Here is a 72089-nt window from a genome sequence, read left to right as displayed (position 1 = left end):
TCTCCAGAACATGCAGGGGGCGACGGCTCGCCCACAGGATCCCCGAAGGGCGACGGCTTGCCCACAGGATCCCCACACGGCGAGGTCGGTCCTCCAGGTCCCTCAGAGGGTGGTACAACGTTCCTGATCTCCGAAAGGGATGTCGCTCGGCCTCTGGTCTCCGCCCGGGACGTCATCCACTCTCCGGTCTTTGTCAAGGTTGTCATCCAGTTCCGGTTCCCTGCCATAATTCGTTGCTCCCAGGTGTCTAAGGAGGCCTTCTTTGGAGTGCCCTGGCCCGCCTGGCATAGGTGGGTCAGGTGTCGCCCCTGGAGGGGGGTGGGCGGGGGGGGGTACTGTCAGGGAGCGGATGTCTTTGTTTGTTGTTTTCCTCGACTTGTGAGTGTTTTGTTTTTTGCTAGTCAATAAAGACAGTGATCGGACTATATCTGCTTCTGCGTCGGCGGACAGTATTTTTTATGATTTTATTTTTTTTTTACTTTTTTGGAAAGAGAGTTTCCATGTCAAGACAAAATTAAATAATAGTATATTTTAAATAAATGTAAAAGTACTATTTAGAAAAAAGAAAATATATATTTCGCATAAAACCTTAAATATTTCTGAAACAATAATGATAATTTTGGGAACTGTTGAATATCTTTCTAAATAAGAAGAAATACATTTTCAAATCTTCTGAAACTCAGAGTGTAGAAAAGTTTAATAGAAAACTGATTTTGAGTTAAATGGTTAAAAACGTTGACATTTTAGGTGGGGTTTTTTTTATAGTCATGATTTCTGAAGATTGTAAAGAAATATCTTTCTATTATGTCATAAATTCGTACATAATTTAATAGTTTTAATGCTACAGCATAAGAGAAGTATTACAAATGTAGTTTGTCTAAAAATGTGGAATATGGAAGTGAATGTGAGTCATTTCTTTCTGCAATGTCTCGCTATACTGTAGGAATATAGAGCATGTCTGTATTTATAATTATTCACATTTCAGTAGAAAAATTACACATGACTCATTGGTAAATAACTTAATATACCTTATATAATATTATATAGTGTGTGTGTATATATATATAAATGTGTGTATGTGATTATATATATAGTGTGTGTATATATATATGTGTGTGTATATATATATATATATGTGTATATGTGATTATATATATAGTGTGTGTGTGTGTGTGTGTGTGTGTGTGTGTGTGTATATATATATATATATATATATATATATATATATATATATATATATATATATATATATATATATATATATATATATATAATATATATATACACAATATAATAAACCCAATTCCAAAAAAGTTGGGACCCTGTACAAATTGTGAATAAAAAAGGAATGCAATAATTTACAAATCTCACTCTTATATTTAATTCACAATAGAATATAGATAACATATCAAATGTTGAACGTGAGACATTTTGAAATGTCATGCCAAATATTATTTTGGATTTCATGAGAGCTACACATTCCAAAAAGCCATGTATAAAAAGAGCCTCTCAGAGTGGCAGTGTCTCTCAGAAGTCAAGATGGGCAGAGGATCACCAGTTCCCCCAATGCTGCGGTGAAAAATAGTGGAGCAACATCAGAAAGGAGTTTCTCAGAGAAACATTGCTGTTTGACGTTGTCATCATCTACAAAAATTTTGAGAATATCATCCAAAAATGTAGAGAATCTGGAACAATCTCTGTGCGTAAGGGTCAAGGCCAGAAAACCATAATGGATGCCCGTGATCTTTGGGCCCTTAGATGCCACTGCATCACATGCAGGAATGCTACTGTAATGGAAATCACAACATGGGCTCAGGAATACTTCCAGAAAACATTGTCTGTGTACACAATCCACCGTGCCATTCGCCATTGCAGGCTAAAACTCCTATAGGTCAAAAAAGAAGCCATATCTAAACAAGGCCAAATTGGAAAACTGTTCTGTGGTCAGACTAATACAAATTTTAAGTTTTTTTTTTCGAAAACTGGGACGCCATGTCATCCGGACTAACGAGGATAAGGACAACCCAAGTTGTTCTCAGCGCTCAGTTCAGAAACCTGCATCTCTGATGGTATGGGGTTGCATGAGTGCATGTGGCAGAGGCAGCTTTCACATCTGGAAAGGCATTATCAATGCTGAAAGGTATATCCAAGTTCTAGAACAACATATGCTTCATCCAGACGTTGTCTCTTTCAGGAAAGATGTATTTTCCAACATAACAATGACAGACGACATATTACATCAATTACAACATCATGGCTGCATAGAAGAAGGAAATAACCAGTCTGCAGTCCAGATCTTTCACCCATAGAAAACATTCATCATAAAAAGGAACATGCGACAAAGAAGACCTGAGACAGCTGAGCAACTAGAAGCCTGTATTAGACAAGAATGGAACAACATTCCTATTCCTAAAGCAACTCGTCTCCTCAGTCCCCAGATATTTGCAGTCATAAAAAGAAGAGGGGACGCCACACAGTGGTAAACATGGCCTTGTCCCAACTTTTTTTTTTAAATGTGTGGATGCCATGAAATTTAAAATCAACTTATTTTTCTCTTAAAATAATAATTTTTCTCAGTTTAAACATTTGATATATCATGTTGTATTCTGAATAAAATATTGAAATTTTAAACTTTCACATCATTGCATTCTGTTTTTATTTACAATTTGTACTGTGTCCCAACTTGTTTTTTTAAAAATATAATTATTATCTTAAAGTTCTATTAAAATCAAAGCAGAAGTTCATGTAAATGTATACTCGTTTACTAGATAGTAAAAGGAAAATGTATAAAATTGAAAATCTATTAAAATACAAACCAACCGTGAACAATTTTTAATACAATGATTTTAATTGCAATATGTATGTTTATCATGCATAAATCTTTTTAAAACATTTGAAAATATACAGACAATTGAGTGTTGACCTCCTGGAGTGTTTAAAGGCTCTGGCATGGAAAAGCTGGTTTTGGATCTGTGAAATGCGCAATAGAAATAAGCTTGACTTGACAATTATGCATGTACAACAACAAAGTTCTGATTGTCTTAACATATAAGTAGCGTAACATTTCTATTGATATAAGTGGCTGCATTTGACACATTTTGTATCAGGGTCCCTGCTCCATGTCTCTAACGCCTAAGGGGTCCTTGACATGAAAAACTTTGAAGACCCCTGGTATACAGTGTTCCTGTCTGTGTCTGTGCCAATAATTCTGGAAAGGATTAAACCAATTACATGCACAAAAACAGGTCCATAAACAACAATCAGCAAGTTCTCAGTCTCATTACAAACACATTACAGTCTGAACAGCATTGTGTAGCAGAAGCACAGAGCTTTGGTTCGATCACTCAGACATACACAAGTCTTCTATTTCTGTTACTTCTGTTAAGTTTGCACATCCCTGTTTTATACCTTCTTTATTTTCTCTCTATAGTCAGTGCTCTTAGCGTGTCACTGTCGGGTGGTAAGTGTATTTTTTTTTTCATTCAAATTAATTTGATTTACTCTCTACCTCAGAGGTGCCTAAAATTCTAATTGAAATCAAAAACCTTAACCGATTATTTTCCATAAAAAGGTAAAAATGTTACTAGATAAAGTGGCCTCCCAATACACTAAGAATAAAAGTGTGAATTACAGCGCTTCTGTTATTTCCTGCACTACAAGAACACTAAATTATGAGCTCATGTTTATATATTTTCTCTTATTATAAAATAACTATTTGAAGTGTTCACACAACTCAGCAAGCACAGAAAAATAAAAAGCAATTTAGAACAAACCACATCTGAGCATGCATTTACCCGATTCTAAGACCTGATCAGGACCAGATGATTTTTATTATGCCCTTATTTATAAAACAATAGAATTTAAAGAGGGTGTATTTTCTTTTTTCACGTGAGACTCATTGAATAGATTTTAGAAACGCAAACTGGTTGTTTACTAGCCAGAACCAATACAATATATGTAAGCACACTCAGAAACAAATATGCTGTTTGAAGTGTCTGTTTGAACACAACTGATTTGTGTTTTTTTTTTAATTATTAATCTTTATGGCTCATTAACAAACTGAAAGACACATAAATCAGTCATTAATAATCCCCTTTTTAATATAATAAATCAGGCCATAATAAGATCAGGCTGGTGAATGGTTCGAGTTACTGTTGTGGTCGAGTGGAGATCCAGCACAAAGCCCAGTGGGGAACAGTGTGTGATCATTACTGGGACTTAAAGGATGCAGAGGTGGTGTGTAGGCAGCTTGGAGGTGGTAAAGTCGTTAGCGCTCCTCATAATGCTCGCTTTGGTCAGGGACAAGGGTCAAGTAAGTCATTATTATTTTTATCCTAATATCCTGTTTAAGCATATTTAGTTACTATTTTATTAAACATTTTTCTATATGATTAGACATGCAGGCTCCTACATTGACTTGGATCTCCCCAAACTCTGTGGTATCAGTTGGAGAAACCCTTCAGTTCAGATGTTCCTCACCCAGCCCAACATGCATCTCTGTAGACTTCAGTTTATATAAAACTGGTACATCAATAAAGAAGCAAACTGCAGAGTCTACAACAACATTTACTCTGACTGTAGAAGCTTCACATCAGGGCGAGTACACCTGTGATTACACATACAGGGAAACATCCTCCACTTCATCCAGGAGCAGCTCCATTAACATTACTGTGGGTAAGTGCAGGATGTTATACCGACCAATGTCATGTGACATCCATTATTTATCCTGTCCAAAAATTGCCATTAACAATTTAGTTAGTGTATAGAACACTGATGTGGTAGAGAGTATATGAATATTTAGGAGACCTTTAATTAAATTTGCTGACAAACACTTTCCAACTGTTTTTCAGTGCACATTCACAAAATAAATAATTGAGAACATTCAATATAACATGGTATCTTCAGGACTCCCAGATTTTGCTCCGTCAACTTCATGTGGATTTCCTTTTTTCTATTAGAATATCTCTGTCCCCAATTTTCCCTAATAATGTCTAAGCCACTAAAAGTCTTGCAATTTTATTAGAAATTAAACCAAGAACCATTTTAACTGCAAAAAGCAGGGGCTCAAGATACTTATTCCACAGAATTGTGTTTTTGAGCATTTGACTAAAGCATAAGTTTATCTTGAGCAATAACATGGACATGTGCTTCCACAATACTCACAGCAGATAGTGTGCACAGGATCCATAATACATAATCCACCAGTACTAATACAAAGTGGTAACCTTGCATGCACATTTAATGGCCTGTTGACGTGATGAAATCCATCTACATGTTTTCAAAGGGTGTATAGTTTAAGGATAAGTGGCACAATGCCCTACCAATGGAACGAACCTGTAAGTGATTTAGTTACTAAAGTTACAGATTCACCAGTGGAAAACTGCTTAAGACCAATAAAAATAGTCAGTGCTTCAACAGCCACTATGCACAGACGAGTCTCGGACTACAACTGTCACCTTCCTTGTGTCAAGCCGCTCTTGCACCAGAGACAACATCAAATGTGTCTTACCTGTGCTAAGGACAAAGAGGACTGAACTGTTGCTAATTGGCCAAAGTCCTCTTCTTAGATTAAAGTCAATTTTGCATTTCATTAGGAAATCCCTGACCAAGTATTGAGTGTTGTACATGTTCATACTTTTCAGTAGTCCAACATTTCTGTTCTATTTCTGTGTTATTTCTTTTTTTTTTATTGGTTTTAAGTAATATTCACATTTTCTAAGGTACTGAATTTTGGGTTTTCATTAGCTGTAAGCCAAAATCATCAAAATCAAAAGAAATAAACACTTCAAATATATCAGTCTGTGTGTAATGAACCTATATAATGAGATTCACTTTTTGAATTACTAAAATAAATACATTTTTCGATATCCTAATATCCTAACCTGTATACCGTATAATGAGATAAATAATGATATATATTTTATTCACTGCCTCTGAGCTCCTGATCATCACTGTAAAAACATAGAGTTAAATAAAATATTACTTTCAGATTCTGTTCTGCATTTATTTTGTTTTCGGAAAGCTTGATGATGATTTCTCTCTCAGAATCTCCCGGTTATCATTTGTTCTGTGAAGACACGGAAAAGATGACATCAGATGGATAAGAAGTTCGCTACACAATGTGAGGTATAAAGTTATACTTTGTTAAATGAAGACTGAATATCTTGTTTTGTTTTATACCACAGCACCGTTGCATCCTAAAATCTGATTTCTTTTCTTTAACAGCAGTTTGTTTACCTGACCATAGTGCAACTTTCTTAACATACTTATATACAATATATAACAAGAAAGAAAGGGTGGTGATAAAACAATTATTATTATTATTGCTGCTATAATGTAAATAAGAAACAAATAAAACACAGGCACTTTGTTTTTTGTTTTTTTTAAAGACTTTGCACTATTAACTACAAATGGATAAAATCTTTAATAAATAAAAACACTAATCACAGGTAAATTTCTAAAACTTAAGTAAGGATTACAAATATTTTAGATATAACCTGCTTTGACGGTTGATTATCGTCCTGTAACCACATGACAGAGACAGAATTATTTATCCTTGTATTATCTGCTTTAAAATGGAATATATCATGAAATACTAAACCTGTGCATTTTGACCCGATCAGGTTGGAAAAGAGGTCGAGAAGAGACTGAGACAGATCACAGTGAAGCTAATTGAAAGATCCAGAAATCATTTCCATCAGAAGTAAGATTTTAAATATTCGGATGTAAACCACCCACATAACTGTTGATTCTGAATAACAAAGGAGTGACGTGGGGAATAAGTATATGGATACAGACATTTATGACAACTGTGTAGCAAAGTGTTCTGTTATACGGTTTGCTTAATTTTTGGATCTTTACTTCATCACCATTGCTAATTGTAGATGATTTAATTTACTTAGACTTCAGAATTAATTTGTTCTTTACTCATAAGTCTTTTTAAATAACCATATTAATTTACCTACATTTTCTGGATTCATACACATGTAACTATTATTCAACATTGCAATACTTATAGAACACATCAAAATTAATATTGATATTAAATTATAAACTTTTTTAGGAAACATTTTTTCATTTATTTTATTGTTAATCCTAAACTCCTGAATCAGTCTGTGAGGATATTGTGATTTTTAAAGCACATTTTATATCATCTTTAAAAAAATTACTTTCATAAATTTCTTTCTTAATCTTGCTTAGCTTTTTTCATTATTCTTTTTTTAATTTTATCTATTTTTATTCATGATTTTAACTTTTTATATGTTCTTAATTAAGTTTAATTTACTGTATGATCTAAAAGATAAATAAAGAGCCTTTTGCTATCGATTGCTAGCATTAAACATTTTGCTCATTATGCAACATTTTGCAACATTTCTGAGTGATGTTTTTTTTGTTTGTTTTTTTTACAGTTTTTCTACATATTTCTCTATTTTCTATTGATATTTGCTACATAATTTACCCTAAAATATTATGTTCTGTTTAAATATACATACATAATATAAACAAGTTTACACACTATTCTTATAATTGCATGTTTTAGTGATGTAAAAATTGTACATTACCTTAACTCCTTTTTCAAAGTAATTATCACTCCTGATATCAATAAAGTGATTATGATTTACTCCAAATGTAGGAGCCATATTATCATCATCATCATCATCATCATCATCATTATTATTATTATTATTAATATTATTATTATTATTATTATTATTATTGATTAGCCACTAGAGTGTGTTATGTTGGGGTAGATGGGTAATTCACCTGTTCAAATTATGTGATTATGTGATATTTGGATATTGTTTATCCAACCTACGAATACAGAACATTTTATTACCTTATCCTGGCTTACAGAAAAAGCCACTACATGGAAAATTAGATCAGCGATTTCTGTATCATTCCCTTGATAGGCTATCAAGAGAACCTATATAACATTAATTAAACTGTAACTGGGCAGACAAAATCTTTTTTTAAATCTTAAATAGATGGTTTGAAATGGGTCTGTAATTTGATCATGCATTTGGATCCAAATTAGGTTTCTTAATGAGGGGCTTAATAACTGCCAACTTGAGGGATTTAGGGATGTGACCTAAAGATATTGAGGAGTTAATAATATTAAGAAGAGGCTCACCAGCTGTATGTAACACTTCTTTCAGTAGTTTAGTTGGAATAGGATCTAACTGACATGTTGTTGATTTGGCTTTGGTGATACAATCCTACAGCTCTTCCTGTCCTATACATAAAAAAACAGTAGTTGTGGAGTTGTAGGTGAGATTGGAGCAGGAGACGCTGTCAGAGGTTGGACCTCCTCAATTGGGTTTTTATTGTGTTTCAATTTTTTCAGTGAACAAATTCATAAAGTCTTCACTACTAAACTGTGATGAAATACATTTTTCAGATACCTGAATTGTCGTTAATTTAGCTACTGTACTGAAAATGAACCTGGGATTGTTTTTGTTGTTTTCTACGAGTTTGCTCAGGTGTTCAGCTCTAGCAGCTTTTAGCGCCTGTCTGTAGCTGAGCATACTGTCTTTATACGCAATTCTAAATACCTCCAATTTAGTTTTCATCCATTTTCTTTACAGATTACGTGCTGTTCTCTTGAGGGCATGCGTATGACTATTATACCATGGTGCAGGTGTTTTTTCTCTGACTTTTTTTAACTGTATGTGGGCAACAGTGTCTAATGTGCTAGTGAGGATAAGGTCTATGTTGTTAGTCATTTTATCAAGGTTATTAGCATTTAGGGGTTTAGTGAGAAATTGAGATAAATCAGGCAGGTTATTTATGAATCTGTCCTTATGTTAGTGGACAGAACAATAGTCCTACCCAGTCGATAATGTGGTGATACACGGCTAATCTCAAAATTCAAATGCACTGATGTTTGTTTCTTAAAAATTGTACAGTAGAACGAGCTGAAAATGAATTCAGTGATAGTCAGGGTCACTAAGAGATCAAGTGAATTAATTAACAAACATATAAAGGAAGGTAAAATAAAGGTGATTTTGCTTTTACATTTTACTGTATACTCTAAAACACTATACAGTAAAGATGTTTTTTGTCAGGTAACTCGGGTGACTAGGTGAGTGGATGAGAGGACCCAAATGCAGGATGCACCAAAAGTAAAGAACCAGTTGAGGAGGGTTTAGCACAGGGAGGAAATAGATAATGTCCGAAAACTTCTGAACACACAGTTGCGGCACACACAGGGTTAATGTTGAAGAAAAGGGTGAGGAGTGTTAGAACAATAATAAAGCAATAATGTCTTACAGGGTTAATGTTGAACGTCCGGGGCACCGCGAGCGCGAAGTTGGGGCCGGATCCAAAAAAAAGGGAAGCAAGTCCAAAAACAGTCCAAGGTTGAGAGCCAGAGAACAGAACAATAGGGGAAAATCCAAATCCGAAAACCGAGGGCGGCAAAAATACTAAAAAAACAGGAGATCCGAAACCAAAAGTAAAACTTTCCATGGGGAAAAAGAAGGGACCAGAGAGCATGCTCGGACTGGTCTGAGGCAGAAGACATGGAAGGTCGGTGGATGCGTAAGACTATAGGGAGCTTGAGACTACCACAGGGTTTATCACCTTGGAAATAGGGAATGGACCCATGAAATGAGGGGCAAGCTTCTTGCATATGGCCTTGAGGGGTAGGTCACGAGTAGAAAGCTAGACCTTCTGGCCGATCCGATATTGAGGGGCAGGTCGGCGTTTGCGATTGGCAAATCGCTCGTAACTCCGGGATGATTTTGGCTGCCCGGGCCATCCTCCACCCATGCCTACAATGCTTGAACTGGGCCAGGACGGATGGAACGGTGGTCTCGGTCTCTTGGGTGGAGAACAGTGGGGGTTGGTAGCCGAACACGACCTGAAAGGGCGAGAGCCCTGTCCCTGCGGTGGGAAGAGTATTGTAAGCGTATTCAGCCCAAAGAAGCTTCTCTGACCATGTGGAGGGGTCTTAAGCGCAGAGAATACGGAGGCTGGTCTTGAGTTCCTGGTTGAGCCTTTTAGTATAGCCATTAAACTGAGGATGAAACCCGGAGGGAAGGCTGATGAAAATCCCCAGGAGACGGCAGAACTCCTTCCAAAAATGGGCAGAGAATTGGGGGCCCCGATCAGACACAATGTCCCAAGGTAAACCATGCAGGTGAAAGACGTGTTAGAGCAGGAGCTGGGCAGTTTCCTTTCGCAGAGGGAAGCTTGGGTAGGGGAATGAAGTGACCCATCCCAGAGAACCTATCAACCACCGTGAGGATGGCCGTATGACCAGCGGAAGGGGGAAGGCCGGTGACAAAATCCACAGCAATGTGCGACCACAGGCGTTGGGGTACAGGGAGTGGGTAAAGAAGACCTTCAGGACACCCTTGGGGTTCTTATGTTGGTTACACATGGGGCAGGCAGCCATGAATTTGCAAACATCTCTGCAGACAGACGGCCACCAAAAACACTTCAGTAGCACGGCCAAGGTACGAGGAGCGCCTGTGTGACAAAAAAAAGGGGAACTGTGGCACCACTGGAGGACTTCAGAATGGTGGTGTGTAGGCAAGTAATGCCTATGTGGGGGGCAGCCTTTAGGGACAGGTCTACCGACAGTGGCCCGCTGGACCTTCTTCTCGATTTTTAGGCTAAGTGCGCAGATGGTAACAGTGGTGGGGAGTATGGGATCAGATGGCGGTTCTTTCTTGTTGGGGGTGTTCAAACAGGACAAGGCGTCAGGCTTCCCATGTAGAGACCCCGGCCGGTAGGACGGAAAGAAGTTAAATCGCCCAAAGAACAGTTCCCAACGTGCTTGACGAGGATTCAGGCGCTTGGCTGTCAGCAGATATTCCAAATTTGGGAAAAGGCCGCCGGGGCAGGAGTAGTCTGGGGGGGTGTATGGTGGCAGGCCGATGAAGAAAGCATCCTGTCGAGGGTGGTCGAACCAAAAACTTTGCAGAGTTCTTTAGAGAAGGTAGCAGAGGTAGAGCAATGTAAGGATCGATTTTCCCACTCGGCAGTAGCCCACTGCAAAGCCCTGGACTAGGCAATTAAGGGTGGTCTGGAGATCGGTAACATCCACGGGATCCATAGCTGGCCAGATTGTTCTGTTAGGTAACTCGGGTGACTAGGTGAGTGGATGGGAGGACCCAAATGCAGGATGCACCAGAAGTAAAGTACCAGGTGAGGAGGGTTTAGCACAGGCAGGAAATAGATAATGTCCAAATACTTTTCACGGGGTTAATGTTGAACGTCCGGGGTCAGAGGTCGAGAGCCAGAGAACAGAGCAATAGGGGAAAATCTAAATCCGAAAACCGAGGGCGGGCAAAAAACCGGGAGATCCGAAACCGAAAGTAAAACTTTCCACGGGGAAAAAAAATGCTGGACGATCTCAAAAAAGCGTGGAGCCAAAACGAGACAATTTGCCAGCGAGCGCATGCAGCCGGAAGCGGACATCGTGACAAGTCAGAACCCGGGAAACCACGTCACAGCTGTGTCCGAGAGAATGAAAAAGAGGAAGTACAGTAGAATGTTTTCACACTCTGGTTTCTTGAAAAATGTTTCACTACCCAGTGATGCTTGGGCTGTTGCAGCAAAACCAGTTTTAGACTTCCCATCTATCATAAGCAAAAAAAATAAATAAAAGAAACTCCATATCTTCAGATGCATGAGGAACAAATCATCATGGTCTCATGAGATTCTCTGTGAGAAAACAGCAGCAGTGATACTGCAACTAGAACCAAACTAAAGAACTCCTCAGGGACCAGGATGCTGAGTCTTCATCTCACATTAATGCTCGGTAACTTAAAAAATTTTAGCAATTAATTTTTCCTTGTTTATGATATAACTGTATAATTTGTACATTTTTCAGGGTTATTTTCACAATCAATCGTTGCCAAACTGATGGCCGTTATGATAATTAGTATTTCTTTCTAGTTTTTTTTTTTCACTGTTTACTCTAAAAACATTCTCCATTTGCAGAAATTGAGAGAAACAATTGTATATACAATGTGGGAAATTGTTGAATATCATCCTTAATATAAAAAATAACAGCTTACAATTTTTACACTTATATTTTACAATTCTTAGTTCTGAAACTCAGATAAAAAAAATTAAATGTATACTATTTAGAGAAAATCTTTTGAGAAATTCTTATAAAAACAGTGATGGCATTTGAGGTGTTTTCAATTTAGTTGTGGTTTTCATAGATTGTAAAAAACAATCGTTACTGTTATAATTATATTAATCTTTACTGTTATATGAACTTTATGTAATAATTTAAAGCATAATTTAATATTTGTATTGCTAACGATCACCGTTGAAAGTATGGAATGGCCAAAATAGTCTGTAATGTCTAGCAATATTAAAATAAAGCATGTCTCTACTGTTTAATTGTTTATAGTTCAGTAGAAAAATGATAAATGACATATTGGAATATATCTTAACCTTATTTTATATGAGATATGCACAAACCTTTTAATTTCTTGAATTGCTACATTTCATGACTGAAAAGAAACCTATGCTTAACAGTAAAATATAAAGGTTGTTAGGATTTATTTTCTGTCACACATGGTTCTCTTTTCACCTGCAGGAAAAGATCAAAATGTGATAGACTTCTAGTGCTCTCCATAACGAAGGCGATGGTTTATATTTCTTATAATCTTCAAATTTTTGCCAAATATAAAGGCAGTAAAATAAGTGTGGTAATATAAACCTATGATTTGCAGCTGCATTGCTTTTAGAGCTGGTAATAAAAATACTCACCAATCAGAATCCAGAATTAAACACCACACTGTGGGTATAAATGATATTATACAGTGTTCATGAATTAACAAAGGTTGCCAATATTTCCGGATTCTGGACTGAACCAATTACATGTACAAAAACAGGTCCATACAAAACAACAATCAAAAAGGTTCCAACAGTCTCATAACAAACACATTACAGTCTGAACAGCATTGTGTAGCAGAAGCACAGAGCTTTGGTTCGATCACTCAGACATTCACAAGTCTTCTATTTCTGTTACTTCTGTTAAGTTTGCACATCCCTGTTTTACACCATCTTTATTTTCTCTCTATACTCAGTGCTCTTAGGGCGTCACTGCTGGCTGGTAAGTGTATTTTTTATTTAAATTCGATTTTCTCTCTATATCGGGGTGTTTCTAATTCTGATTGAAATCACACACAATTAGTTTCAATCCAATTTATTAGAATATTTAAAATGATTATTTTCCATAAATAATACATGGAGTAATATATTTGCTGTAAGATTGTTGAAGACTACAAGTAAAAGATAGAGTGGCGGCACAATACACAAAAAATAAAAGTGTGAATTAAGGGACTTCCGCTCATTTCCTGCACTACAAGAACACGGATCTACGAGGTCATCTCATCTTCTGTTATTATAAAATCTTAATTTTTTTTATATTTCACACAAGGCAGGAAGCACAGTAAAATTAATTCTAAACAAGACACGAATTTAATAACAAAAACATACAGTATATCTACAAAAATATTAATTAGTCTAGAATTACTGTGCCACCAAAATCAATGAAGAATTTACATCATTATCATAATCATTTTAATCATCATCACATTCAGATCTTTAGTTCTTTAGCATATTAAATAAAGTTACAATATGAAAGGGAAAATCTTTATATTTGCAAATATAACTACTCGTGTTCTGTGTTCTTTAACTATTATTTATTTAGAAAATGTATATTGTATCTGCATGATTAAAACATGACAGAGTGGTCTAACATGCTGGTTAAATTCAATTATCTTATTAATATGCGATGTGGAGTTATGTTTAATTGATAAAATTGTCTTACTTTCATTACTGATCTTTGCCTGTGCAATTGTTAACCCAGTCCTGGACTATAAGTTTAGCTGAACCAGTAAGAATTTCCCTAAAAGACAAGTTTGATGGTTCAGCAGATAAATGAAAAGAAAGAATACATTTTATACCCAAGCAGCTTGAAGCCTTTTTTCTGGAAACCACCAAGTACACACTTCAATTCTGCAAGTCGAGCTCTTTGGTGAAATGAAAAGAATTTTCATGATGACAATGTAAATTATAATTTGCACCGTATCAGCTTGAGGCCTTTTAACTTAAAACTACAAACTGTTGTGATCAAGATGATGAAAATTATGATGACTTAAAATGACAAAGTACTGGATTGGCACTCTGGGATGTGGATAACCAGGTACAAATAATGTTTGTTTATTTTGTAAAATAACAATGAAGTTTTTAAAATATCCAAGACAGGAACATTATAGTCTGTACAACTCTTGCATTTATGCACAAATAAACAAACAGCAACTTCGTACACAGTTTAATGCAGCAAGTTAACCACTTAAAAAACCTGGAACAATATTGCTTCGAAGATAGTCTTCCATGAAGGGCTTAATCAAAGCGTAGCCTGCAAAAAATATGGCCATTTCAATACATCAACATGGCTGTAAAGCTAAAAAGAGGCAAGGGACCTCTGGCTTGTTATCAGTGTACAGTTGGAATGGAATGGAATGGGTACCTTGCACATCTGGAAAGGCACTATTTATGCTGAAAGATAAATCTCGGAATAAGGGCAACATATGCTCCCATCCAGACGATATCATTTTTAAGGAATGCCTTGCAAATTTCATCAGGACAATGCTAATACGGCATACTGCATCCATGGTGCTGAACATCCAGTTGGTGGATTACAGTACCATCTGGCCAGCCATGGATGCCACGTACTCAAATTATGCAGGCTTACCTCGCCACCCATGAACAGCGGCTTCAGGAATTGTCCACAGCTGTCCAAAAAATGACTTTCTAACTTTGACCCCCATCGTCCACTGCCCCACGAGCTGCTCCCCCACAGAAGCCTGGACTGGCCTTGCCCACTCATAAACTGCACCTACCTTTTATTTTTCGCTGTGAAATCTGGAAGATGTCAGGCCTTTTTAACACAGTGTAACATGGTGTTCCAGCTCCAACCCTCCTCATTGGAATTCTGCACGGCCACCACCACCAGCAGATGGTACCACATCGTGCTGTATGATTCATTTGGGTTCTCTCACTGGAGGTTAAGTGATGGGAGCGTCAAATTATGACACCATCCAGACAAACCTGGTTATCCAACCCTGAACTCCTCTCTCTGCCGACACTAAACAAGTGTTCGGTCCTGACCCCAGGTTCCTCTTTGCCTCTTTGACTCATGAAAACACATGGAGAAGACATCTGATCTTCATATAAGCATTTTGGTCTTTATTTATAAAATAATTTCAGTTCACTGTCAAGTATTGACCTTGCAGTTAGAGAAGTAAAGCAGACTCTCTTTCTCCCAGATGTATAGCCCTTGATAAGTTCCTACCCACCCATACTAAATCATACAACCACCATTCATTATAGCATGACTCCCACCTTGGTTCATCATGTCTCCAGAAATTAAAGAATACCAGGGGACATTGTGCTGGTCGGGGTTCACAATTTATCTCACATTAAAATCAGGCTTACCTCAGGCTATTACCCACTGTCTAACAGATGGTGGAGAGGTTCATTTAGTATATCGGTTGCTACCACTGATCATATTGCAGCTGTGAGCAGGAAAAGAAGTGTGATTTTCTTCCATAGTCTGAGTATTCTCAGAACTCCCTCTCTCACTCTTCCACTGGACATATTAATTTCCAATGTATGCTGGGCTAGCAAATACTCATGATCACTTGGTCTACATCTACACTAATCTGTAGAAATTTGAAAATTGCAATGATCCACATCCACACTTCCATTTTCAATAATTTTCCAAAAGTTGCTACAGATGCTTCGACATGGTATATTCAAAATAATCTGAACAGAAGACCGAAACAGAGAGAAAATTTGCATTTTCAAATGAAAACATATTAGTGTGCACATGGCCTTGTTGAGGAGAATTTAATTTATTGCAATTCATTTTTATGTATAGTGCTTTTTACAATGGACCTGGTCTTAATGCAGCTTTGTAGAGCTAAATTGGTTTAAAGTTGTATGAATGAATGTGTAAGTTTAGTGCCTATAAGTTTGTTCCTTGTAATTGCACATTTATCCCTGATGAACGAGCCAGTAGTGACTGTGGTGAAGGAAAAACTCCCTAGGATGGCATGAGGAAGAAACCTTGAGAGGAACCAGACTTAAAGGAAATCCATTCTCATCTGGGTGGCACCGAATGTCAGAGAGAAATAAGGATTGTTATTTTGAACTCTTCGTGGTACCAACAGTGAAACATCGGATGAGGAGGAGTGAAAAGGTGTGAAAGACCACTTATGTTATGCTTTAACATGCCATTTAAGGCCAGTGGCAGCAGAGGCATCCATGAGGAATTCACAGAAGAATTCACATGAGGCATACTCACCCCAACTAACAGTCAGTTCAGGAAGGTTTGGTTACAAATCGATTCTGTGAACTACAAGCTAGAGCTTCCCAACCATTTCCCAATCATTTCATTAAAGTGTTTTGCAAAAATGAATTCTATTAAAGCTATTAAAGCTTCATAGTCTATTGAAGCTTTGTTTTGGTATATAGGGGTCTGCTGCTAATTTATACTTGATGGGAAAATATACTGTATTACAATAATAAAAGTGCAGTAATATTGCAATGTAGGAATAAAATTCATTGGAATAAATTAATATTAACGTGCATTTTGCTGTTTGTATTAGATGGCGCTAACATCCGACTCATAAATGGCAATCACTCCTGCTCTGGTAGAGTGGAAATCTATTATAATAACCAGTGGGGAACAGTGTACAGGTACAGAAAACTCTCATATTGTGTCCTTGTAATGATTGTGACTATATTTATATGGCACTCATTGAATTGTGTTAATTGCTAAAAAAACCCAATTATTTTGCAGACACCTTAATTTTAGTAAATCAACTTAAATGAATACAATGTTAGAGTCAGATCCTCTCAGAATGTTCAACAAAAATCTTATCATTTACATCTAAACCACTAGAGCAAAAAGATTCTCAAAGAACAGGGCAAATAACTTATCCAGGTTAACTCGAGACAAAATTGGAGAAACAGAGAAACTTAACACAATGAAATGGATATACAACATTAAAACAAACAATATACTGAGGCACAAAGAAACTTAAATACACGCTGAGAAATTAATACAGGAGGTAACAATGAGTAGCTTAAAAAGTGGGAGAAAACAATGGGTTCATCTGGTGGACAAAGTTAGTATAACAGGTAAAGCCTTAACAGTTCCCCATATTTGTCCATAATTGTCTATTTTTTTAATGGATCATGAAATAACTGATTGATTTTTTAAATCATTAATAAAATTCTTCTGCTTATATTTATATAATAAATCAGGCCATAATCAGATCAGGCTGGTGAATGGTCCAAATAAATGCTGTGGCCATTTGGAAATCCAAAACAATGGCAGTTGGGGAACAGTGTGTGATCATTCCTGGGACTTAAAGGATGCAGAGGTGGTGTGTAGGCAGCTTGGATGTGGTAAAGCCGTCATCGCTCCTCGTAATGCTCACTTTAGTCAGGGAACTGAACCAACCTGGCTGGATGATGTTCAGTGTAATGGAACTGAGAGCTACTTAGATCAGTGCTCACACAGAGGATTTGGAGAAGAGAACTGTGGACACCATGAAGATGCTGGAGTCGTGTGCTCAAGTAAGTCATTATTCTTTTAAATTCCATTGCCTGTTTAAGCATATATAGTTGCAAATGTTATAAATATTCTCTATATATTAGACATGCAGGCTCCTACATTGACTCGGATCTCCCCAAACTCTGTGGTATCAGTTGGAGAGGTTCTTCAGTTTAGATGTTCCACACCCAGCCCAACATGCATCTCTGTAGACTTCAGATTATATAAAACTGGAACATTAAGAAAGAAGAAAACTGCAGAGTCTACAGCAACATTTACTCTGACTGTAGAAGCTTCACATCAGGGCGAGTACACCTGTGATTACACATACAGGGAAACATCCTCCACTTCATCCAGGAGCAGCTCCATTAACATTACTGTGCACTCTGCACTTGTATCCATTTTTGTTATTATCTGTTAAATTCTTGATACACCAACAGCCTAACACACCAACTAGTAAGTATTTTGCTTTTATGATTATGTAAAGAAAAAAATTCTCCTTTTAATTAAAAAATAATGAATGCTGGCACATTTTGATAAAGAGGAGGTACTGTATCCTTAGTTGTGGTCCCCTGGTGGTCTAGTGGTTAAGATGCAGCGCTCTCACTGCTGCGACCCGGGTTCGATCCCCGGTCAGGGAACCATCCCCAGCCACTCTCAGTGCCGGGTCCCAAGCCCGGATAAATTGGGGAGGGTTGCGTTAGGAAGGGCATCCAGCGTAAAACATGTGCCAAATCAAACGTGCGGAGGATCCGCTGTGGCGACCCCTAACGGGAGAAGCCGAAAGAAAGTTTTACTGTATCCTTAGTTGTAGGATGTTTCTCCAATCTGTATATACAAATGTATGGTGTTTTATTCCTCCTATGCAACACCATAATTTTTTTTTTCCAATGAGGAAAAAGTCAGAACTCCTGACTAAAACCCTAACATTTATGGATGTGGAGGAAAACCTGGGGGATAGTCAGAACATGAACTTAGTCCAGAGCAAATATTTCTGATTGGAGCAGTGATTATAAGTGTACCCAAGCAGGGAATATTGAAGGGAGAGGAATAACACACTTCTTCTTAGTGGTCTTGTATTTGGTCTCCTCCATTTGATCTTCTGGCTTTAAAGCATAGGATACCCCTCCCACTATCTAGGACAATGTGAACCCCTTCCCTCTGTCCAATGCAACACTCTGTTAAACAAATGAGCTCTTTTGTCGCTCTGGATAAGGGCATCTGCTGAATGCTGTAAATGTTAATGAAACAGAAAGGTCAGGCCAATGCAACAGTATGTCCCCACCTAATCTAAAACTTAATCTAATCTAAAAAAAAATGTAATTTATTGTGTATGATTAGACGTGCAGACTCCCACATTGACTCGGATCTCCCCAAAATCTGTCGCACCTGGAGAAATGCTGTGTTTTTCAGAATTTAATCTCAGATTCTCCACAATTGCTGCTTTATTAATGTTTTGGATAATAACCCACTCAATGGCTGTCAGGAATCCGCCTGCCACGCCCCCTTCGGTGGCTGTCCATTTTTTCGCTGCATGACACAATAACAGACCTAAAAAAACCTGATCGGATTACCACCGTGGGTTCTGCGTGATCCGGTCTATAACGGCAAGACCAGCTGATACAAGGGGAGGATTCGCTCTGCCTCGATGAATCGGCTGCCGAGCTCTGCTTTGGATCACACCCGAAAGCTCGCTGCTGCTCCCCGCGTGATTCCCGCCTGCCGGCTCTGGAGCGTGCAAGTGTGGCTGTGCCACGCCACGGCGAGAGTGCGATGGAATACCCGGCTCGCTCTTACGCCAACATGGCCAAGTGGGGTGGATTCGTACGGAGCATTGGCGGATTCAAAGAGGTGCATTCGTCCCTATTACCGACAGAAAGAGCTAAGTTCACATTCAACACTGGGGACTCTCTCTCTCTCGCCAGTAAGTTGTGGAGCGTGGCTGGAGGCAATTTCAGCTCATGCACCCACTTCATCAGGCTTCTCACGGGGATGTTCAAGATGACTATGGCAGATCTGTACTACAGCCCCCTTGATTCTGGAAGGGCTCCGCTCCTCTGCTCCGCTCCAGAGTTTTCACGAACGCTCCGCCCCAGAGTTTCGACAAGCGCTTCACTCCACCCCAGAGTTTCGACGAGTGACTGAAGTCACAAAGGCTGCCAAGTGCCTCAACGGACGACGTCTCGCCCCTATGTTACTTACAGGGCGACAGCTCGCCTCCAAGTTCCCCGGAAGGCGACGTCTCGCCCCTGAGCTCATCTAAATGCGACGTGACCCCACCAGGTGTTTTCAAAGATGGCATGACAGTCCTGAGCTCCTCCGACGGTGACATCTCGCCTCCAAGCTCCTCCGCCGTCGACATCACACCTCCGAGCTCCTCCGATGCCGACGCACCACCACAGAGTCCCTCTCAAGGTGACATTTTGTCTCCAGGAGACGTCTCGCACGCAAGTTACATGGGGAAGATGCCGTGACGGTCCCAGGGTCCTCTGAGGGTGAAGAGACCATCCCAGGCCTTTTTGGGGGCACCTTCGCTTGGCTAGGTCTCTCCGACGGTGAAGCATTGTTTGAAAATTCTGTGGGCAGCTCCATCACTGCCCAAGGTTCCTCTGACAGCCACAGGTTGCCTCCAGAGCCATCCGACGGTGATGTCACAGTCCCAGATTCCTCTGAGGGCAACACCACAGCTTCTCTACAGACGACGTCCCGCATCGAGGCTCCTCTGACGGCGACGTCTCGCCTCCAGCTCCCCGGATGGTGACGTCTCACCTCCAGATTCCCCATACGGTGACGTCTCGCCCCTGAGCTCCTTTGAAGGTGATATTGCGCCTATGAACCCCGCAGAGGGCGTCGCTTGATCTCAGGACTCCACCGAGGGCGTTGTTCTGCTTCCAGTCCCCACCGAAGGTGTCACTCGGCCTCTGAACTCCACCGAGGGCGTTGTTCTGCTCCCGATCACCGTAGAAGGCGTCGCTCGGCCTCCATTCCCTGCTGAGGATGTCGCTCTACCTTGGGACTCAGCTGAGGGCATGGCTCATCCCCAGGACTCCGTCGAAGGCACGGCTTGGCCTCTGGATTCTGCTGTGGGCGCTGCTCGGTCTCTGTTCTCCATCATGGGCTCCGCCTCCGGTCTCCGCCCAGGGTGTCATCCAGCTCGTAAGCCCCGTTGTGAGCTCCACCCAGTCTCCGGTCATTGCCAAGGTTGTCGTGCTGATCCAGGTTTCTTTAGTGGACGTAACTCTGTTCCAGACCTCCGCAGAGGACATCGCTCCGCTCCAGTCTCTGTTGGGGGCGTTACTCCATTCCAGGTCTCCGTGGTGGACATCGCTCTGCTCCAGACCTTTATGGTGGACGTTGCTCTGCTCCAGACCTCCACAGTGGGCGTTGCTCCACCCCTGATCTCTGCCGCTGAGGGCGTCGCCCCGCCTCCGGTCTTCACCCTGCCTCCAATCTTCGCCCTGCCTCTGGTGTTCACCAAGGACATATAACTGAGATCTTCTTGTTTCTGAGGATTCTCCTGTTAACTGTCCCAGTGTGTGAAATCATGAATTGAATTGAATTCAATCTAACCCTAACCTTAGAATCCACTTGCAAATGCTTAACACATGAGAATCTGCACATAATTTTTATCAGTCAGGACGTATTTCAGGATTGTGATTTAGCAAGTAGGTGTGACCAGATGTACTGGCTATTCTCCTGCTGTGTCCTCAGTCGTAGCTGCCTAGGCCATTTATCTTCTCGCCATTTTCACATCAACACCACATGCTCAAAGAGCTTTAAATTATTTGGCCTGAAATTAAATTACATGTATGCAGTGGGGCAGGTGACTCAACTTGGTGGGTGAGGGAACCAACTTGTTCTCAACATGCTCCCTCCCAAGGGTATCAAAACACCACTGCTGCTTGCTGCACAGTCTGAGGTGCACTAGATATTAGGTTTAATGGAGGAATGTTTCAGTGTTGGACGATATACTTAATTTTCAGATTCCCTCTGTAATGCAGCGGTCTGTTATACTGAGTTTTTATGTAATATTGATAGTTTCTAAAGCCGTGGCGTCAAAATGATGGTATGTATTGACTCAGGTAGGGGTCCAAGCAAGGCCTAGATATGAAATGCACGACTCACCACTGGTATCTGCTCTATGAATGTAAAATTCATGTTGTGTGTATTTGTGTGTGTGTGTGTGTGTGTGTGTGTGTGTGTGTGTATGTTTGTTCTGTGTTGTCCACCAGCTCAGCCACCTCTCTCTCTCTCTCTCTCTCAGGCTAAAGCAGTTACTGACAGCACAATGAGACAGAGATGAATAAACTGTCTTTAGACAAATGAGAATCAAGAAGCGTTACATAACAATTCATCTCCTCTCTGTTTACAGCTGACATCCTGTTTTTTTTATACAATAAATGTTGTGAAACAATTTGCTTATATTGCAGAAACTGTAAATAGTTGTCTTTACCAGCCTCACATTTATTTATATTTGTTTTTGTGTCTTTATCATCTCTTTATTTTCACTTTGACATTTTTTTGCTAGAAACATACGACATTTGAACCTGTTTGTTGTTTTGTAGTGAACCTGCTGCAGCCCCGTGTCTCCTTCAGTGCTGCCAGTGGTTCATTTCACTGGGGATCTGATGGACCAGAGGTGACAAGGGGCTACAGCTTCTCCATTATCTGCTCCACTAAACCTCAGCATCCAGGCAGTTCCTTCCATTTAAAGTTCAGTGGATCCAACTTCACCAAAACTCAATCAGCTGTTAACCACTCAACCGTCTTCCTGTTCCCTGAGGCAGATTTTGTCCATCAGGGAAACTACAGCTGTACTTATAAAGTTAGCGTGAATTTACGTACCTTTACCTCGACTGCCACTGAGCTCCTCGTCATCACTGTGAAAGGTGGAGTAAAATAACTAGTTCTTTTAGTTCTGTTTTACATTTTTTCAGTGATGAAGATGATGTTGATGATAATGATGATGATGATTTCTCTTTTAGCATCTCTGGCTCCCTACATTGGTGTTGGAGTGACAGCAGGACTGCTTCTTCTCTTAGTTTCAGCCATCATTTGCTTTTTGAAAATGCAAAATAGGAGAAAGGTTCAGGTAAAGAAGAATAACAGCAAACAGCGTAAGTTATAAAGTTTCACTAATATAATCTAGTTTTATAGACGGCACCACTGCTTTCTAAACTCTCATTCATTTTCTTTAAGAGTAGTTCTGACAGTAGTGTAGTTACTCCACATTAATAGATTTTTAAAATGTGTATATTGGTGACAGAGTGAAAGTTTCTTGGAGGGCATGTTTCCTTCTGGAAAGAGTCACCAGTGTTAGCTGGAAAAATTCCTTGTCTTTTCCTCTTCATGTCAGAGGAGTTAGTAGCGAAAACCAGTTTCTGAACAGAGAAACTAAATTGTTTTGCAAAATTTGAACATGCAGCTACAAATGGATTTGAATTCGTATAAATGTCAGTATATGAAATTAATGAAGAAATTACAAATTAAATTTCTTTAAGGGATTAAATCACATGATCGTCTTAAACCTGAATAAAAATTGTTGACTTGTTTTAATATCTATATTAATATGAAGAAAATAACGGATAAACATGTGCATTTTGACTCAATCAATTCATAGGTGCCAGAGACTCATATGAGATTCCCCCAGAACAGACGGAGCCAGATGACAATAGAGCTGTTTATGAAAATGCAGAAACCATTTTCCAGCAGAAGGAGCATTCAGGAGATTCAGATGATGACTATGAAAATGTTGATGCTGATGATCAAAAAAGTGATGTGAGCAATGACTATGAGGAAGCAGAGATTAATGCTGCTTTTGAAAAGGCAGAAACATGTTTCCAGCAGAAGGAGGATTCAGAAGACTCTGATGATGATTATGTTAATGTTGGTGCTGATGAACAAAGAAGTGATGTGTACAATGACTATGACGGGGTGGACATTTATATAACATAGTGTCCAGATAATTTTCCACTGTTAAGATATTATCATTGTTAGGTTTCTTTTACGTGAACTTTAATATAAGTTGTTTTTCTTTAACCAGGAATCTGTTTTAATGGCTAGATAGATCACTTTATTCATTCTAGAGGAAAATTCGTCCCTATGATGGCGTATTAGGGCCAATATGGGATAAAAAAGAAAATGGAAGTATTTCCTTGTTGCTAAATCCAAGGGAAAAGTAAAGTTTGATTAGATCTAGCGCACAACGTGACATCTACCCAAACCTTGTAAAGTGTATACACGGTTTTCTTAGTTGATAGAAAAAAAAACCCAACAAATTTGTGCTTTACAAACAAAATTTTCAAGTTTATTTCTCGCAAATTTAGAGTTTTAACCTAGAAAATTTTGACTTACAACTTGAAAGTTTTGAGTTTTAAACTCGGAAATTCCCTGCCCCTCCCCTTCCAAATCTTTTTTTTTTTTTTTTACCCCTTATTGGCCCCAATACGCCGTCATACATCCAGACCCTGATGCAGATATATCAAACTTTTTGTTGCTATTAACACATTTACCTACTAAAGCAAATACAATTATGATTAATCAAGAATAATTATTAATTGTTACTGAAATACATTTTTTACTCCTTGAAATTTACTTTTACTCCTATCACACCACTGAAAAATGTCACGGAGTCTGTTGATATTTTAAAACTGCATTTATAACAATAATAAAAATGTTTTAAATTATTTTGGATTTTTATTAAATTACCTTGCTTAATTTTCTAGAAATGCTTTTTATTTCTTTTTTTATATGCTTTAAGGTTTTGTTTGTGATATGGATAATCTGTTTACTGCATGATGTCATCTTTCTGCCAAATTTACTCAAATTTACCGTTCACTTCATTTTCCTCACATTATTCTTTTTACTGTTTGCAAACTGCACGCTATAGTATTATTTGCTATTGATATTGTCTACATAATTTGCATTTAAACATTGTTTTGCATTGATACATGCACGACACACATACATTATATACATTATATATATATATAGTGAGGAAAATAAGTATTTGAACACCCTGCTATTTTGCAAGTTCTCCCACTTAGAAATCATGGAGGGGTCTGAAATTGTCACCGTAGGTGCATGTCCACTGTGAGAGACATAATTTAAAAAAAAAAATCCAGAAATCACAATATATGATTTTTAAACTATTTATATGTATGATACAGCTGCAAATAAACCCAGCCATTAGTGGGGCACAAGCCAGTGCACTCTTAGTGCCGGTCCCAAGCCCGGGTAAATGGGGAGGGTTGCGTTAGGAAGGGCATCCAGCGTAAAACGTGCCAAATCAAATATTTAGGAATCTGTTTTAATGGATTTTTTAGATCACTTTATTCATTCTAGAGGAACATTTGTCCTTATGATGGCATATTAGGGCCAATAGGAAAGTATTTCCTTGTTGCATAATCCAAGGGAAAAGTAAAGTTTGATTAGATCTTCTTGATTAGATCATAATGCACAAGGGACGTCTACCAAACCTTGCAAAGTGTATTTCTTTTTGAAAATAAAAAACAACAAATTTTTTAGTTTTAAACACACAAAAAATTTGATTTACAAATTGGAGATTAAATTTGGAAATTCCCATCCCCTCCCCTTCCAAATAATTGTATTTATTTATTTATTTATTGTATCCCGTATTGGCCGTAATACGCCATCGTACCTCCAAACCCTCATGCAAGTATATCAAACTTTTTGTTGCTATTAAAACATTTCCTTTATAACACATTTACTGACATAATTATTAAATTGTTACTAAAGTAATTTTTTTTTTATCATTTTTTTACTCCTATCACACCACTGAAAATGTCACAGTCTGTTGATATTTTGAAAGCACATTTATTACAATAATTTACACATATTTCGCTTAATTTTTTAGATATGTTTTTATTTCTTTTTTAATATACTTTAGGGTTTTGTTTGTGATACGGATAATCTCTAATGAACAGGACAAAATGCTAGCAATTAACCGAAACTGCATTTTACAAACTGCACTCTATAGTATTATTTGCAATCAATATTGTCTACATAATTTACATTTAAACATTGTTTTGCATTGATACTGTATATATATATATAAATAAAATAAAGCAAAACAAATCTACAGACCCTTGTTGAGTTTTCTGAAGTAAAAATTTTACTTGTATTTGTAGTTTATCCACAAGATCATTTTTTTTCCAGGAATTTTTGAATAAATAACCCTCAGGTCAAGAATTAAACATTAGTTTGTGTTTATTTGTTTAATACAGGCTATGCCTTTAAAACATCTTGCTTACAGGGAAAGCCACCAAATTTAAACCAAATTTTAGTTAGTGTTGTTAGCACAGTCCTGTAAACAATAGAGATTTAAGATCTACTGATATACTGTAGTACTGATATACACACCCACCCAAAGGGGGCGCTGTGGGACTAAATAGATTAGAGTCTCTGGTTACCAGCATTTTCCCTCCATTGCAATTTTTTCTCCCTGTGAATGTCAGCAAAATAAGCTTCTGAAATTTAGTATTAAACTATGAAAGACAAAATCCTTTGAAATGTAATCTTTAGAAATTAATAAGTCTTCGTTTATCAAAAAACAGAAAGCAGAACTGAGGCAACGCTGGCAAAATGAGAAATTATTGGAACTCCGAATATTGGAAGCAGGTTTTTAATAAGTATGATCAAGTTTCAAGTTTACTTGTTATATGTATTGATGTCACAGTGTGTAAATGAAACGTTTGTGAGATGCAGCAAACTCCAGCAAATATTAAACATTAAACAATAATAAACAGTAAAGAATAGAGGAAGTAAGTAAGGGATAGTAATAATGAGGCATAAGAACTTTATAATTATTTACAAGTGTGTGCAGAAGTGTATGTATATATTAACATACCATATTAGCATGATGAACTTTCAGAAAATGATGGAAGATGGAGTACAGGGAGAATGTGTATCTTACAGTAGGTGTGCAAATTCTCAAGAATGTGTAATGTGCACTTATGCAACGTATCACTTATTCATCACCTATGCTAAAAATCTCTTTGGAAATGACCTTAAAAAAAAAATAAATTTGTTGAAGTTTATGAAAGCAATGTGTAAAGATAAAACCCAGATAAACTTGGTGTCTTGTACATAATATTTAATCCACTTTGACTAAACATTACAAGGGTGTTTTCTTATTTCTTCTTTTTTTTTTAATAGCTCTTCCTTTAACTTTTTATTATTTAATTTTTTGTTGTAAATATTAATAACAGTGCTAATTATTTAGCAGTGTCTAAAGGCAATAGAATTTTCATCTGTTTAACTCAATTGAAGCAACTCTTGTGAATTGGCATAATCCACCTCTCTTCGGGCCTACAGTAGGTAGATGTTAACATCTTAAATTTATTGCCCTTGGATCAGTGCCATAGGTGCTACAGTCCTCAAAGACTTTACCCTAGAGCACTGAGAGTTAAGGTTCTTTCTCAGGGGCCCCAAGAATGGCAGGTAAGTAATACTGGGACTTGAACCCCTGAACTTCCAATCATTAACTCAGAGCCAAACTACGGGTATTTTAATAGCTATTAGTTAAAATGTGTTCATGTTTGTACAACTAACCATAAAATCCGAATTTACACAGTGTCCCAGTGTCACATTTTGTAAACAGATTTATTGAGATTTTTTGGCCCTGTATAGAATTACTGCAATTACATGATTATCCAGTGAAACATTTCTATCCTTATAACTGTGGTCAGTTCCAGCATGGCTCTGCCCCTACAGGTCTTGAATTGTATAGCACGTTTAGCATTAGGCTTTGCTATGAGTAGCTTTACAGGTATACCATGTTTTGCTAAAGTATTCAGGCAACTGAAAATCTTATAATAAGTCTTATAATATCGAGGAAACCTTTAAAGGAACCAGACTCTTCCTCTAGAGTTCCTCTAATCTGTTTAAATAAACATTTAGGTATAAAATCTAGAACAAGTTGATTTTAATGTGGAAATAAATAAAAATAATTAATTTGCTTGAATGGGAGTAAAACGTTGTAACCGATTGTGTTATAATTATAGTGATATCTAAATAGTTTGAATTTCGATCCAAACAAATGCTTATGTAAATAAGACAAATAAATACAAATGCATATATATATATATATATATATATATATATATATATATATATATATATATATATATATATATATATATAAGACAAAGATCTAATTTAACATAAGATTCACCTAAAGTAAGATGTTAGAAAGAGCAGTTCTGTCAAGACTGACTATAATAATTGGAACATTTGGTCAGAAAAAGTGTGAATTGGGAATGAGCTCTTCTGTGCTCTAAACTAGTATAATATAAATAATTACAGTTTTATATATAGTGCATTCAGAAAGTATTCAGACCCTCTTAACTTTTCTTTTAAGCCGCAATAGCAGACACGTAAACCTTTAGGGTGGAAGGTGACAACCCTTTGGCGGACTGTTCTAAAGAAATTCCAGCACTGAGCCGACCGGGCAGTTAACTGGTGTTTTCCACACCATGTAGTGAACAGACGCTCTGGATTGGAGAATGGTCTCTATAACCGCAGCTGAAAGACCAGTGGCTAAGAGCTGTGACAATGTAGCAGACTGTTGACATTAACTACAGTCCTCAAAGCTCCCGTTCTTACTCCGGAATTTCATGGAACCACCCAAGGTGCACAGAGTTTCCTCCAGTCGAAGAGAACACTATCCAGAGGCAGGCCTGGAGAAAGTGGGAAAATCCACGGAGGGAAGAGGGGCAGGAACAGTGGTCAGAGAGAGAGAGAGAGAGAGAGAGAAGATGGGTGACAGGAAGAGAAGAATACGGATTATTTTTCATTATTTTTTTTTATTATTATGTAAAAAAAAATCTGTAAAGTTTAAAGTAGGAAAAACGCCTGCTCAAATACAAACAAGTCAAACACAGGAAGCCACGTCACAGCTGTGTCCGAGAGAATAAAAAACAGGAAGTACAGTAGAATGTTTTCACACTCTGGTTTCTTGACAAACGCTTCGCTATCAAGTGATGCTTGGGCTGTTGCAGCAAAACCAGTTTTACACTTCCCATCTTTCATAAGCAAAAAAAAAATAAATAAAAGAAACTCCACTTCTTCAGATGAATGAGGAACCGATCATCATGGTCTCATGAGATTCTCTGTGAGAAAACAGCAGCAGTGATACTGCAACTAGAACCAAACTAAAGAACTCCTCAAGGACCAGGATGCTGAGTCTTCATCTCACATTAATGCTCGGTAACGTAAAAAATTTGATTAATGATTTTTTCCTTGTTCATGATATAACTATAATTTTTACATTTAATGTGTATTGTATAGGCAGAGTTAAGGTGAGACAATGCAGGGTTATTTTCACAATCAATCTTTGTGTAATTTTTTTTACTGTGTTTACTGTAAAAACATTCTCCATTTGCAGAAATTGAGAAAAACAATTGTATAAACAATGTTGGGAATTGTTGAATATCATCTTAAATGAGAAAAGTAATGGCTTACAATTTTTACATTTATATTTTACAGTTTGGAAACTCAGATTTTAAAATGTAAAATGTATACTATTTAAAGCAAAAAAATTAAGGTGTTTTCAATTTAGTTGTTGTGGTTTCCATAGATTGTAAAAAACAATCTTTACTGTTATATTGTAATAATTTAATATTTGTATTGCTCATAGACACAGTTGGAAGTATGGAAGTGCCAAAATAGTCTGCAATGTCTTGCCGTATGAAGATAAAGCATGTCTCTATTTTTAATTGTTTATAGTTCAGTAGAAAAATAATAAATTACTTATTGGAAATATTTTATACGTGAGACATTCACAAACATTTTCATTTCTTGCATTGCTACAAGATGCATTTCATGACTGACAAGAAACTTGTGTTATGTTTTTTTTTGTCAAACCTGGTTCTCTTTTCACTGTAGAAACAGGTCAAAATGTGATAGACTTCTAGTTCTCTCCAGAACCAAGCCGATGGTTTATATTTCTTATAAGCTTCAGATTTTTTCCAAATATAAAGACAGTAAAATAAGTGTGTTAATATAATCCTGTGATTTGCAGCTGCATTGCTGTTAGAGCTTGTAATACAAATACCGACAAATCAGAATCCAGAATTAAACACCACACTGTGGGTATAAATTATATTATACAGTGTTCATGTATTAACAAATGAACTAATTAAATGCACAAACACGAACAAGTCTCATTACAAACACATGACAGTCTGAACAGCATTGTGTAGCAGAAGCACAGAGCTTTGGTTCGATCACTCAGACATTCACAAGTCTTCTATTTCTGTTACTTCTGTTAAGTTTGCACATCCCTGTTTTACACCTTCTTTATTTTCTCTCTATAGTCAGTGCTCTTAGGGCGTCACTGCTGGCTGGTAAGTGTATTTTTCTTTTAAATTAGGTTTTCTCTCTATATCGGGGTGTTAAAATTCTTTTCGCATACAATTAGTTTCATTCCGATTTATTAGAATATTTAAATGATTGTTTTCCATAAATAATACATGGAGTAATATATTTGCTGTAAGATTGTTCAAGACTACAAGTACAAGATAGAGTGGCGGCACAATACACAAAAAATAAAAGTGTGAATTAAGGGACTTCCGCTCATTTCCTGCACTACAAGAAAACGGATCTACGAGGTCATCTCATCTTCTGTTATTATAAAATCTATTTTTTTATATTTCACACAAGGCAGGAAGCACAGTAAAATAATTCTAAACAAGACAAATTTAATAATAATAACCTACAGTATATCTACAAACATTAATTATCATAATCATTTTAATCATCATCACATTCAGATCTTTAGCATATTAAATAAAGTTACAATATGGAAGGGAAAATCTTTATATTTGCAAATATAACTACTCGTGTTCTGTGTTCTTTAACTATTATTTATTTAGAAAATGTATGTAGTATCTGTATGTTTAAAACATGACAAAATGGTCTAACATGCTGGTTAAATTCAATTATCTTATTAATATATAAGTCTTCCACAAATCGATTCTTAACCCAGTACTAGAGTATAAGTTTAGCTGAACCAGTAAGAATTGCCCTAAAAGACAAGTTTGATTGTTTAGCGAATAAATGAAAAGAAAGAATACATTTTACACCCAAGCAGCTTGAGGCCTTTTGTCTGGAAACTAGGAATGGTTAATGATGACTTTGATGACTCATCATACATCATAAAGTACCTTATTGTTACTCTGGGATGTGGATAACCAGGTACAAACCATGTTTATTTTGTGAAACGGATTAATGAATTTCTTAAAACCTCCAGGAGGGGAACAGTATAGTTATGTACACCTGTTGTATTTATGAACGGGAAACAGCCACCAAGTACACACTTCAATTCAGCAAGTCGAGCTCTTCTCTGCTGAAATGGAAAGAAAGGATCCCACATACCCGCTTCAGGAATTGACCACAGCCATCCAAAATCTGCCTTTTTAACTTTAACCCCTATCCTCCACTGCCCCACGAGCTGCTCCCACTGAAGCCCGGACTGGCCTTGCCCAATCATGAACTTCACCTATGTTTCTCTGTGATATCTGGAAGATGTCAGGCCTTCCTTACACAGTGTAACATGGTGTTCCAGCTCCAGCCCTCCTCATTGAAATTCTGCATGGCCACCACCACCAGCAGATAGTACCACATCATGCTGTATGATTCATTTGGGTCCTCTTACTGGAGGTTAAGTACGAGCTCGCTGCGTGCGAGCTACCTGTCAACCTCAGTGATGGGAGCGTCAAATTACGACACCATCCTGACAAACCTGGTGATCCAACCTTGAACTTTTCTTTCTGCCAACACTAACCAAGGGTTTGGTCCTGACCCCAGTATCCTCTTTGCCTCCTTGACTCATTAAAACCCATGGAGAAAACATCTGAACTTAATATAAGCATTTTGGAAAGAACTTGATAGAAATATTTTCCAAATCATGTTGTCTAGTCCCTTTCAAGTGTGTCCCTACAACCATTGAAATGACTCCCTCTTGGTTCATCATGTCTTCAGAAATTACAGAATACCAGGGGACATTGTGCTGGTCGGGGTTCACAATTTATCTCACATTAAAATCAGGCTTACCTCAGGCTATTACCCACTGTCTGACAGATAGGTGGAGAGGTTCAATCAGGAGATCGGTTGCTACCACTGATCATATTGCAGCTTTGAGCAGGAAAAGAAGTGTGATTTTCTTCCATAGTCTGAGTATTCTCAGAACTCCCTCTCTCACTCTTCCACTGAACATATTAATTTCCAATGCTTCCTGGGCTAGCAAATACTCATGATCCCTTCTACATCTACACTAATCTGTAGAAATTTGAAAATGGCAGTGCTCCACATCCACACTTCCATTTTCAATAATTTCCCAAAAGTTGCTATGCTTCGACATGGTGTAGTCAAAATAATCTACTTTCGAAAGCAGTTCCAAAAAGCGTTTTCGTTGAATGAAAATGTAATCTCAGGTCTGGAAGAGCGCTTATGTTATGCTTTAACATGCCATTTAAGACCAGTGGCAGCAGAGGCATCCATAAGGAATTCACAGAATTCACATGAGGCATCCTCACTCCAACTACCAGCCAGTTTGGGAAGGTTTGGTTGTCTACAAGGACCTGTGGCTACAGGAGGCTCAGATCATAGATCCACAAGTTTAATCAAGGACACCCAAATCAACCTTGCACATCAAACCAAGCAGACATCAGAGAAGAAAAGAGTCTCTGCCAGAGACTCACTCAGCCAAATGCCAGAGGGAGCCATCTCCTAAATACTGAAACCGCTCCATTCCTGTCTTACTAAACATTTTCACCAATGTTCAGCTACAGCCACTGCCTGCTATTTTAAATCGTTTCATTCAAGTGTCACAGGCCGGGGTGGCCTTCCCTCCCCTTCGCAACGTACCACCAAGGAGTTACCCAGAGACACCAACAGACCAGACAAGGTCTTAAATAAACTTAAATACAGGCTGAAAACTTAGTACAGGAGGTAACAATGATTAGCTTAACAAGTGGGAGAAAACAATGGGGACATCTAGTAGACAAAGTCAGTAGAACAGGCAAAGCCTTAACAGGACTTCAAAATCCCGGTAATACAGAGCTTCAGAACTGGGAAACAACAAACAGCATCAGAGGATGTATTTCATTCATTCTAAGTTCAATAAGGACCAGATATTTTACATTTTGTCCTATTGCATATAACCATATAATTTTCACATGACTGTAATTGTTTAGCTTAGACTCTTTGAATAGAGTTTGGATATTTAGAAGAAATACATTATTCTTAACAAATGGGTTATTGTCTACAATTGTCTATTTATTTTTTAATGGGTCATGAGATTACTGAAAGAAAGAAAAATCAATAATGAATAAAAACCTTCTGCCTATTTTTATATAATAAATGAGGGCATTATCAGATCAGGCTGGTGAATGGTTCGAGTAACTGCTGTGGTCGAGTGGAGATCCATAACAATGGCAGTTGGGGAACAGTGTGTGATCATTACTGGGACTTAAAGTATGCAGAGGTGGTGTGTAGGCAGCTTGGATGTGGTAAAGCCGTCAGTGCTCCCCGTAATGCTCACTTTGGTCAGGGAACTGAACCAACCTGGCTGGATGATGTTCAGTGTACTGGAACTGAGAGCTACATAGATCAGTGCTCACACAGAGGAATTGGAGTAGAGAACTGTGGACATCATGAAGATGCTGGAGTCGTGTGCTCAAGTAGTTATTATTCTTTTTATTCTAATAACCTGATTCAGCATATTTGGGTACTAAATTATTATTGTTTTATATGATAAGACATGCAGGCTCCTACTTTGACTCGGATCTCCCCAAACTCTGTGGTTTCACCTAGAGAAGTCCTTCAGTTCAGATGTTCCACACCCAGCCCAACATGCATCTCTGTAGACTTCAGTTTATATAAAACTGGAACATCAATAAAGAAGCAAACTGCAGAGTCTACAACAACATTTACTCTGACTGTAGAAGCTTCACATCAGGGCGAGTACACCTGTGATTACACATACAGGGAAACATCCTCCACTTCATCCAGGAGCAACTCCATTAGCATTACTGTGGGTAAGTGCAGACTGAATCCTGGTGTTTGATCTTATTTGTTTTTCGTTCTTGTTATAACCTGACATTACTGTTGTCCAATTGTCTGACCTTAGCCTATTTCATGTTTGGATTCTGTCAGTTGCTTGGGATTTGGTTACCTGGTTAAATTCTCACTCTGCACTTGTATATATTTTATTTTTTTTATTATCTGTTCAGTTCTTGACACACCAACAGACTAATACACAAACTAGATTTTTGCTGTTATGATTATGTAAAGAAAAATAAATTATAAATGATGGCACATTTTGATGAAGAGGATATTTTGTATCCTTAGTTGTAAGCTGTTTCTACAATATGTATATACAAATGTATAGTGTTTTATTCCTCCTATGAAACAGCATTAATTTATTTCAAGGAGGAAAAAGTCAGAACTCCTGACTAAAACGCTAGCATGTGAGGATGTGGAGGAAAACTTGGGAGACAGTCAGAACATGAACTTTGCCCAGAACAAATATTTCTGATTCTTCTTCTTTCGGCTGCTCCCATTAGGGGTCTCCACAGCAGATCATCCGTCTCCATACCACCCTGTCCTCTACATCTGCCTCTTTCACACCAACTACCTGCATGTCTTCCCTCACCACATCCATGAACCTCCTCCTTGGCCTTCCTCTTTTCCTCCTACATGGTGGCTCCATCCTCAGCTTTCTTCTACCAATATAATTCATATCCCTCCTCTGCACATGTCCAAACCATCTCAATCTTGCCTCCCTCACCTTGTCCTACATGCGCTGTCCCTCTAATAAACTCATTTCTAATCTTATCCATCCTCTTCACTCCCAACGAAAACCTTAAAATCTTCAGCTCTGCTACCTCCAGCTCCACCTCCTGTCTTCTACTCAATGCCACTGTCTTTAATCCATACAACATCGCAGGTCTCACCACAGTCCAATAAACTTTCCCTTTCATTTTTGCAGATACCCTACTATCACAAATCACTCCTGTCACTCTTCTCCACCCACTCCACCCTGCCTGCATTTACTTCTCTAACACACTCTCCATTACTTTGCACTGTTGACTCCAGGTACCTGAACTCCTCCACCTTCTCCACCTCTTCTCACTGCAACCGCACCACTCCACTGCCCTCCCTCTCATTCACACACATGTACTCTGTCTTACTCCTACTGACTTTCATTCCCCTTCTCTCCAGCGCATATCTCCACCTCTCCAGGCTCTTCTCAATGCTCACTACTCTCACCACAAATCACAATATCTTCCGCAAACATCATAGTCCAGGGAGACTCCTGTCTGACCTCGTCCGTCAACCTGTCCATCACCACTGCAGACAAGAAAGGGCTCAGGGCCGATCCTTGATGTAGTCCAACCCTCACCCTGAACCAGTCTGTCGTTCCTTCTGCACACTTCACGCCGTCACACTGTCCTCATACATGTCCTGCACCACCCTCACATACTTCTCTGACACACCTGACTTCCTCATACAGTACCACAGCTCCTCTCTCGGCACCCTGTCATACGCTTTCTCTAAATCCACAAATACACAATGCAATTCCTTCTGTCCTTCTCTATACTTCTCCATCAACATCCTCAAAGCAAATAAGGCATCTGTGGTGCTCTTGTACTCCTGCCTACCTTTCTAATCACTCAGTCTATCCCACTTCTGTTTTGCCAACCTCTTTCTCCTTATGCTCTCTCCTCATTCCACCACCAAGTCTCCTTGTCTTCCTTTCTATTTCCAGATGTCACACCAAGTACTTTTCTAGCTGCCTCCCTCATCACTCCTGCAGTAGTTTCCCAATCACTCAACACCTCTTCACCACCACCAAGCCCCTGTCCGACCTCTTCCCTGAACCTCACACTACACTCTTCCTCCTTCAGTTTCCACCATCTTATTCTTCTTTCAGTCCTCACTCTCCTTCTCTTCTTCTTCGCCTCCAAAACCATCCTACAGACCACCATTCGATGCTGTCTAGCTACACTGTCCCCTGCCAACACCTTACAGTCTCCAATCTCCTTTAGGTTGCATCTCCTGCATAGAACATAGTCCACCTGTGTGCACCTTCCTCCACTCTTATACGTCACCCTATGATCCTCCTTCTCCTTAAAATACGTGTTCACCACTGCTATTTCCATCCTTTTAGCAAAATCTACCACCATCTGCCCTTTCACATTCCTCTACTTAAGGCCATACCTACCCATCACCTCCTCATCACCTCTGTTCCCTTCACCAACATGCCCATTAAAGTCTGCCCCAATCACCAAACGTTCTTTCCTAGGTACACCATCTACCACTTCATCTAATTCACTCCAGAATCTTTCCTTCTCCTCCATCTCACAGCCAACTTGTGGAGCATAGGCACTGATGACATTTATCATCATCCCTTTAACTTCCAGCTTCACGTTCATCACCCTATCAGAAACTCTCTTCACCTCCACTACACTCTTACTGTACTCTTCCTTCAGAATCACCCCTACACCATTTCTCTTTCCATCCACACCATGATAGAACAGTTTGAACCCACCTCCAAAGTTCCTGGCCTTACTCCCTTTCCACTTGGTCTCCTGAACACACAACATATCTACCTTCTCCTCTCCATCATATCAGCTACCTCTCTCCCTTTACCCGTCATAGTACCAACATTTAAAGTACCAACCCGAACGTCCACTCTTCTACACTGCTCCTTTTCCTGCCATCTCTGTAGATGTCTTCCTCCTCTCCTTCTCCTCCTTCGGCCAACAGTAGCCCAATTTCCACCGGCACCCTGTTGGCTAACGATACCTGTGGCGGTCGTTGTTAACCCCGGGCCTCGACCGATCCGGTATGAAATTCTCATTTGTTATCGGCATATTTGATTTGGCACATGTTTTACGCTGGATGCCCTTCCTAACGCAACCCTCCCCATTTACCCGGGCTTGGGACCGGCACTAAGAGTGCACTGGCTTGTGCCTCCCTAATGGCTGGGTTAATGAATATTTCTGACTGAAGCAGTGAATTATAAGTGTACCCAAGCAGGGAGTATTGAAGGGAGATGAATAACACACTCTTGTACTTGGTCTCCTCCACTGTGATCTTCTGACTTTAAAGCATAGGACAACCCTCCCACCACCACCTAGGACAATGTGAACCCCTGCCCTCTGTCTAATGCAACACTCTGGATAAGGGTGTCTGCTAAATGCCATAAATGTAAATTTAATTATTACATTTATTGTGTATGATCAGACAAGCAAACATGCTGTGTTTTTCAGAATTAAATCTCCGTTTCTCCACAATTGCTGCCTCATTATTGTTTTGGAGATGAACCCACTCAATAGCACACTTCATACTTATTATATAACCACAATCTTCTTGTTCCTGAAGATTCTTCTGTTAACTGTCCCAGTGTGTGGAATCATGAATTGAATTGAATTAGATTTTTGCAATCTAACCCTAACCCTAGAATCCACTTGCAAATGCACATGAGAATCTGCACATAATTTTTATCAGTCAGGATGTATTTCAGGATTGTGACTTAGCAAGTAGGTGTGACCAGATGTACTGGCTGTTCTCCTGCTGTGTCCTCAGTTGCCTAGGCCATTTATCTTCTCGCCATTTTCACATCAACACCACATGCTCAAAGAGCTTTAGATTATTTGTGGAGGCCTTCTCTATGAAAATACATGTATGCAATGGGGCAGGTGACACAACTTGGTGGGTGAAAGAACCAAATTGTTCTTAACATGCTCCCTCCCAAGGGTATCAAAACACCACTGCTGCTTGCTGCACAGTCTAAGGTGCACTAGATATTAGGTTTAATGGAGGAATGTTTCAGTGTTGGACGATATACTTAATTTTCAGATTCCCTCTGTAATGCAGCGCTCTGTTATACTGAGTTTTTATGTAATATTGATAGTTTCTAAAGCCGTGGCATCAAAATGATGGTATGTATTGACTCAGGTAGGAGTCCAAGCAAGGCCTAGATATGAAATGCACGACTCACCACTGGTATCTGCTCTATGAATGTAAAATTCATGTTGTGTTTATTTGTATGTGTGTGCGTGCGTGTATGTGTGTGTGTGTGTGTGTGTGTTCTGTGTTGTCCACCAGCACAGCCGCTCTCTCTCAGGCGAAAGCAGTTACTGACAGCACAATGAGACAGAGATGAATAAACTGTCCTTAGCGTTACATAACAATTCATCTCCTCTCTGTTTACAGCTGACATCCTGTTTTTTTATACAATAAATGTTCTGAAACAATTTGCTTATTTTGAAGAAACTGCAAATAGTTGTGTCTTTACCAGCCTCACATTTATTTATATTTATTTTTGTGTCTTTATCATCACTTTATTTTCACATTGAGGGTTTTTTGCTAGAAACATACAACATTTGAACCTGTTTGTTGTTTTGTAGTGAACCTGCTGCAGCCCCGCGTCTCCTTCAGTGCTGCCAGTGGTTCATTTCACTGGGGATCTGATGGACCAGAGGTGACAAGGGGCTACAGCTTCTCCATTATCTGCTCCACTAAACCTCAGCATCCAGGCGGTTCCTTCCATTTAAAGTTCAGTGGATCCAACTTCACCAAAACTCAATCAGCTGTTAACCACTCAACCGTCTTCCTGTTCCCTGAGGCAGATTTTGTCCATCAGGGAAACTACAGCTGTACTTATGAAGTTAGCGTGAATTCACGTTCCTTTACCTTGACTGCCACTGAGCTCCTCGTCATCACTGTGAAAGGTAGAGTAAAATAAACTAGTTCTTTTAGTTCTGTTCTACAGTTTTCTAAAGTAATAAAGATGATGATGATGATAATGATGATGGATTTCTGTTTCAGCATCTTTGGCTCCCTATATTGGTGTTGGAGTGACAGCAGGACTGCTTCTCCTCTTAGTTCCAGTCATCATTTGCTTTTTGAAAATGCAAAAAAGAAGAAAGCTTCAGCAAAATAAAAAGAATAGCAAACAGTGTGAGTTTTAAAGTTTCACTAATATAATGTAGTTTTATAGACGGCACCACTGAATTTTAAACTCATTTTCTTCAAGAGTACCGTAATTTCCGGAACTATTAAACGCACTCATATATAAGCCGCACCCACTGAATTTGACAAAGATGTTTATTTTGAACATAAATAAGCCGCACCTGTCTATAAGCCGCAGGTGTTTACACTGAAACTAATGAACTTTACACAGGCTTTAATGAAAGACAGTGTTTGTAACACGGCTTGTATCTAAACAGTAGCCTAACAAGAAAGTCATTGTTCACTGTCTTCCTCCTTCCTTTCACAACTATTTCTCTCGAGAGTTTATCTTTCGGCATCGTCGTGTGTTTAAAAATCACCATCGGTGAATCTTTTCTCTCGATGCCGTGCAGCTCAGAACACAGGTAAAGTGTGTTTTCATGCCCGGTTGTTTTCAGCGTGACGAATGATTCGCATTTCCTGTAGACAGTCCGAGTGAGCGGCAGGTCAAACGTCAGAGGAACATCATCCATATTTATGATGTGCTGCGGCCCGATTCAGTGGGAGCGCATCTGATTTAATATAAAGAGTTTCATTGGTTCACCTGAACCCGTTCCGCAATTTCATTGGTCTAATGTTATGGGTCTCAGTTTTTTGCCTTGAAGTTTGTGAAACCGGGAAAAACCCAGAAAAAATTCATAAATTAGCCGCTTCGTTGTTTAAGCCGGAAAATACGGTTGTTTTGACAGGTTTTTGGATTTTTAAAATGTGTATATTGGTGAAAGAGTGAAAGTTTTTTGGAGGTCATGTTTTCTACTGGAAAGAGTCACCAGTGTTAGCTGGGTTAGGGTTATGAACTTATGAACTAGGGTTAGGGTCAGTATATGAACTCAATAAAGAAATTACAAATTAAATTTCTTTAAGGGATTAAATCACATGATCGTCTTAACCTGAATAAAAATTGTTGACTTGTTTTAATATCTATATTAATATGAAGAAAATAACGGATAAACATGTGCATTTTGACTCGATCAATTCATAGGTGCCAGAGACTCATATGAGATTCCCCCAGAACAGACGGAGCCAGATGACAATGAAGCTGATTATGAAAATGCAGAAACCATTTTCCAGCAGAAGGAGCATTCAGGAGATTCAGATGATGACTATGAAAATGTTGATGCTGATGATCAAAAAAGTGATGTGAGCAATGACTATGAGGAAGCAGAGATTAATGCTGCTTTTGAAAAGGCAGAAACATGTTTCCAGCAGAAGGAGGATTCAGAAGACTCTGATGATGATTATGTTAATGTTGGTGCTGATGAACAAAGAAGTGATGTGTACAATGACTATGACGGGGTGGACATTTATATAACATAGTGTCCAGATAATTTTCCACTGTTAAGATATTATCATTGTTATGTTTCTTTTACGTGAACTTTAATATAAGTTGTTTTTCTTTAACCAGGAATCTGTTTTAATGGCTAGATAGATCACTTTATTCATTCTAGAGGAAAATTCGTCCCTATGATGGCGTATTAGGGCCAATATGGGATAAAAAAGATAATGGAAGTATTTCCTTGTTGCTAAATCCAAGGGAAAAGTAAAGTTTGATTAGATCTAGCGCACAACGTGACATCTACCCAAACCTTGTAAAGTGTATACGTGGTTTTCTTAGTTGATAGAAAAAAAACCCCAACAAATTTGTGCTTTACAAACAAAATTTTCAAGTTATTTCTCGCAAATTTAGAGTTTTAACCTAGAAAATTTTGACTTACAACTTGAAAGTTTTAAATTTTTTAAACTCGGAAATTCCCTGCCCCTCCCCTTCCAAATCTTTGTTTTTTTTTTTACCCCTTATTGGCCCCAATACGCCGTCATACATCCAGACCCTGATGCAGATATATCAAACTTTTTGTTGCTATTAACACATTTACCTACTAAAGCAAATACAATTATAATTAATCAAGAATAATTATTAATTGTTACTGAAATTTACTTTTACTCCTATCACACCACTGAAAAATGTCACGGAGTCTGTTGATATTTTAAAACTGCATTTATAACAATAATAAAAATGTTTTAAATTATTTTGGATTTTTATTAAATTATCTTGCTTAATTTTCTAGAAATGCTTTTTATTTCTTTTTTTATATGCTTTAAGGTTTTGTTTGTGATATGGATAATCTGTTTACTGCATGATGTCATCTTTCTGCCAAATTTACTCTCATGAACAGGACAAAATGCTAGCATTTAACCGTTCACTTCATTTTCCTCACATTATTCTTTTTACTGTTTGCAAACTGCACGCTATAGTATTATTTGCTATTGATATTGTCTACATAATTTGCATTTAAACATTGTTTTGCATTGATACATGCACGACACACACATACATTATATATATATATATATACACAGTGAGGAAAATAAGTATTTGAACACCCTGCTATTTTGCAAGTTCTCCCACTTAGAAATCATGGAGGGGTCCGAAATTGTCACCGTAGGTGCATGTCCACTGTGAGAGACATAATCTAAAAAAAAAAAATCCAGAAATCACAATATATGATTTTTAAACTATTTATATGTATGATACAGCTGCAAATAAACCCAGCCATTAGTGGGGCACAAGCCAGTGCATTCTTAGTGCCGGTCCCAAGCCCGGGTAAATGGGGAGGGTTGCGTTAGGAAGGGCATCCAGCGTAAAACATGTGCCAAATCAAATATGCAGATCACAAATGAGAATGTCATACCGGATCGGTCGAGGCCCGGGTTAACAACGACCGCCACAGGTTTCGTTAGCCGACAGGGTACCGGTGGAAATTGGGCTACTGTTGGCCGAAGGAGGTGAAGGAGAGGAGGAAGACGTCTACAGAGACGGCAGGAAAAGGAGCGGTGTAGGAGAGTAGAGGTTCGGGTTGGGACTTTAAATGTTGGTACTATGATGGGTAAAGGGAGAGAGGTAGCTGATATGATGGAGAGGAGAAAGGTAGATATGTTGTGTGTTCAGGAGACCAAGTGGAATGGGAGTAAGGCCAGGAACATTGGAGGTGGGTTCAAACTGTTTTATCATGGTGTGGATGGGAAGAGAAATGGTGTAGGGGTGATTCTGAAGGAAGAGTACAGTAAGAGTGTTGTGGAGGTGAAGAGAGTTTCTGATAGGGTGATGATCGTGAAGGTGGAAGTTGAAGGGATAATGATAAATGTCATCAGTGCCTATGCTCCACAAGTTAGCTGTGAGATGGAGGAGAAGGAAAGATTCTGGAGTGAATTAGATGAAGTGGTAGATGGTGTACCTAGGAAAGAACGTTTGGTGATTGGGGCAGACTTTAATGGGCATGTTGGTGAAGGGAACAGAGGTGATGAGTAGGTGATGGGTAGGTATGGTTTTAAGGAGAGGAATGTGGAAGGGCAGATGGTGGTAGATTTTGCTAAAAGGATGGAAATGGCAGTGGTGAACACGTATTTTAAGAAGAAGGAGGATCATAGGGTGACGTATAAGAGTGGAGGAAGGTGCACACAGGTGGATTATGTTCTGTGTGGGAGATGCAACCTGAAGGAGATTGGAGACTGTAAGGTGTTGGCGGGGGACAGTGTAGCTAGACAGCATCGGATGGTGGTCTGTAGGATGGTTTTGGAGGCGAAGAGGAAGAGGAGGAAAGTAAGGATTGAAAGAAGAATAAGATGGTGGAAACTGAAGGAGGAAGAGTGTAGTGTGAGGTTCAGGGAAGAGGTCAGACAGGGGCTTGGTGGTGGTGAAGAGGTGCCGGATGATTGGGCAACTACTGCAGGAGTGATGAGGGAGGCAGCTAGAAAAGTACTTGGTGTGACATCTGGAAATAGAAAGCAAGACAAGGAGACGTGGTGGTGGAATGAGGAAGTGCAGGAGAGCATTAGGGGAAAGAGGTTGTCAAAACAGAATTGGGATCGACAGAGTGATGAGAAAAGTAGGCAGGAGTACAAGGAGATGCGGCAGCAGGTAAAAAGGGATGTGGCGAAAGCCAAGGAAAAGGCATATGAGGAGCTGTATAAGAGGTTGGACACTAAGGAAGGAGAAAAGGATTTATACCGATTGGCCAGGCAGAGGGACCGAGCTGGGAAGGATGTACTGAAGTTAGAGCAATAAAGGATGGAGAGGGAAATGTGTTGACTAGTGAGGAGAGTGTGTTGAGAAGATGGAGGGAGTATTTTGAGCAGCTGATGAATGAGGAAAATCAGAGAGAGAGAAGGTTGGAGGATGTGGAGTTGGTGAAGCAGGATGTAGATAGGATTAGTAAGGAGGAAGTGAGAGCATCGATTAAGAGGATAAAGAATGGAAAGTCGGTTGGACCAGATGACATACCTGTAGAAACTTGGAGATGTTTAGGAGAGATGGCAGTGGAGTTTTTAACCAGATTGTTTAACAGGATTCTGGAAGGGGAGAGGATGCCTGAGGAATGGAGAAGGAGTGTGCTGGTACCGATCTTTAAGCATAAGGGAGATGTGCAGACCTGCAGTAACTACAGGGGAATTAAGTTGATCAGTCACACCATGAAGTTATGGGAAAGAGTAGTGGAAGCCAGGCTGAGAGAAGAGGTGACCATCTGTGAGCAACAGTATGGTTTCATGCCGAGGAAGAGCACCACAGATGCCTTATTTGCTTTGAGGATGTTGATGGAGAAGTATAGAGAAGGACAGAAGGAATTGCATTGTGTATTTGTGGATTTAGAGAAAGCGTACGACAGGGTGCCGAGAGAGGAGTTGTGGTATTGTATGAGGAAGTCAGGTGTGTCAGAGAAGTATGTGAGGGTGGTGCAGGACATGTATGAGGACAGTGTGATGGCAGTGAAGTGTGCAGTAGGTACGACAGACTGGTTCAGGGTGAAGGTTGGACTACATCAAGGATCGGCCTTGAGCCCTTTCCTGTTTGCAGTGGTGATGGACAGGTTGATGGACGAGGTCAGACAGGAGTCTCCCTGGACTATGATGTTTGCAGATGATATTGTGATTTGTGGTGAGAGTAGTGAGCACGTTGAGAAGAGCCTGGAGAGGTGGAGATATGCGCTGGAGAGCAGGGGAATGAAAGTCAGTAGGTGTAAGACAGAGTACATGTGTGAATGAGAGGGAGGGCAGTGGAGTGATGCGGTTGCAGGGAGAAGAGGTGGAGAAGGTCGAGGAGTTCAGGTAGCTGGGGTCAACAGTGCAAAGTAATGGAGAGTGTGTTAGAGAAGTAAAGAAAAGAGTGCAGGCAGGGTGGAGTGGGTGGAGAAGAGTGACAGGAGTGATTTGTGATAGTAGGGTATCTGCAAGAATGAAAGGGAAAGTTTATAGGACTGTGGTGAGACCTGCAATGTTGTATGGATTAGAGACAGTGGCATTGAGTAAAAGACAGGAGGTGGAGCTGAAGGTAGCAGAGCTGAAGATGTTAAGGTTTTCGTTGGGAGTGACGAGGATGGACAAGATTAGAAATGAGTTTATTAGAGGGACAGCACATGTAGGATGTTTTAGTGTCAAGGTGAGTGAGGCGAGATTGAGATGGTTTAGACATGTGCAGAGAAGGGACATGAATTATATTGGTAGAAAAATGCTGAAGATGGAGTCCTCCTACCTGGTGGCTCCATCTAGTGGCAGCCGAAAGAAGAAGAAGAAGAAGAAGATACAGCTGCAAATAAGTATTTAAACACCTGTCTATCAGCTAGAATTCTGACCCTCAGAGACCTGTTAGTCTGCCTTAAAAATGTCCACCTCCACTACATTTATTATTCTAAATTAGATGCAACTGTTTGAGGACATTAGCTGCATAAAGACACCTATCCACCCCATACAATCAGTAAGAATCCAACTACTAACATGGCCAAGACCAAAGAGCTGTCCAAAGACACTAGAGACAAAATTGTACACCTCCACAAGGCTGGAAAGAGCTATGGGGAAATTGGCAAGCAGCTTGGTAAAAAAAGGTCCACTGTTGGAGCAATCATTAGAAAATGGAAGAAGCTAAACATGACTGTCAATCTCCCTCAGACTGGGGCTTCATGCAAGATCTCACCTCGTGGGGTCTCAATGATCCTAAGGAAGGTGAGAAATCAGCCCAGAACTACACAGGAGGAGCTGGTCAATGACCTGAAAAGAGCTGGGACCACCGTTTCCAAGGTTACTGTTGGTAATACACTAAGACGTCATGGTTTGAAATCATGCATGGCACGGAAGGTTCCCCTGCTTAAACCAGCACATGTCCAGGCACCTTTTAAGTTTGCCAATGACCATTTGGATGATCCAGAGGAGTCATGGAAGAAAGTAATGTGGTCAGATGAGACCAAAATAGAACTTTTTGGTCATAATTCCATTAATGTGTTTGGAGGAAGAAGAATGATGAGTACCATCCCAAGAACACCATCCCTACTTTGAAGCATTGGGGTGGTAGCATCATGCTTTGGGGGTGTTTTTCTGCACATGGGACAGGGCGACTGCACTGTATTAAGGAGAGGATGACCGGGGCCATGTATTGCGAGATTTTGGGGAACAACCTCCTTTCCTCAGTAAGAGCATTGAAGATGGGTCGAGGCTGGGTCTTCCAACATGACAATGAACCGAAGCACACAGCCAGGATAACCAAGGAGTGGCTCTGTAAGAAGCATATCAAGGTTCTGGCGTGGCCTAGCCAGTCTCCAGACCTAAACCCAATAGAGAATCTTTGGAGGGAGCTCAAACTCTGTGTTTCTCAGCGACAGGCCAGAAACCTGACTGATCTAAAGAAGATCTGTGTGCAGGAGTGGGCCAAAATCCCTCCTGCAGTGTGTGCAAACCTGGTGAAAAACTACAGGAAACGTTTGACCTCTGTAATTGCAAACAAAGGCTCCTGTACCAAATATTAACATTGACTTTCTCAGGTGTTCAAAAACTTATTTGCAGCTGTATCATACAAATAAATAGTTAAAAAATCATACATTGTGATTTCTGGATTTTTTTTTTAGATTATGTCTCTCACAGTGGACATGCACCTACGATGACAATTTCAGACCCCTCCATGATTTCTAAGTGGGAGAACTTGCAAAATAGCAGGGTGTTCAAATACTTATTTTCCTCACTGTGTATATATATATAAATCTACACACCCATCACCCATGTTGAGTTTTCTGAAGTAAAAATTGTGTTTAGATCACCTGTCAGTTAAATTTTACTTGTATGTGTAGTTCATCCATAAGCTCATTTTTTTTCAGGAATATTTAAATAAATAGACCTCAGGTCATGAAACCAACATTAGTTTGTGTTTATGTGTTTAATACAACCTACACCTACTTACAGGGAAAGCCACTTACCAAATTTAAACCAGGTGCCTGATGTTCCTGATTTCTTGTTAATGTTGTTAGCACATTCCTGTAAACAATAGAGAAATAAGAGCTACTGATATACTGTTTAAACCAGGAAACACCCAGGATCTAGTACTGGACCTCTCTCTCCATCTTCACAACTTTTTTTGCCTTTATGGCACTTTAATCTCTGGACTGTCACTTTAACTCTGGACTTGCACAGCACAGTGCCACTTTATACCACACCATACTGCACGTTATCACGTTAATCACTTTAAATTTGACTTTTTTTATTTAACTTTTTTTTTTTACTTTTTAAATGTCACTTTTTTATGACAGTTTTACTGTCATAAACATCTATGTATATACACATTCATATAGTTTATACTTTTATATTTATATAGTTTATACTTTTTATTTAAATACCTTCTTTTTTTCTTGGTTTATTTTTTCTTGAATGCCGGACCGTTGTAAAAAGCATTTCACTGCATGTTGTACTCTGTATGTATGTGACAAATTAAATTTGAATTGATTTGATTTGATACTGTAGTACTGATATACACCCAAAGGGGGCGCTGGGACTAAATAGATTAAAGTCTCTGGTTACCAGCATTTTACTCCATTTGCAATTTTTTCTCCCTGTGAATGTCAGCAAATAAGCTTCTGAAATTTAGAATTAAACTATGAAAGAGTTTATCAAAAAAACAGAAAGCAGAACTGAGGCAACGCTGGCAAAATGAGAAATTATTGGAACTCCGAATAGTGCAAGCAGGTTTTTACTAAGTATGATCAAGTTTCAAGTTTACTTGTTATATGTATTGATGTCACAGTGTGTAAAGGAAACATTTGTGACGTGCAGCAAACTCCAGCAAATATTAAACATTAAACAATAATAAACAGTAAAGAAAAGAGGAAGTAAGTAAGGGATAGTAATCATGAGGCATAAGCACTTTATACATTTACAAGTGTGTGCAGAAGTGTATGTATATATTACATGAATATTTACGTCTGACATATTAGCATGATGAACTTTCAGAAAATGAGTATGTGTATCCCTAAGCCACTCCTGTCTTATCTTATCTGTGTGCTTAGTGTTGTAGGAAGGTAAACTTTTGGCCCAGTCTGTGGTCCTGAGTGCTGTGGAACAGGATTTTATTGAGGAAATCTCTGTACTTTGCTCCATTTAGCTTTTCCTCAACCGTGACCAGTTGCAAAGTCCCAACTGCAGAAAAACATTCGTACAACATAATGCTGCCACCACCATGCTTCACTTTTTGGATGGTTTTAGGTAGATAATAAGTGTTGCCTCAGCAATAATTTTTATTAAGAAAACAGAAGTAAAGTCGAGAGCAAAGCAGCAGCGATGCCCGCAAGCAAAACAGCAGCGGCATCACATAACCTCTTCAGCTAGGCATAGGCTTACAGCATATAATGTTCCATCTCACTGTTAATACAATAAAAAAAGATCTAAACATTACACAAACTATTAAACCCTGAATGAAAAGCAGAAGAGAAAGAAAGAAAAACACTTACTTAGATTGAACAAACATTAAGGTGCAGCTGTACGGCCAAATATTTTATCTTGGTTTCATCAGACCACAGAATCTCTTTCGGTTAGGTATGTAAGCCTGGTTCCCTGAGGGGAACGAGAGGCTGCGTCAACAACACATTGGGAACGCTGTTTTTATTTACATTTTACACAGTGTCCTACCTTTTTTTGGATTTGGACTTGTACACGTTTATCTTAGCTTCTATTTGGTTTTACTGGGTTCTGCTGCTATTTTTTACTTGATGGGGAAATAAAATGTCTAATAATACATGTAAAGTATTGCAGTAAAATGAGTTGATGTGCAGACCTGCAGTAACTACAGCGGAATAAAGTTGATCAGTCACACTATGAAGTTATGGGAAAGAGTAGTGGAAGCCAGGCTGAGAGAAGAAGTGACCATCTGTGAACTAGTTTTTTTTATGATGTAACGACAGCATATTTCAAATTTCAGCAATATTTCTAAGGTGAAAGAAGGCGATCCTGGTGATATTATTCATGTGAGCCTCAAAGGAAAGAGTCGATTCAATAATCACACCAAGGTCTTTGACTGCTGTACACACTTCGACAGAAACACCATCCAGAGATGCTACGTAAGTTTGCTTCTAGCTGCATGTGGTCCTAGTAAAAGTACTTCCATCTTATCTGAGTTGAGCAGAAGAAAGTTATCAAGCATCCACTGTCTAATGTTGCTGACACCTTAATAATTAGCGAATAGAATGCTAGCTAGAACAAGGTTAGATTCAGATTCTTTCAGAATGTGCCTCATGGGAGGGTGGGGAGGGGAAAAAATAAAGACATAATCAAGGCTTTAACATATAGTCCAACATCCACATACAATAATGCACAATGAACAAAAACAAAAATATTGTCTTAACATCACTAGAGCAGATTCTCAAAGAAAAAAAAAACCTTACCCAGGTTAACCTGAGACAAAGCTGAAGACGCAGGGACACTCAGCACATAGAGACGGCAAAGCAAGTAACTGAGGCACAAGGAAACAATGATTAGATTAACAAGTGGGAGAAAACAACATGGGGGGACATGTGATGGACAAAAGGAGTAAACCTGCCAAAGTCCTAAAATCCTAAAATATTGATCTTCAGAACCAGGAAACAGCAGCTGCAAATTCCACAATATTCTGAAACTGTTGATGTTTGAGTTGTATAAGCAAGATATCAGTAAGTTGCTCTTAACAAGGGGGTCTGCCATAAACCTAATGTTTAATCTAATGACTTTTAATAGAGTATTCAGATTATTATTATTTAATTTTAGTTCATGAATGTGTTAGATGGTTCTCCAACAGGGACACTGGATAAGGAACCATGACCAAATTATTCTCCACAAACTGCATATCTTTCTACAGGAACATTTGCCAGTTGCACAGTTTTTACAACACTGCACTGCACATCAGACACTGATGACATGAGGTTTTCAGCCACTACAAATAGATAAAAGAGCAGCTAACCACAGCAAGCAGGCATGATCAGATGCACTGGCTTTGCTCATTTGGGGTTTTGTCAATGTTCTATAAACTGTGCTAGAAACTAGAAAAGTAGCATTTGCTGTACATGCTAAGAAGCACTTGATGCTAGGTTTTTATCTTTATATCCCAGCTTTTTCAGAACTCCTGTCATGTGAAGTGGTGGAGGAAGATTTGGGAAACTGTCCGAACATAAACATAGCTTCAGGATTTAATTTGTTTAAATTACAATTTTAAGCATATTTAAAAAAAAAACCCACCATCAACAAATCTAAACAAATTAAAATCTTTTAGCTTTTGCTCTGTGGTCTTCAAGATCATGTTGTGCATGTGTTCAGGTGTATGTTCTACATGGTCTACCAGCTTAGCCACTATCTCTCTCTGTAACTATGGCAGTTACTGAAAGCACAAAGAGACAGACATTAGTCAGTTGTCTGCAAAAGGCATAAGAGAGAATCATGACGCATTTATTTACCTTGTCTTTGTCTTCGACTGTCAATTGACCATGAGCCTATTATTACATCCTGTTTTTTTCATTACAACACATGTTGACAGACATGTTTTTCCTTCTATTTGCTTATTTTCCAGTATAAATGATTCTATTTCTACCAGCCTCCCCTTTATACATCTTGAATTAAAAAAAAAAAAAATGCATCTTGTCAAGTTTGACATTCAGTCTCTGACTTTCCAGTTTCTGTACTTAAGGTACAGCTTTACCTCTTAAATCTTTGCTACAAAGTAATGACAATGACAAACATCTACTCTTGGTTTTAAATAAACATTAACCATTATATGGTATAATTGGAGTGAAGGCGTGTGTGCCATACACAGCCCCGTGAACAATTATTGCCCCTGAAATTTAATGTTTTTTGCGAGTAACAGACATTTGATTCTTCTTGTTGTTTTCTGCTTGTTGTTTTTTGTGTTTTGAAGAGGCAAAAAAGAAGAAAGTTTCAGTGCAAGTTATAAAGTTTTACAAATAAAATTGTGCTTTATAGACAGTAGTGTCTCATTCTGAAATCTGAACCATTTTCTTTAACAGCAATTCTAACAGTAGTGAAGGTACTAGACACATAAAAAAAAAAAAAAAAAATATTATTGTGTATTGGTGACGAGGTGTTCTAGTTTCTGGGAGGCCACTTCTTTCTCACCAGTCACCAGTCACCAGTGTTAGCTCCAAAAATGACATACAGCCTGACCTCTTTATTTCATGGGTTTGCAAAAAAAGAACTTTGTGACCTGTTTTTTTTTGTGTTGTTAACTTAAAGAGAGACAAAAAGTGAGGGAACATCTATTTTTAACTGCTTTAATGAATGTGGGGAACAAAGAGGAACACCTTCTGCTGCAGAATGTGCACAAAAAGAAAAATTATAAATAGACAAAAAATACTATACATTTTAATATTTCATGAATAAAGATTTCAATATCTATGGTTATTTTAATATAATAAAAAAAACAACCCAAAACCTGTGCATTTTGATATGATCAAGAGAAGTACACACTGAGTCACTTGACGATGAAGCAGAAACTTTTTTCAGTCTGAGGAGGATTCAGACTACACTGATTTTGATGCTGATGAACAAAGAATTGATGTGATCAATGACTATGAGGAAGTTAAAATTTATGACAACTGTGTAGCACATTGTCCAATGTACACAAGCTAGCAACAATTATATGTTTAAACTGGGTCATTTTCTATTGATAAAATATTATATTTATTAAATGTTTTTATTAACATGCACTTCAGAATCAGTTTTATTGTTTACCATAGACACAATGTTCTTCGGACTAAAGAGGAGAGGGACCATCTGGCTTGTTATCAGCACAATGCAGGTTACCTTTTGAGTGTTCGCTTGCTCATTAGGGATCTTTTTATTGTATTTGTTTTGTTTGTTTAAACTGTATTTCTCATTAATACCCTTATTAACTTTAATGTATATGGATATATCACAACACTCTATCCCAAAAAAAAGAAGAGTGAAGTACAATACCAGGACATGCACACATTTCTGTACACACAATGTGCAATTACCTGACTATCCAGTCAAATGAGGTCCCTTCCAGCAAGGATCTGCCCCATCCAGGGTTTTCATTTGTATACTTTTAGCTAAAAACATTGTCTCAACCAGCTTTAGAGATATACTGTTTTCCAAAAGATATTCAGCCACCTGACAAAATGTTCTACAAATGTTATATTACAATTCCAATCTGTTTGATATTTTATTTAATCAAACAGAAACTAAAAATCAGTGATCAGCTGACAGTGAAATTACATTAGGAATAAAAAAAATTATCATCTTGCTTGCATGCATATCCAACCACACCTAATTTGATAATAGGCTGCAGTCTATTTGTTGGTGCCACGAGTAATGAAGAATACAGAACAGGGATTGATTTAACAAAGCCTAACAACTAAAAATGTTACACTTTCTTTTAAGCATAGGTTTACTGTTGATGACTTTCTTAAATGAGTAGTCTGATGTGCCAACATTTATATTATTCATTTTATATATATATATATATATATATATATATATATATATATATATATATATATATATATATATATATATATATATATATATATATATATATAATAATTTATGTAGCCCATTTTATAACAATCCGTTAACAAGGTGCTTTACAATAAAAGTACTAATAAAACACAAATAGAGCATTCACATCCAAGTATCAGTCAAGAACCACATAAGAAATAAAAATAAACAAAGATTTAAAAGTAGACAGATTTTAGGCTGATCTTATATTAAAAGGCAAATTGTTCTACAGTTTACAGGCAGCCACAATAAAAGCTCAGTCACCTGTTTTTGTACTTAGTCATTGGTACATGAAAAAGAAGCTGAGGGGACAATGCAGTATTGCACTGTAATTTATTGTACAATGTCAAGTCAAGTCAAGTTTATTTCTATAGCACTTTTCACAACAGACATTGTCTCAAAGCAGCTTTAGAGAAATCAACAGTGAAGGTGAATGGTGTGTATTTATCCCTGATGAGCAGCCGTGGCAACTGTGGCAAGGAAAAACTCCCTTAGATGTTATGAGGAAGAAACCTTGAGAGGAATCAAACTCAAAAGGGGAACCCAATCTCACTTGGTGACATGTCACCAAGGACAAAGTGGTTTCCTTGTGGGTATTTCCTTTCTTGTAGGCCTTTTCCTCTTGTTTGTTTGTTTGATCTGTATTGATGGCCTCCCAACAAGGCCCAGGACATTCAAACCCATCCCTATACTTACAAGGTGCTAACGCTAAATAAAGATCTCTTTCAAGCTCACTCTGTGCTGCTGGGGACGGTTTCTCATCAACGCCTTGGGTGGTTCCATGAAATTCCGGAGTAAGAACGGGAGCTTTGAGGATGGATTGGACTTTAGTTAATGTCAACAGTCTGCTACACTGACTTAGGACTACATTTCGCTTCGGATCATCATCACTGCACCCTGCAACATCGTATATCTGCTATAAATGGACATTCGGTGCAACCCAGATGAGGATGGGTTCCCTCTAGAGTCTGGTTCCTCTCAAGGTTTCTTCCTTATGCCATCTCGGGGAGTTTTTCCTTCACCACAGTCGCCACCGGCTCGCTCATCAGGGACAGACTTACTTATAAAGCACATATTCACTTTTAATCACCACATTATCTGTGTAAAGCTGCTTTGAGACAATGTTTATTGTTAAAAGCGCAATACAAATAGAATTGAATTGAAGCTGCATTGTGGCAAAGTCTTCTGTAATTCACAATTGTTAGATTAATTTAAACTGAAATTGTATTTATACAGTATGTTGCTATACTTCGACCATCACAAGTTCTGAAAAGATTTTTGCAATCTGACCTTTAATAATTTTATATTACTGTGGCTTCACACTGCCCCACTGCAGAGAATCTCATTATCTGCTTTAGTCAAAACAGTGTATATGTCATAAATTAGCCACAGAATAATTGACATCATTTCAGCTTCACTTTAGTTGACAGGTTCACACGTCTATATAAAGTATGAAGGTTAGACAGTAGATTAGAAAATGAGATTAACTAATCTAAATGTTTTCAAAACTGAGTTATATCAACATTTTCCTGTATAGCGTTTTTTTTTTTTTTTTTTTTTTTTTAATGCTATTCAGTATTTAATCTTACAAACAGTGAATGAATTTGTCGCAATACAAGGGGGACAAATAAATACTGCAACTCTTCTGTCAATTTTCTGATTATTCAAACATTTATATCCTTATAACTGTGGTCCCTTCCAGTGTGGCTCTGCCCCATCCAGGTTTTTAATTTGATAGCAATTTTAGCAATGGACATTGTTACAAGCAGCTTTATAGATACACCATGTTTTGCTAAATTGTTTATGTGTAAAAATGTGTATATTGAAGAAAAGGAAAATTTTTTCCTAGTGAGCTCATTCGAATCAATACTAAGGAATACCAGGATAAGGTCGCCCCTTAAACCCAAACAAGAAGGAGACTTGCGGGGGAAAACACAGGGAGACTAACAGTCTCTTAAATTAGTTACAGTGGTGTAATTGGACATTACTCAAGCATCAAGACCACTGCGTAACACTGGCTATTACGGCAGGGTTAGAGTTAGGGAAAAACAGCCGTTATTAAAAAAGTACTATCTGAAAGCATAAAAGATTCTCATGTAGAGTTTCAAAGAAGCTGTTCTGGCATCTGGTAATGGCCTGATATCATTCTAGCACCCTTATTGTTTTATTTTTATTATTTTTTTTTACCTGTTTATGAGGAATTGAAAAGAGGAAGTCTTTCTGAGGTCTCATTTTTTATTTATTTTTTTGCTTTTTATTATTATCAACTGGTGCTTTGGTCTGTTGCAGCTAAACAGTTATAGAATCTCCACCTATCATAAGCAGGCTGTGGCCAAAAAAGAAACCCCACCTCTTCAGATGCATTAAGAAACTATCATCAGGACCTCATGAGCTTCTCGTTGGGACGGCAGCAACGACACTGCAACTAGAACCAAACCAAACAACTCCTTAACAAGCAGGATGCTGGGACTTCGTCTTGCTTTAACGCTTGGTAAATTCAACATTTTTATCAATACATTTGGTTTGTTCATAATGCAAAAATATAATTTATCTTTTACTGTGAAGACATTTAACATTTGCAAAGAATATTTACATGAACAAAAAACTTACATAATACCAAAACAACAATGACCACAATAGGAACAGAGTTTACATAAACTAATACTGAATTCTAAAACTTCTGAAACTTTGATTGTATTTATAAGAAAATTGGTTTTGAGAAAAATGCCATTTCAGGTGTTTTCACTCTAACTGTTGTGGTGTTTCTAATGAAATATCTTTGTTATTATGTCATAATTTGAGACATAATAAAAAAATTATATTGCTACAGGTTTCGAAAAATAATACAGATTTATCTTAAATGTGGAATATGTAAAATAATCATTTTTACATGTATATTCTTGCAATGTGAAAAAATACAGCATTGTGTGTCTTTTTTTATTGATCACATTTGATAAAAAAAACTGATAACTTTGTAAAACTGATAGCGCTGGTAAAATAAATAAATAAAGATTGCTGTATTTGTTGTCTTTAGATATTTATCATTTTAAACTTCCAGAGTTCGGCTGGAAGGAGGGCACAAGTTTTGGTGGTCTGCCCTACAGTACACTTTCTTTGACAATTTATAAGGCAAATGCATAGAAAGAATCTCAGGACGATGCGACCGTATACAGAATCATTTCCTACTTAAAGACATATATAAATATTAATATATTAATACAAAATAATTTCAAAAGTTGTTACCTTGTGAATGTATCCAGACTGAACATCCACCATATAGAACACAAGCAGAGAAAAGATGATGATGATCAGGTGATCAGGAATGTTTTAGTTCTTAGTCATGTTTACATCACTGACTCCCCCTTACTGCCTTCTGCCGCTCTCATTATTAGCTTTGTAAACTAGTCTACATCTGTGGTGTGTGAGAGACACAGGAAATGATACACGAGTGGTAGATTAAAAAAGCCACAGCAATGAGAAGAAAATAAAACTAAAGTAATAAGGCTGGTTTGAAAATGTAAGAAGTATAAAATACAGAATAAACAAAAACTTTATGAGTGAAAGTATAAAGTTGTCCGAAAAATAAATAGTGAAGTAAAATACCAGAAAAATCTATTTAAGTACATTAACAAAGTATTTGCACTTTATTACTTCCCATCTTTGAGCAGGAGCACAGAACTTTGGTCTGAGCACTTGATCATACATACTTCTATTTCTGTTACTTCTTTTAACTTTTTACATCACTGGTTTTACATCATCTTAATTTTCTCTCCATAGTCAGTGTTCTTAGAGCATCATTGCAGGCTGGTAAGTGTATTTTTTACTTTAATTCATTTGATTTACTTTATACATCGGGGATGTCAGGCAAAGATTCTGATTCAAATAACAGTATTTTACCTTATTATTTATTTTCATAAATATACAACTGAGTCATGAAATGCTGTAAGATTGTTACTATTACAAATACAAGATAAATTGGCCTTCTGATTTAAAGATCACAAATAATAAGAACTAATGTGTGAATTAAGAGATTTACATTCAGGACACATTATTTTCTGCACTACAAGTTCACTAAACTATGTAGAAGGTCAAATTTTCATATTTTTTCTCATTATAAATATAAATGATCAAAATCTAAACCACTTGAAGCTTTCATACTGTAAAACTCAGCAAGCACATTATAATTAAGTGCAGTATATATATATATATATATATATATATATATATATATATATATATATATATATATATATATATATATATATATATATAAATGTAGAAACATCTATTAAAATATCAAGAAGATGTACTCTCACACCAAAGGAGAATTTATTTTATCATAACTACCTTTCATCATCATATAGACAGGTGGACTATACTCTATGTAGAAGATGCAATCTGAAGGAGATTGGAGACTGTAAGCTGTTGGCAGGGGACAGTGTAGCTAGACAGTATTGGGTGGTGGTCTGCAGGATGGCTTTTGAGGTGTAGAAGAAGAGGAGGAGGTGCTAGACGATTGGGCAACTACTGCAGAAGTGATAAGGGAGACAGCTAGAAATAGAAAGGAAGACAAAGAGACGTGGTGGTGGAAAGAGGAAGTGCAGGAGAGCATAAGGAGGAAGAGGCTGGAGAAACAGAATTGGGATCGACAGAGTGATGAGAAAAGTAGGCAGGAGTACAAGGAGATGTGGCAGCAGGTAAAGAGGGATGTGCCGAAAGCCAAGGAAAAGGCATATGAGGAGCTGTAGGAGAAGTTAAAAAAGAGGAAAGAGGAAAGAGAAAAGGATTTGTAGCGATTGCCCAGGCAAGGATGTGCTGCAAGGATGTGCTGCAAGTTAGAGCAATAAAGGATGGAGATGGAAATGTGTTGACTAGTGAGGAGAGTGTGTTGAGAAGATGGAGGGAATATTTTGAGCAGCTGATGAATGAGGAGTTGTGGTATTGAATGAGGAAGTCTGGTGTGGCAGAGAATTATGTGAGGGTGGTGCAGGACATGTATGTACATGTATGTGTGACAAGTGTGCAGTAGGAATCACAGACTGGTTTAAGGTGGAGGTTGGATTGCATCAAGGATCAGCTCTGGGCCATTCCCTGTTGCATGGACAGTTTGAAGGATGAGGTCAGACAGAAGTCTCCATGGACTATGATCTGTGTGAATGAGAGGGAGGGCAGTAGAGTGGTGCAGTTGCAGGGAAAAGAGGTGGTGAAGGTTGATGAGTTCAGGTACTTTGGGTCAACAGTGCAAAGTAATGGATAGTGTGTTAGAGAAGTAAAGAAAAGAGTGCAGGCAGGGTGGAGTGGGTGGAGAAGAGTGATAGCAGGAATTATTTGTCATTGAAGAGTATCTGCATGAGTGAAAGGGAAAGTTTATAGGACTGTGGTGATACCTGAGATGTTGTATGGTTTAGAGACAGTGGCATTGAGTAAAAGACAGGAGGTGGAGCTGGAGGTAGCAGAAATGAAGATGCTGAGATTTTCTTTGGGAGTGAGGCCGATGGACAGGATTAGGAAGTAGCTTATTAGAGTTCATTAAACATGTAGGATGTTTTTTAGACATAGTAAGGGAGGCACAATTAAGATGGTCCTGATATGTGCAGAGGAGGGACATGGGGTTAATCTGTAGGAGAAAGCTGAGGATGGAGCTGCCAGGAAGCTCCATCCTCCATGTGGTGAAGGAAGACATGCAGGTATTTGGTTTAAAAGAGGCAGATGTAGAGGACAGAGTAGTAGTATGGAGACAGATATTCTGCTGTAGGAACCTCTAATTGGAGCAGCTGAAAGAAGAAGAAAAATAAAATAAAAATAACTATCATTAGCATCATTATTGTATTCATTGTATTTAATTTTTTTTTAGTTCATCCTCATGAAGCTTTAGCATATAACAAAAAGTGTTGAAGGAGGGGGTCCTTATATGTGTTTATGCTTACTCATGTGTTCTTTAACTTTCAATTATTTCGAAATCTTACCATATACCATGCATTTTGCTGTTTGTTTTAGATGGCATTAAGATACAACTTGTTAATGGCAATAACCCCTGCTCTGGTAGAGTGGAGGTCTCTCATAATTTCCTTTGGGGAACAGTGTGTGGTGATTACTGGGATCTGACTGATGCACAAGTAGTGTGTAGACAGCTTGGTTGTGGTGACGCTGTCAGCGCATATAAAGATGCTCACTTTGGTCCAGGAAATGGTCCAATATTGATGGATGATGTTCACTGTTCTGGAAATGAAAGTGACATCATAAATTGCCGTCAAAATAAATTTGGAGTCCACAACTGCAACCATAAAGACGATGCTGGTGTTACTTGCTCAGGTACAGAACACATATGAAGTTGTAATGATTGTGATTACATTTATATGACATTGATTACTTTTTTTAAATGATAAAAAATTTGTAATTTTATTGTTAATGACTAATGAGTAAATTCAAATTGTTAACTTGTACCAAATATCCATGTTTCTAGAATTTGAATTTCTAATCAAATTATTGTACCTGATCAGATCTAATATAAACATGGTGTTATTTATATTAGATCTGATTGGAACTAGAGCAGGCACTAAGGCCGTTGGTGTTGTCAGCACAAAATTTGTCCCCTTTGGTTTGGGCCACTGCCTCTCATGTCTGTGCACGGCCCTTCATATAAGTATAAAGAAATTACAGAATATTAATTAGCAACTTCTGTCCTGTCAGGTTTTAAAATTCATCACTGCTGTGGTAGAAATCATAGCAACAGATTAACTTTTGCTGATGAGCTGCTCCTTTTTTTTCTAAATGTATCACAGTGCATTTTAATCTGTTCCATTGTGGGACAATTATTTCTTTACAAAATCAAGTTTAACTGCCATTATTTCTATCATGCATTTGCACTTGCACTTATCAACAAGCTTAACTATTTCAAAATTGCAATTGACAAAACTGGCACAGTTTTTAACATGTAATATTGTTTTTTTTCCATGAGCAAAGTGGCAATTCTCAAGCAAGGCCTGTATAAAATTTACCCTTTTCTGCAAATTCAGTTGCTTTTGTTTCAAATTGTATTACATTTCTCTGGCTTATGAGTACAAATGATGGAAAGATAAAACAGTTGTTAAATAATATGAAAAAAAAAACGGCTGCCTTTTTATATATTATTAGCGTATAATCAGATCAGACTGGTGAATGGTCCAAGTAACTGTTGTGGTCGAGTGGAGATCCAGCACAAAGCCCAGTGGGGAACAGTGTGTGATCATGACTGGGACTTAAAGGATGCAGAGGTGGTGTGTAGGCAGCTTGGATGTGGGAAAGCCGTCAGTGCTCCTCGTAATGCTCGCTTTGGTCAGGGAAGTGAACCAACCTGGCTGGACGATGTTCAGTGTACTGGAACTGAGAGCTACTTAGATCAGTGCTCACACAGAGGATTTGGAGAAGAGAACTGTGGACATCATAAAGATGCTGGAGTCGTGTGCTCAAGTAAGTTATTCTTAAAAAAGTTTAAAGTGTAATATATATATATTATATATATATTAGTCAAACCCACTTATCTCGACCTCGGTTAACTCGCCAACCCTATTAAGTCGACGTTTTTGATGTGGAACCGCCAAACTCTCGCTTTGTCTTAGCATTTTTTAATCAGTTATGTCGATTCTTATATGTCGCCGAACCCTAATATTTCGAGCACAAAGGGGGGCAAATTTGCCACTTAACGTCGGTTATCTCGATCGGCACTGTGCAGCCGCAGAAGAACTTGCGGAAGTGGTGAAAAAATAAAGCCTTACAGATGCTACAGGTGTAGGATACTTTTCAGAGCTGTGTCAGAGTAAAATGACTTGAGAATTTAATTTTGACACTGGTTAGCTTTTTGTAAAAACTACACCCGCACGTTTTTTTTGTGATTTTGTGAGCGATCTTTGTGTTTGCAATGTTGAAGAATATAAAAAAAGGTTTATTTTGAGAATCGACGGTGGTTTGTAATGTATTCTGGTAAATCTCTGCTGTTAGTTGGTTGTTAATGTTATGCGATGAACGGGAGGCGGAAGCCGAAGTGAAAGCAAAACAGTTTATTGCAACACAGGGCAAAGCCAAACACAAACACCCGCCTTGAAAGTGAATAATTCGGTGGTGCGCTCTGGGAGCAGGCTCCTACAGGCTCCTACATTGACTCAGATCTCTCCAAATGCTGTGGTATCAATTGGAGAAGTCCTTCAGTTCAGATGTTCTACACCCAGCCCAACATGCATATCTGTAGACTTCAGTTTATAAAAAAATGGAACATTAATAAAGAAGCGAACTGCAGAGTCTACAGCAACATTTACTCTAACTGCAGAAGCCTCACATCAGGGCGAGTACACCTGTGATTACACATACGGGGAAAGTAACTCCACTTCATACAGGAGTAGCTCCATTAGCATTACTGTCGGTAAGTGCAGTTATAATGTAATATAGACCAGTGTTGAATTATTAATTATATATTGTCCTGTCCAAGAATTTGGACAAATGTTCTATAATTGACATATATCGTTATTCACTTTGGCTTTATTAACAGACTAACACAAAACACTGTCACTCAATGATAGAACAAACAAAGCATCTACTATCTATTATAGATCTAGTATTACTGTTATATCCCGATCAGCCATAACATTATGACCACATACCTAATATTGTGTAACATCAACACCTTTAACTTCTTTAGCAGTTTGAGCTACAGGAGCTTGTCTGTTGGATCAGACCAGCTACAAGATGGCTGTGCGGTGGTAGCGACATTAGCTTCTGCAAAGAGAGAAGGTAAGTGCCACAGGGATGCAGGGAGTGTGGCACGGAGACGCAGCGTCTTGTTCCCTCGGAGAACTAGGGTTACGTTCGTAACCGATAGACTTCCCCTTCGGGAACTCGAGCTGCGTCGAAACGCTTTGGGAACGAGTGTCCAATCACGCCACACTGACCAGGCCCTGCCCAGTGTGTGAGGGCCTCGGCACATGCACGCAGGACAGAGGAGCCCGGAGTGGCTCTGGGTTGAGGCCACAACCCAACAAGGTCAGTGGGGGGGGGACCACCCCACAGCGTTGCAATGTACCGGTGTGATACTCCAGCAGACCAGGCCGTAGAGGCCGCCACATTCCAGGCGAGTGAGCCCCGACCCCGAGCGGAGCGGGGACCAGGACTCGTAGCTGAAAGGATAGCATCCACTACCCACCTGCTTAACGTCTGCCCATCGGCTAGGAAACCTTTCCTATTAGAGCCACAGCAGACGAACAGCTGCACCGACCGCCTCCATGGACAAGCATCCAGTGTTCGCACTGGACACAGTCGGGTCTGTAAACCCTGGTCAGGGTCTATAAACAGAGTAGGGCAAATTGCCTGTAACTGGGGCAACTGCCAAGTTCCCAGACAGGCACTCTGGGTCGCGTCCTGGGCCTCAGCCTCCGGGCGCCACGGAGGAAACGTGTCACCAGAGGGTGCTTACCCAGTGACTGCCCCGCAGGCAGGGTAATATATGCCGCGATTGCGGACACGTAAACCTTCAGGGTCGAAGGGGTTAACCCTGTGGCAAACTGTTCCTGTAAAAACTCCGGAACTTAACCGACCGGCAGTAAACTGGGCCCAAGTCATGGTGCGCACACCATGACGTGAACAGTCGCCATCGTGCGGTGTATGACCTCCTCTTGGGGGGAAGCTCTGGAGTGGAGAAGGGTCTCTACTACATCGGTAGAGAGACCAGCTGCTGCAAACTGTGCCTCCTTAGGGGCCACAGCCGCAGTTTCCACAACTCCGGGCGGGGGTGAACCAGGGTTTCGCCCGCCTGCGAGAGGAGATCCCTCCTGGGAGGAATTTCCCACGGAGGGCCCTTGAGTAGGGATACCAGTTCCGCAAACCATGGCTTGCCAAGACAATGAGGCGCTACGAGGAGGAGACTCCCTCCCAGCGAACTCTTTCCAAAAATCTGCCAACATCTCCAGGCAATTTAAGTGCCATGAGAGACGTGGGCCACTCCACAGAAACTGGGTGGCCACTCATGACCGCTCCCCACCCCGCGAGGAAAGCGTCCGTTGTTAGCGTTAAGCAACAACAAGGAGTCCCTAAAACGGCGCCTTGGGACAGAAACGTTGGGTCCTTCCATGCATCCAAGGCTCGAAGGGCACACCGCGGGACCTGTGATGGTACGATACAGACTTCCTCTGGGGGAGAACCCTTCTCCCCCAGAGCCACCACTGAAGGGGCCTCATGTGGAGGAGGCCGAGTGAAATTACACTGAAAGCTGCCGCCATGAGACCCAGCAGCCTCTGAAACCAATGGAGGAAAGCCACGCCCTGAACATGTCTTATGGCAGGGCTGGCGGACAGCCCTCCTGAACCCGAACGGCAGGAGCAGTGTACTGCATCCGTTGAAGCCGTACCGGCCAGACCGGCCTTCCGGTGGTGCCGGGGAAGGATGGGCACCGTAGCATGAGGTGCACACTGCCCTCCAAGATGCAAGCCATCAGGCTTACGCACCACAGCCCATTCACTATAGGTGACTATAAACCTCAGGTCGTCCAGCCGCTCTTCGGGCTTAGAGTGTCGCCAGGGGCCTCTAGGACCTCCCCGCAAAAATTGGGTGGCAACGCTCTCTTTCTGTGCTATTTCGTTGTGCCTGGACGTACCAGGGCGAGGCCCATTGGAGCGGCGATGAAGTACTACTGAAATGGCACTTTGGTCTTCTGAACCCGCCAGCAATCGCCCTTACCTACAGCGTTACCAGGTCAGGCCAGGAGGGGTCACCGTGGCATTCAGAAGGAAACTCACACCATCCCCTATAGCAAGCCAGCCTGGTATGCCTGCAACACTCTCATCGTGTGGAAACAACCCGCAGCCTGACCTGCCGCGTAGCCCTACCTACCAGAGCCAAGCGGCTCTTCGTAGGCAAACCGATAGACCTTCATAGATGCAGCACTCGGGGAGAGATAGCTAGCTAGCGTCTCTACCACAAGCGGCATTGTCCCGTAGCCGCGCTACTTAGTCCCAATAACATTCGTGCACAGCGAGAAACATTGAAAAAGCACGCACCGCACACGGGCCTCCCAGGTCCCAGAGGATTTGGAGTAGAGAACTGTGGACACAGTGAAGATGCTGGAGTTGTGTGCTCAAGTAAGTTATTCTTAAAAAAGTTTAGATTGGATATATATTGCAATATATATATATATATATATATATATATATATATATATATATATATATATATATATATAATTTATATTTATTAGGGATGCAACAATACATTTAGCCCACGGTTCAATACATACCTCTGTTTTTTAACCATGGTTTTTGGTTCGGTTCAGTTCTGATGGCTTAACACATAAAAGAGGTTAAGAAGAAACAAATAAAAACGATTTATTGCAATACTCCTTTATTTTACTTAAAAGCAAAGAACTCTTCTGCCAAATGAGCGCTTGCTTCCTCGGCATTATACTCAACAGCAAAACCGAAATGTCTCCACACCACAGATTTAAAAGACGCCGGCGCCTCCTCGTACTGTAGCCTCACTTCACCACCGCTCGCCATGTAAAGTGTGGAATGATGGTTCAGCGCCCCCTAACTTTAGAGCATAGTGATTAAACATTTACTCGTGGGGAGGAGTTTCCTCATCTCAGCTCGTAGACTTACAGGCACACACAAACAGTCAATTCGAAGGGAAATAAAAAGCACATAAATTATTTAAACGTAAAACCGAAAAAAACAATTCACAAGCGCGTATTGAACCGTGGATGTCGTACCGAACGGTTTAATATTATGTTGAGAATTGTGGCATCCCTAATATATATATATACACACACACACACACACACACACACACACAGAGTGGAACCCAAGATAACCGATGACCGAGACAAACGAAAACCAATATGGTGGCAATATATTACCGTGCTTGAAATTTCTTTATGTACATGATGTTTTTTAATCTTTAATAAATGAGAATGTGCATACACATGTTTTTGGAGGGTTTTTTACACAACAGTGTTGCCGCGATTTGTTTGATAGATCATGCGGATCGAGATAACCTGTAATGCGGATAAGGAGGCGGAATCCAAAGTAAATGCAAAGTTTATTGAGACTCAGGAGATACTTGTAGCGAAGCAGTAATATCCAGTGGTGCGCTGGTCCACAAAGTTCTCTGAAAGCAGAGACAGTTCGTGTAGAGAATCCACAGATCCACGCTATGGGATCGGGGGGAATGAGTGAATGAGAGTCAGGTGTGTGTGATCAGCATGACTGCGACGAGCTCCGTGGCACGCACGGGAGAAAAAGCAGGGTGCTTCGGGGAATTCCGCCGCCGAAGGGGGCGTGGCAGGGGTATTCCTGACATGACTGACCTTAAGTTGCAAATTTGCCCCCCCTTGTGCTCGAGATATTAGGGTTCAGCAAAATAAAATAAAAAATCTACATAACCAATTAAAAAATGCTAAGACAAAGCGAGAACTTAGTGGTTCCACTTCAAAAAGTGGTTCAACTTAATAGGGTTGGTGAGTTAACTGAGGTCGAGATAAGTGGGTTCCACTGTATAATAAACTGTTTGGGTTTTTTGGTTATTTTTACTTATTTATTAAATCTACTTTCCAACTATTAGACATGCAGGCTCCTACATTGACTCGGGTCTCTCCAAACTCTGTGGTATCAATTGGAGAAGTCCTGCAGTTTAGATGTTCCACACCCAGCCCATCATGCATCTCTGTAGACTTCAGTTTATATAAATCTGGAACATTAATAAAGAAGCAAACTGCAGAGTCTACAACAACATTTACTCTGACTGTAGAAGCTTCACATCAGGGCGAGTACACCTGTGATTACACATACGGGGAAAGTAACTCCACTTCATCCAGGAGCAGCTCCATTAGCATTACTGTGGGTAAGTGCAAATAGAATGTAATATAGACCAGTGTTTAATTATTAATTATATATTGTCCTGTCCAAGAATTTGGACAAATGTTCTATAATTTACATATACCGTTATTCAATTTGGCTTAATTAACAGACTAACACAAAACACTGTCAATCAATGATAGAACAAACAAAGCATCTACTATCTATTATAATTTTAGTGTTACTGTTATATCCCAATCAGCCATAACATTATGACCACGTACCTAATATTGTGTAGCATCGACACTTTTAACTTCTTCAGCAGTTTGAGCTACAGGAGCTTGTCTGTTGGATCAGACCACACAGACCAGCCTTCGCTCCTCACGTGCACCATGACCCGATCGCCGATTCACCACTGTTTCTTCCTTGGAGCACTTTTGATAGACACTGACCACTGCAGACTGGAAACATCCCACAGGAGCTGCAGTTTTGGAGACGCTCTGAACCCTTACGTTTGCCCATTTTTCCTGCTTCTAACATCAACTTTGAGGACAAATATTCACTTGCTGCCTAATAAATAAATCCACCCACTAACAGGTGCCATGATGAAGATCATCAGTGTTCTTCACTTTACCACTCGAATGTTGTAATGTCATAATGCTAAGCCTGATCTCCTATGCCCTTAACTTCTCTCACCCTAAAACAATTAAATATTTGAATAAGATGCAGGTTCCACCATATAAGTCTCTATGTAACATGTTATTATAGAAATAATAAAATATAAAGCTGTTAGAGTATATTAATATTAAGCTGCTTCTTCATCCAGTACATTGCAAAAATAGATCTTTCAGATTAGTAAATTTTTCTATTCTAAATATATTTTTATGCTTTGCACATTTTACCCTTTCTATTTTTGTAAAAAAAAAAAAGAAAAAATGTAAATTATTACAAAGTCAAGTAAACTCATTATTTCCAGCAAGTGTTGTATGGCTTGTACTAATCAACGAGATAACCATTTCAAAATGACTCCATTCAGTGCAAAGGACAAAACTGCTTATGTTGGAAATGTTCTTTCCTTACTCTTGCATCCATGCTTTTGTGATTAGATAGATAGATAGATAGATAGATAGATAGATAGATAGATAGATAGATAGATAGATAGATAGATAGATAGATAGATAGATAGATAGATAACTTTTTTCTTTTTGTGAATTCTTGCTAGTAACTGACCCTCCTTGTTGTTTTGTAGTGAACCTGCTGCAGCCCAATATCTCCTTCAGTGCTGCCGATGGATCATTCCACTGGGGATCTGATGGACCAGAGGTGACAAGGGGCTACAGCTTCTCTATTATCTGCTCAACTAAACCTCAGCATCCAGGAGGGTCCTTCCATTTAAAGTTAAGTGGATCCAACATCACCAAAACTCAATCAGCTGTTAACCACTCAGCCATCTTTCAGTTTCCTCAGGCAGATTTTGTCCATCAGGGAAACTACAGCTGTACTTATGAAGTTAACGTGTCTTCATGTACCTTTACCTCCACTGCCACTGAGCTCCTGGTCATCACTGTGAAAGGTGGAGTAAAATAAACTTGCTCTGTTAGTATTGTTTTGGAGTTACATTTTTTTTTTTTTTTTATGATGATGCTGATGATTTCTTTTTCAGCATCTCTGCTTCTCTACATTATTGGTGGAGTCACAGCAGGACTGCTTCTCTTCTTAGTTCCAGTCATCATTTGCTTTGTGAAGAAGCAAAAAAGAAGAAAGTTTCAGCAAAGGAACAGGAACAATAATCAGTGTGAGTTATAAAGTTTCACTTTAAAGGTCATGTTTTCTTCTGAAAGCAGTCACCACTGTTAGCTTAAAGAAGACATATATTTATCCTTTCATGCCAGAGGAGTTAGCAGAGGAAAACACATGGGAATTAACTTGTGTTGCAGAATTTGCACAAGAAGTAATTACTGTACAAATGAATGCAAATTAATATACATTTGAATCTTTAATGAATAAAAACACGAATCAGTATCAAATTGCCGAGGCAAATCAAAGGACTAACAACAATTAGGATGCTTTGGTTGCTGATTATTTTTCTGTAACAGCACAACACACTTTAATGTATTTTTTATGTTAAAATAGATTGAAATATAGAACAAAATGAGCTGTAAACCTGTGCTTTTTGACTTGATCATTTTCTAGGTGCCAAAAACACACGTGCAAGTCTCCAAGAAGAAATTGAGGAAGATGACGTTCAAGCTAATTATAAAAATTCAGTAACTTTTTTCCAGCAGGAGAAGCAGGAGAAGGATTCAGATTGGGATAATGACTTTGATTCTTCTGATGATGAACAAAGATGTGACATGAGTAATGTCTATGAGCAAGTAAACTTTTACACCAACTGTGTAGCATAGTGTCTAATATCCACAGGCCAGGAACAATTATTTGGTTAAATTAGATAATTTTTTTATTGATAAAATATTATTGCCAATTATAAACATTTCTATTAACATGAACTTCATGAACAGTTTTTTCCTTACTCGGAAATCTGTTTAGATATATACATTTTTTTTTAGATAGATGATTTGCAAATCTCATAAACCCGCATTTTATTCACAACGGAACATAGAAAACATATTAGATGTTGAAGTTTGAGAAAATGTAACATTTATGGAAAATATAGATAATTCTGAATTTGATGGCGCAACATGTTTTTAAAAAGTTGAGACAAAAAAAAAAAACGGACAACAAAAAGATGAAAAAGTATGTGGTACTCAAAAGAAACAGCTAGAGGAACCATTTACAAGTAATTAGGCAATTGGTGAGTAACATGATTAGATTAAAAGAGTATACAATATAGGCAACGTCTCTTTGCAATGATAGGCAAAGGCACTATAAATACTGAAAGGTATATACAGGTTTTAGAGCAGCATTTACTTTTATCATTTTTTAGCATTTAGAATGAATGAACACGTGGAATTATATATGGAATTATATACATAACAAAAAAGTGTGAAACAACTAAAAAATGTCATATTGTAGGTTCTTCAAAGTAGCCACCTTTTGCTTAGATTACTGCTTTGCACACTCTTGGCATTCTCTTGATGAGCTTCAAGAGGTAGTCACCTGAAATGGTCTTCCAACAGTCTTGAAGGAGTTCCCCGAGAGATGCTTGGCACTTGTTGGCCCTTTTGCCTTCACTCTGCGGTCCAGCTCACCCCTAAACCATCTCGATTGGGTTCAGGTCCGGTGACTGTGGAGGCCAGGTCATCTGGTGCAGCACCCCATCACTCTCCTTCTTGGTCAAATAGCCCTTGATGCCTTCAGTGTGACTCTACGATTTACATAGTCATGAAAATAAAGAAGACTCTTTGAATGAGAAGGCGTGTCCAAACTTTTGGTCTGTACTGTATATATATATATATATATATATATATATATATATATATATATATATATATATATATATATATATATATATATATATATATATAAAGATCTATAAGTGATCAAAAAAAATAAATGTGACTGTGTAAAAGGTACAAAATCTCTTGAAAAATATAAGTGAGTATATAAGATATAAAATTAAAATATAAATGTACAAAATACAGTATAAGTACATTGTATTATAATTATACAGAGATAATACAGAATGTACAGAGTGGTGGAGAACTGTATGATTATTACTGGCACTAAACTCAGTAAAGTGTTTGAGTCATCAGTGTTCTAGCAGTGCAGAAGATAGATAGATAGATAGATAGATAGATAGATAGATAGATAGATAGATAGATAGATAGATAGATAGATAGATAGATAGATAGATAGATAGATAGATAGATAGATAGATAGATAGATAGATAGATAGATAGATAAATTGTCTAGAAAAGACTTATTTGCAGAGTCTTGCTTGTGATTTTGTTTTAATCTATTTAGTGAATGGTCTCATCTTTTTTGCAAAATTTACTTATAAACAGCGCTTAAAATTTCCTTAATATTTCTCATATTGTTAATATTTTAGCCTTGATAAAAATTTCACCCTGTGGTATTATTTTATTATTGATGTTCTATACATGCAGCCTAAACTGTATTGTTTTGCATTAATATACTTACAATGTATATAGTGAATATAAAAAAATCTACACAACCCTGTTGAAATTTCAATTGTTGAATTTTTTTTCTGTGACTCCCACTTATTTGTAGAAACCATATTATTATTATTTTTTTCCTTTTCTTCTACATTTTAATAGTAGTAGTAGTAGCAGTAGTAGTCATAGTAGTCGTACAAGTGTTTTTCGGTCACTAGAGGGCAGTGTGCCGTGGTAGGTGTGTTGGTCACCTGTTCATATCATGTGATAACCTGTCTGTGAGTTGAATTTTATTTGTATTGGTGGTTGATCCACAAGCTTTTTTTTGTCATGTACCCTTTTAATAAATAGACCTCAGATTATTAAAACAGCATTGCTTTGTGTTTATCTGTTTCATACAACCTATACCTAAAGATCATCTTACTACAGTATCCTGGATTACAGGGAAGAATTTCTTCATTAATCGATAACTTGTTAGTGTTGTTTTACTGTTAAAACACAGTCATCAAAGAAAGCATATTGCAAAGCATTTATAGGATCACCAAAACAATTCCGTAACATTCGATGTGTTGTGAAACACTGTAAAGGCCATCATTAACAAGCAAAGATCACTTCTTTCTGCATTACAGTAAAAGTTATGAAGAACAGAACATTGCATACATAAATCAAAATTGGATATTTCCAGCAAGTACTGGTAATTTCTTGCCTATAAGTTATTGTAGACGGATGGAGTGAGAAAAAGCTTCACCTCAATTCACCTAAATCATCTCAAACTGTAACATATAACTGGGTCATAATCTGATCTGTTGCTGCTGCTCTCTGCTTGTCAATGCCATATAAGATAAATCTATGTATTGCTGGAATTCCTGGTGAGTCATTTCTAGATAGCATCTATATGAAAGGAGAAGGTGGCAATTAATGGTCCTGCACCAAGGAATATTCAATTCAATTCAATTCAATTCATTTTTTATTTGTATAGTGCTTTTAACAATGAACATTGTCTCAAAGCAGCTCCTTGTCAGTTTCTCACACAGGGTCTATGGCCTCCAAATCTTCTGGAAGAGAAATCTTACTGGTTACTCAATGCAAACACAATGCAATGCTGACTGTTTCTCCACCCCTTGGGTCAGTACGGCCTTAATCTTATTTGAAATCCCAACATTCATACCACATGAATATCCCTCCAAACACAACAAGAGTTCACATCAAGCAAACAAAATGAGCACCTTTCCACAATATACAAATAAATAGTTTAAAAATCATATATTGTGATTTCTGGATTTTTTTTTTTTTAGATTATGTCTCTCACAGTGGACATGCACCTACGATGACAATTTCAGACCCTCCATGATTTCTAAGTGGGAGAACTTGCAAAATAGCAGGGTGTTTGAATACTTATTTTCCTCACTGTATATATAAGCTGTTCTTCAGTTAACTGAATGTAGCAAATTGTTCCTTAAATTATTAAAATTATTGGGTGTTTATTTTTAATGAATATAATTCTCATTGTGCATTATTTTAAACTTTTTTAAAAATAAAAATAACAGCTTTTGATATATGTTTGTCTTTGCAATGTGTGAATTGGCAAGTCAGTCGCTGTCTGTGGTTACAGCAGTTACTGAAAGCACAAAAAGCCTGATGATAAAAAAGATAAAAATAAACACTTCATGCTAAAAATGCCACCACCTACAGACAAGTAAAGCAGCCTCCCACCCAGGGAAGCTGATCAGACTCTGATACAGTGGGCTGCCACTTTAAATATGTGGAGAAAGCTCAATCACCCTGCCACATACATAATGATAATTCCATACAGATCCTATACATATTGATGATATCCTTGAGTTGTATTGCACTAACCGAAGTCTTAGAATGACATACAGACAAAACAAAGTCTTCTCAATAAGTAACTATACAATGTATGGGCAAAAAAAAGCTCCTCTGACCATCACACCAATATGCATATTTGTTACCTTGAATGTTGGAAGCACACAACTGTATAGAATGTCTTTAAGTGGTGTAGGATTAAAATTTCTCTTCATTAGAACTGAGGTTTGAACTAGATCCATGATGATGGTCCCCGAAGAAATGATATGAAAAGGTTGGAGTAGAAGAACTCAAGTGTCCTGCTCCAATTCCTGCCATGACTTCAATTCTGGGTGTCTTGTTAAAATCAAGGCAAATTACACACTTTAGAGAAAGACTACAAGACAAAACTGTATCATTCTGCTAAAAAACAAGCTTAAGAGAAAACAAACTCTTAACAGGATTCACAAAATGTGAAAGCAACATTGGAGTCACTCAAGAACAAAAATTTTAATGTCCTGATGTGAATCTTTATTGAGAATCCACAGTATAGCACTACTTAAGAATTGCAGTTACCCAAACGAACCAGGAGCAAATCTACTAGCAAAAGGTGGATCTACCAAATATTATATTTGTGCTGGGGGTGGAAACATTACGTAAGTATGTTTGATTTTCCAATAAACATAACTGCAAATATTGGTGTTGAGTTTAAGTTTTTTTTTTTTTAATAAAATATCACACTGAATAAAATTTCAGGGTACTATTTTTTATTTTGTCATATAGAAGAATTGGTCAGGAGTCAGCACTTTATCATATGCTGTGACGTTTTACTCTCAACGCACCTTAATCTAATTTAAAACGTGTTAAAGAATGTAGATCGAAATTAACCTCACCAGATGATCTTCTTAGGGCTGACATCTTTTTTAACGCTTTTTGATTTTTGTTTCTTTCTCCACCAGTCTGAGAGGAAGTCAAGTGAAGAAGTGGAAATTTTCACACTCTGTTAAGTTTAAGTACAGTGTCACTAACAAGTGGTGCCTGTTATGAGCAAAGACTAGCAAAAATAAAAAGAAACTCCGCCTTTCAGATACACATCAACAAACTCATCATGACCTCATGAGCTTTACCATGAAAAAACAGCTGCATTTAGCACTCACTTAGCACAGAACTGAAGGACGCCTCAAGGACCAGGATGCTGAGACTTCACTTTGTTTTATTGCTCGGATTTGTATCAATACACTTGACTTGTTCGTGATATAATTCTTTAAATTTCCACTTTTTATATCTTTGGAATATACATTTAGTAAAGGTGAGACCATTCAGGGTTATTCTTCTTCAAAAACAATACAATCAATTTTGGGAAATGGTGATGCAATATCTTTGAAATAGGAATAGAGACAAGCTTTTTATAAGCCAATTCTAAATTCTGGAACTGAGATAAAAATAAAAAATATAATTGAGAAGTAAGTTTCATAACAATAATGGCATTTCATTTGTTTTAATTTTGAATGTATTTTTATTATAATGTTACATTTTGAGACATTAAATATAATGAAAAAATTGCATAAAAATGCTTTATCTAATTATTTTTTTAATATCTGTTAGTAATAAAGATAAAGATAAAGATACATAAGTAAAGATAGAGTTTTGCTGCATTTTTCAAATTGTTCAAAAATTAATGCATTTATAAATGACACTTTGATCTGTATGATAATAATCGTACTTTGTGCGAGACGTCTTTTGTGTCTAATTGTATGTGTGTGATGTGTCCAGACTGTTTCACTTCTTGTTTGAGGAATTGATGACTTTAGTAAAATGCATTCAGGACTGAGAAGAAACTATAATAACTATATAAAAATGCTGACTTGTTTTAATGAGGGGTGGCAATATTTATTTTTGGAGAAACCGAACCAGTTATATGCACAAACACTGGTTGGAAGGTTCCTA

The 72089-nt window shown here is 38.4% G+C and overlaps 3 protein-coding genes across 3 annotated transcripts in view; all 3 read left to right on the top strand.

Annotated features, from left to right (window-relative positions):
- LOC310739955 (uncharacterized protein) overlaps positions 1-24403 on the top strand; it is a gene marked incomplete at its 5' end in the record, with an annotated part of 24826 nt that extends 423 nt beyond the window's left edge. Inside the window, 7 exons of the mRNA XM_083566249.1 lie at positions 1-232; positions 4115-4312; positions 17308-17622; positions 17755-17981; positions 22164-22488; positions 22585-22716; positions 23220-24403. The exon at positions 1-232 is cut by the window's left edge and continues 2 nt beyond it. Coding sequence (XP_083422375.1) covers positions 1-232; positions 4115-4312; positions 17308-17622; positions 17755-17981; positions 22164-22488; positions 22585-22716; positions 23220-23554 — 1764 coding nt within the window. The 3' untranslated portion in view covers positions 23555-24403. The remainder of the gene's footprint in view (positions 233-4114; positions 4313-17307; positions 17623-17754; positions 17982-22163; positions 22489-22584; positions 22717-23219) is intronic.
- Positions 24404-33383: 8980 nt separating this feature from the next.
- On the top strand, positions 33384-40578 carry LOC310739954 (uncharacterized protein; the record flags this gene model as incomplete). The annotated part of the gene is made up of 4 exons (XM_083566248.1): positions 33384-33660; positions 38041-38364; positions 38462-38593; positions 39627-40578. 4 exons carry the CDS (start codon positions 33384-33386, stop codon positions 39959-39961), a joined length of 1068 nt encoding a protein of 355 aa, XP_083422374.1. The 3' UTR covers positions 39962-40578.
- A 13287-nt stretch (positions 40579-53865) lies between these two features.
- Positions 53866-67141, top strand: LOC310740327 (uncharacterized protein). The gene is made up of 8 exons (XM_083566975.1): positions 53866-53942; positions 55229-55258; positions 57449-57763; positions 58586-58900; positions 64031-64309; positions 65513-65836; positions 65927-66058; positions 66457-67141. Exons 1-8 carry the CDS (start codon positions 53912-53914, stop codon positions 66666-66668), a joined length of 1638 nt encoding a protein of 545 aa, XP_083423101.1. The 5' UTR covers positions 53866-53911; the 3' UTR covers positions 66669-67141.
- Positions 67142-72089: the final 4948 nt, after the last annotated feature.

This window comes from Silurus aristotelis (genome assembly GCF_946808225.1).
Source record: "Silurus aristotelis genome assembly, chromosome: 17".
In the NCBI taxonomy this organism is placed as follows: Eukaryota; Metazoa; Chordata; class Actinopteri; order Siluriformes; family Siluridae; genus Silurus; species Silurus aristotelis.
This window is presented reverse-complemented; position numbering and strand designations above follow the sequence as displayed.

Bases quoted from the DNA above. Each gene is read 5' to 3' on its own strand.
- LOC310740327 (XM_083566975.1), top strand. From the start codon at position 53,912: ATGCTGGGACTTCGTCTTGCTTTAACGCTTG. The intron at 64,310-65,512 runs GTAAGTGCAAAT...GTTGTTTTGTAG, and splicing joins CTCCATTAGCATTACTGTGG to TGAACCTGCTGCAGCCCAAT. The intron at 66,059-66,456 runs GTGAGTTATAAA...ATCATTTTCTAG, and splicing joins GAACAGGAACAATAATCAGT to GTGCCAAAAACACACGTGCA.